This window comes from Protopterus annectens, chromosome 17.part0 (genome assembly GCF_019279795.1).
Source record: "Protopterus annectens isolate FY-2018-M chromosome 17.part0, PAN1.0, whole genome shotgun sequence".
Lineage (NCBI taxonomy): Eukaryota > Metazoa > Chordata > Ceratodontiformes > Protopteridae > Protopterus > Protopterus annectens.
Genome location: NC_056751.1, coordinates 100,108,392 through 100,180,480, shown reverse-complemented (window position 1 = coordinate 100,180,480; position 72,089 = coordinate 100,108,392).

Genomic DNA, 72,089 nt, shown 5'->3' with positions numbered 1-72,089 from the left:
ATCTCCAGGGAACCCCTCATCACCAACCCCCTTCCCTAACAAACCTTCTAGTGAAACTGCATCTCTACTTAACAACTTTTTCATCAAAACAATAGAAAAGCTTATTAAACCAGAAACTCTCGATTTTAAGATTCCTCCTCCCACATCATCTCTTCCCTCATTCTTCCTAGCACCCATACAACTTCCTTCATCAGATTACTTCTTCACAAACTCAAACCCTGTTTCCCATCAGCCGACAAACTCCCTCCATTATTTCTCAAACATGCAGCCAAATCCTTAGCATACCCTGTATCTATACTTATCAATAGATCGAGCCAAAAAAATACAGTACCAGAGATCTGGAAAAAATCTTCATAATACCCCACCACAAGGGAGGAAATTCTACAGAACCCCCAAATTACAGGCCTGTTGCCATGTTATCCCCCTCATCCAAGATACTGGAAAATGTATACATAGGCAAATACTACACCAACTCTTACAGGCAAACCTAATTACACCCACACAGCACGGTTTCCAACCCTCGCACAGTACTACCACTGCCCTCCTATCTTTCACACACAACATTGCCCAAGCCAGAAATAATAATAAACTTGTATTAGTCTATTCCTCGACCTATCCAAAGCATTTGATACTGTTTCCCATCCCATCCCCCTAAACAAACTTTCCAACCTACAACTGTCTAGCTCCACTACCTCCTGGTTTAACAGCTACCTGTCAAACAGATATCAATCCGTCATATGGCAAACATCCTTCTCCCCTTTCCATCTTGTTAAGCCTGACATTCCCCAGGGCTGTATCTTGGGCCCCCTACTTTTTAATATATTTACAAATAACCTTCATGTCTCCTGCCCTCGCTCTGCCTTAATACAGTACGCAGACGAGTCCACAATTATTAACACCTCTGACAGTATACAGAATCTCCACACTGTCTCTCAGCAATCTCTGTACCTAGTAGATTATAGTACAATTATCACCACGACTCAAACACCAAATTGCTTGGTGTTGCTATAGATGACCAATTAAAATTCAATCTACATATCTTAAACTGTATCAAAAAGTCCAGTCAAAAACTAGGTCTTCTGTATTGCAACAACAAATATATACCTAACAAATCTAGACCTATACTGGCTTAAACATTTATTCTACCATTCCTGCTGCATGCTGCTCCCATACTTACTAACCTTCAAAATAAACTCTTAACCAAACTAGAAACCACCTATAACAAGATAGCCAGATTCACAGTCAGTAATAGCTACAAATCCCATCATTGTATATCCCTGAAAAGCTTAAGATGGCCTGAGCTCCCCTACATGCTTCAAATATCGCAACTACAAATTGCACATAGCATCCTAAATAGCCCCAACTCCTGCCCTTGCATCCATAATTACACCCTACACACCCAATCATGACCTCAGAAGCACACAACAAAACCTACTTCAGGTGACCAATCCAAACAAAAATATTGGAAAAATACTTTACAGTCATTCACTTGCATACTCACGAAACAAACTTCCATTGTCCCTTCTCTCCACAACCAAAAGTGGCAAATTCAAAAAGCAACTAAAAATTAATTTCCAGCATACATGGATCTGTACTTGTCAGTAAAATAACCTAATGAATTTTTCTTGTTCTCTCAATCAACATCTCTGCCTGGTATCTGCTATCTAAATAGTCTACACATGTTACTGTCTCTGCAGTTAGTACCTGTGCTATTAAACACATCTTTGTTGTACTATGTCATGATGTTACTCTGAATTGTATATTACATATTTTTTAATGTTATGTTGTCCTATCTAACCTTCATTCTTGCTGGTAGGGTTCGGAGTCAGAACTTGGCTCCGACTCGGCCCCATACCAAAGCTAGAGAGCTTTTACTGATTCGAGGCTACAGCCTATTCCATGGTGTTTAGCAGCTGTTCCCCAGATCTCGTTTGCCTCTTGAAGCTTCAGGATTGTCTTTGCTGGGTCAGGCTAGTACTTTTTCATATTGTATTCTGTTTTTGGCTAACTTCTCCTAAAACTTACTATCACATCTTACTTTACCTTTCCCAGTTATAGTACAGTGCCTTTTTTGTGTGATTGTATTATTATTGGCTGTTTTTTGCGGCTGTCTCTTTGGGCCTTGTGTTTTCTCTTCCCCTTATCTAGTTAAATAATTTGTTTCAGTTAGAGGATTCTTTCCCCTTAGCCCATTTTTTTTTCCTTAGGGCTTCTTTTCCTCCCTTAAGGAGTCACCATGTAAATTAGAGGCGTCTCCTCAGTTGGAGGAGATTGTCATTTAATTTAGAGACTTCATAGATAGGTTCATAGGTTCATAGATAAGGTTCATAGATTAGTACTAAGCTAACTGCCCTTCCAAGCCATTTTAAGCTTAGCCAATTATCCCTTGTGAGCAAGGGCGCCCGCAGTCAGGTGCAAGGGGGTGCACTTGCACCCCCCTGGAATCGGCTGACTAGTTAGTTTTAAAAAAAGGTTTTTTTTTGGGCGCGTTCTTCTTTAAGAAGAAAGAAGTCCAGTCGCGGGTGTGCTGACATCATCGCTCATCGCGCAGTGCTCATATTTTCAAGTTTGCGAGCGGGAACTTACACGGACGGTTTCGGGTTCGCAAGCAGGAACTGAGACGGACTTCACTGAAGATGGAGGCGGGACACGGACGGTTTCGGGTTCGCAAGCGGGATGGACGGATACTTAGGAGCGAGCGGAAACTGAAACGGACGGAAGATGGGACACTTTCAGAGTGAGTAGTTGGACGGAAGATGGGACTGTGTGTGTGTGTGTGTGTGTGTGTGTGTGTGTGTGTGTGTGTGTGTGTGTGTGTGTGTGTGCGTGTGTGTTACTATCTCTTACTTATTGAGAACATGTGGTTTAGTAAAATAAGATAGTTATGAACAACTGCTATTACTGCCTGCCATTGGGTAATTCAGTATAGGCATGCTTTGGTGGAAGGGCTAAAGTCTGCCAGAAGCAGATATTACAGTGGAAGGGTTGGATTAAGGATGGAGGTAGACTGCTATACCTTGGCAGATCAACTGGGTTAGCATATACTGCTGAAAGTTTGAAAAAAAAAGGATTTGCATCAAAAGATTTGCCTTAGCTTGTTGAAGAGATTATTCCATTTGTTGAGGGCTGAGCTTAAGAAATATAAGGCGAAAATAGAAATGCAGGTTTTACATTCATGGAGCACTTGATATTCTCTTGTTCATCCATCAGACTTGATCTTCAAGTGCTAGAACTAGCATTTGTTCAGTTTCTTAGTTCATATCTTTGCAGGCATGATCTGTACGTGTGCTTATTAGCACGTTCAGGGTAATCTGAAATTAACGCACCTTAAAAAAAGTTGAGAGACATTACACTGCTGTCAATAACTATTCTTTCTCCAAGCTGCAGCAATGTCACAGTGAGAATAATGAAGTTTGGATCATTTAGGGGCAAGCCCCTCATGGCCCCCCCCCCCACCTCGTGTAAAAACTTGTTTTTTGCATCATTGTTGCTTGCAAATATTCTGGGAATGCTTGTACTCAGGCTATAATTTAGAAGATCACATGCAATGACAGTTTTTGGTTGTGAGCATGTGAACTTGATCCTCGTGGAGCAGAAGATGCCATTAGGATCTGGTGTGGCACAACCAGGCAAAGCTGAGGAGTGGAGATATATGGTAGGACTCTGTAGGTTTTTGTGACCTGACTGTGTGGTTAATGAAAGATAAAATGATCATGACCTAATACTTCAGTGGAACCTGTGATGCAGGGAGTAGAGCTTGCAAGGATGGATAAGTCTAGAAACAGGTAGAACAAAATGACAGATATAACTCTGGACTAAGTTAATCTGCTGGGTAGTGAGGAGCACACTACAGATTTATAAATATATAACTAACAGGGAGGGCCCTGGGGCAAGAAAAATGAGTGTGAAGCCATGACCAGCAAGTTGGGAATCATAGAAAGAACAGAAGTGGCTCTAAATGCATGTTTTAAGTATAGTACCTGTGGCATTACAGATGTTTAGGATACAGGCTTATAGGCTTTAAAAGGAAGGTGCAAGGTAACCAGGGTATCCGACGTAAGTAACATTGATGAATGTTAAGTTGTCTATCTCGCCTTCATTCTTGCTGGATGGGTTCGGAGCCGACCTCGGCTCCGACTCGGCCACTCTAAAGCTCGAGAGTTGGTTCCACCGGCTCGAGGCTCCCCTTATATCCCACAATGCTAGGCGAGAGTTACCTCAGATCTCGTTTGCCGCTACAGCGATCGAGGTGTTGGTTTTCTACCGGTTCTTGGTAAGTGACTTTCTTGTAAAGTTAGTGTATTTAAACCCCTTTAATTTTAAATTTTATACTTATTTCCCTTAGTTTAGAGGAATTCTTGCCCCTTTTTCTTAAAATTCCTGTTTTTTCCCCACAAGAACTTTAAGTTCTTCCCTCGGCCTTCAGGCCTTCTTCCTTCCCTAGTGGGTGTGTGTGTGTGTTATTTTTCTTAATTTAAAACCTAGTCAGTTGTTTTATTTTAAGCTAAAACTAGACAGGGTGTAATCAGTGTGTTTTTGACTGTGTGTGTGATTGCACTTTCGGAATGTCTAAAGAATCAAAGGTCTCAGGCTTCAAGAAGTGTGATGCGTGCTGTCAGAAAATGTCTCTGACAGACGGTCACACTTCTTGTGTCTACTGCCTGGGGCCTTTGCACCTGCAGGACTCCTGTGCTGTTTGCCATGGCTTCCGTCCCAGGGTCCTGCAGGAAAGAAAAAATAAATTAATTTTAAGAGGTTTACTCAAGCCTGAGGATTCCCTTACTGTGTCTTCAGGGAAGCCCTCCAAGGCTTCTAGGTCTTCGGCTCCAGCAACTGAGCCGAGACCTAAGGCTTCTAAACCTCCGCCTACATCGGCTCCGGCTGGAGCCGATGAGTCTCAGTCCACAGTTTCTGTGGTTCCCTCGGCTCCGGCTGGAGCCGAGGTAATAGAGATTCCCGTGTCGGCTCCGACCAGATCTTCGGAGCCGACATCGAGGAAGAGGTCCAGGTCACCATCCCTTGGCTCCGTTCATTCGGCTCCAGGATCTCCCCTGCTGTCTGAACGAGCCATAAATCTCATTCCTCTAGGTCATCGAGGCTGTCGGATCATGACCTTCAGAGGGTAGTGAGTCGACTTCTTAAGTCCGAGGCACTGGCCCAGATGCTTCAGAGCCCGACTCATCAGTCGATGCCTGCCCCTGTCCATCAATATATTCCTCCTCCGACTCCGTTGAGCTCGGAGCCGGGTCGTGTCGGAACCGAGACTGTGGTAGCGTCGGAGCCGATACAATTGTCTTCGCTCCATCGTCGGCTCCGATTTCTTCCTTAGAAGAATCTCGGCGCCGGACTTCCATCGTCGGCTCCGAGGGGGTGAGTGGCATCGGACCCTTGTCCGACCCCGCTCTTCCTCTCGGAGCTTCGGCGCTGGTGAGTTCGGCTCCGACATCGGCCTCCAGGGGTGCCTGACAGGGGTGCGTTCGAGGTCATGCAGAGTGTGTTAGAGCCTGGCTCTACTCCACAGTCGGCTCCGTCCGCCCCTCCCTCTACGGTGCCTCAGGTCAAGTCGACTCACTCCCTCATCCCGGACCGCAGAGAGCCAGCTCCTCAGGAACCCCCTGTGGGGATTTCATCCTCTTCCGAGGCCTCTCCTGATTTCGCAGAAGAGCCCCCTCGGAAGAGGAAGTGTAAGAGGAAACACATTGACTCACCTGAGTCCATCACATCTGACACAGATTTAGATGATTCCGAGAGATCAACCTGTTCCCCTTCTGAAGATGTCTCCTTTGCAGACATTCTAGAGATCCTGAAGCAGAGGGGAAATTGGCCAGCCCTTAACCCTTCGGAGGATGAATCTGTATATCTTGAGGCGTTTGGCTCTCGCCCTTCCACCTCCTGGGTGTCCCCCCTCATGCAGGTGGTTGCTAAAAAGGCATGGACGGCTCCTGATTCAGTGGACCCCACTCCCAGGAGACCCTCCAAATTCATAACGGCACCAGCAGACAAACAGTTCTTGACAAAAGGAGTTTCTGTGGATGCTATGGTGGTAGCTGCTGCCACTAAGAAGGAACTAGCTGATCCTTCAGTACCTGTCCATCCACCTAACAAGGAATCTAGGTCCATGGACAGGTACGGGAAGCGGATGTTCTCCAGCGACATTTACTATGCTCGCTGAACTACCTGTGCCATTTCACTCGTCTTCAAAGGGACTTGATTAAAGAAGCGAGTGACATGTTGAAGGATCCTACAGCTGCGGGTTTTCAAGATAAAATGAACACTCAGCTGGCTACCCTTAACTCCATAGCCAACTCCTCCATGCTCCTCCTTTCTTATGCGGCTGATGGAGCGAGTAGGCCGCAGGGACAGGTGTGGCCTTACGTAGGCATGCCTGGATGCGGCTATGCAATTTATGGACCCTTCAAGACGCCTTTCACTAACTCCCGCTTGATGGATCATCTCTTTGGTCCTCAAGTGAAACAAACCTTGACTAGCTCCGAGACTCGTGGCAAGACTCTTTCTGCCCTCGGAGTCCGTTTTTCTACTCCTTCTAGGCCTTACCCCAAAGGCCAGAAAAGTGGGAAAATGTGGTTCCGTAAACAATCTCAAGGGACTTCGCCTGACGCACAAAGTCGCTACCCCGCCAGAGGCAGAGGCGGGAATAACAATGGTAGACGTCGCCCTCGAGGCAGGGGGACTCCGCAGAACCAGGGCAATCGAGAAGCCTTCTCTGATAAGCCCTTTCAGCATCCGTGAGGTCTTGCCCCGCTGCCCTTCTTCGGAGGCAATCGCCGCATGGTTGTCACTGTACCCAAAAGCCTGGCTATCCCTGACTCAAGACAAATGGGTACAGTCCGTCATTTCCGAAGGCTATTCTATCCCCTTTCTTCGCATTCCAAACAATCAAAAAATCCCTTCCAGATGTTCCACCGCTCAAAGGGATCTAGCGGTTTTGGAAATTTCAAAACTGCTTGCAAAAGAGCAATTCAGCCAGTTCCAGCAGACCAGCAAGGATCCGGAATCTACTCAAGGTTCTTTTAGTTCCAAAGAAAACAGGGGACTGGAGACCAATTTTGGATCTCAGTATCTTGAACAGATCAGTCAAGAAAACAAGATTTCGGATGGTCACGCTGCAGTCCATCCTTCCCTATTGGGAAAAGGAAACTGGATGTGCTCTATAGACCTTCAGGATGCATACTATCACATAAAATGAACAGACGCTCCAGAAGATTCCTCCGCTTCAGGCTGGGAACCAGTCATTTTCAATTCAGGGCCCTGCCCTTTGGTCTCACCACTGCCCCCCGGGTGTTTACCAAATGCATGGCAGTGGTAGCTTCTCACCTGAGACGACAAGGATTCCAGGTGTTTCCATATTTGGACGACTGGCTCCTCACAGCTCCCACCAAGCATCTCCTTCTGATGGCCAGGGATTACACTTTTCGCATTTGTCAAAAGTTAGGCATTTCAATAAATTGCGAAAAGTCTGTTTTGTCGCCTTGTCGTACTATTACCTTCATAGGCGCAAATCTAGACACAGTAGACATGTCTGAGGCTAACAGATCAGAGAATAACAGACATACACAGACTGGTCTCACTCCTTTTCAACAACAACAGAATCAAAGCCAGGTTAGTTCTGAAAGTGTTGGGAATTATGGCGGCTGCCATACCTCTGCTTCCATTAGCCAGATTCCACATGCAAATCCTTCAATGGATGCTCTTTACACAATGGTCATACCAGCAACTTCCAATGTCCCACACCATTATGATCACGCAGGCATGCAGAAATCATATCATGTGGTGGATGTCTTCCCCTCAGCTCTGGTTGGGAAGACCCTTTGTTCCTCCCCCTCCGGTTGCTACTCTGACAACGGACGCCTCCCTGATCGGGTGGGGGGGGCATTATCAGGGCAGGACGGTCCAGGGCACATGGCAACCAGACGAATGCCACTTGCACATAAATGTTCTGGAGATGAGAGCAGTGCTTTTAGCGTTGCAAGCCCTTCAAGACTCTCTCCCCTTGGGAACAATTGCAATCCAGACAGACAATATGTCTGTAGTGTGGTACATCAACAAACAAGGCGGAACCAGGTCCTACCCCCTGTGTCGAGAAGCACTCAGATTGTGGCAATGGGCGATTTCTTCTCAGCGCTTCTGATAGCAACGCACATCCCGGAAGTCCAATCAAATAGCGGACAAATTGAGCAGAGCTATCCTCATGCCTCACGAGTGGTCTCTGAAAGACTCTGTTGTGAGAGAGATTTTTCTCAAGTGGGGTCAGCCTTGCTGCGATCTTTTTGCTACTCCCCAAAACAGCAAGTGCAGACATTATTTCACTCTATTCCCTTTACCAGGCCAACCCAGCAGAGACGCTCTAGTCCAAGTTTGGCCCCAGGGACTTCTGTATGCATTTCCTCCCTTCCCACTAATCTCTCAAGTGATACAGAAAGCTATCGCTCAGAAGGCCTCATTGATCCTCATTGCTCCTTACTGGCCTCGACAGGTGTGGTTCCCCTTTCTACATCAATTTCTACTGAGCGACCTTGGCATCTGGACCTAGTTCCAGACCTTTTGATCCATCAATCGGGTCAGTTACATCGCCCTCCCTCTCTGAACCTCACTGCTTGGTTCCTCCAGTTCCAACCTTAGCCAGGCTTCCTCAATTATCTCACTCTGTTCGAGATATTTTGATAGCTTCCCATAAATCTTCCACTAGGAAGATTTATTTGAGTAAGTGGAAACGTTTCACATATTGGGCTCAAGGAAGGGACATAGATCCTTTCACTGCTTCCATCCAAATAGTCCTTGATTTTCTAGCTGAACTCTTCCATGCAGGTTCATCCCTTCTACTCTTAAAGTACAATTGGCAGCTATCTCTAACTTTCATGTGGGTATTTCTGAGTCTGCCTTAATGTCCCACAAGCTTTGCAAAGCCTTTTGAAAGGAGTTTTTCTTCTCAGACCTCCTATAAGAAATCCTCCTTCTCCTTGGGACCTAAATTTAGTTCTTACTTCTTTGATTCTTCCCCCTTTCGAACCTGCAGCCTCCTGTTCTTTAAAATTGCTATCATGGAAGACTCTCTTTCTGGTAGCTATTACTTCAGCTAGAAGAGTCTCAGAACTTCATGCACTCAGCTGTCGACCTCCTTATCTATTGTTCCATAAGGACAGGGTATCCTTACGAACCAACCCGTCCTTTTTGCCTAAGGTAGTCTCGACGTCAAATCTAAATCAAAGCATTGACCTCCCTGTCTTTTTCCAGAATATTCCAATAGGTCTGAACAAAATTACACTGGCTAGATGTTCATCGTCAGTTGAGGTACTATTTGGATAGAACAAAACAATTCAGAAAATCTGACCAACTGTTTATCTCCTATGCAGAAGGCAGAAAGGGACTTTCAGTTTCAAAGGTATCATTATCTAGATGGCTTACATCTCTGATTACCCTTGTTTATGAGATTAGACACCAAAAGCTGCCTAATAAACCTAAGGCCCATTCTACCAGAGCTTTGGCTACTTCCTTAGCCTTCCAAGACAGACTGCCTATTGACACCATTTGTGCAGCGGCTACTTGGGCTACTCCTCACACTTTCATTTCTCATTATAAGTTGGATTTAGCTTCTAGGCATAGAGCTAACTTTGGTTCCACTGTTCTCAGGAGTCTGTTCCGTTAGGCCACCCGGGACAAGGTGCTAGGGACGCGGTCCCATCCAGCAAGAATGAAGGCGAGATAGACAACTTAACATATAGAAGTTATGTTCTTACCATAACGTTCCATGTTAGTTGTCTTCTTCTCGCCTTCTTCTTGTGTCCCACCCTCCTTCCCCCTGGCCTGGACAGACCTAGAAGAGTTGTGATTGTGACCTCTCTTTCTACCACCTCTTTTCTTAGGCATATGCTGCTTGCATGTTTCCTGAATCAGGATGTAGGTCACCCTTCTTTCTCCCTGTTGTTTGAGGTGGACTCTGTTTAGAGTTATTCTGTTACTATTATAAGCTGGGGTTAGCTTACAAACGAGATCTGAGGTAACTCTCGCCTAGCATTGTGGGATATAAGGGGAGCCTCGAGCCGGTGGAACCAACTCTCGAGCTTTAGAGTGGCCGAGTCGGAGCCGAGGTCGGCTCCGAACCCATCCAGCAAGAAGAAGGCGAGAAGAAGACAACTAACATGGAACGTTATGGTAAGAACATAACTTCTATTTTTCATATTTTGATTGAAATGAGGATGGGTAACATGTAGAGACCTGAGAACTTAACAACACTATTACTTTTGATGATATTTAAAAGAAATCTATTTTAGGAGAGCTAGTTTTACACAGAAAGCAAAGTCATTCAGGAAGTCTGTGGACAGGATCTCTACTGATAGTAGATGCTTGCAGAAAATGACATCACCGACATATCGGAGTGTCTTACAGGTAGATAAAGAGCAGGAAAAGCTGCCTGGCTGATATCTACACAGAAAAAGAAGGGACTCATAATGGAATCTCCAGGGATTCCAAACCTGGCTGCTGGTGGAACTAAAATGATATCCTTGAATTTGGTTAGCAAACTGCAGTTTCACAAACACATAGTCATGTAAGCGCAGAAAAGATCTGCCCAGTTTTTTATAGTACAAGTTCATGATTTATGTTGCTGAAACACATACACACCATTCTCCACCTAATGATCAGAGTTATAGATTACTTTTATTTCAGAAATGCATGTAGATGCTATTATTTTGTTAGCTGCTCAAGTTAACAGTGTTAATATTAAAAAGGTGTCCCTTTTTTGAAAGGTTCCCAGCTGTATTGTGTGGCAACTTTATATTTTTGAATCACATTTTGGTCCGTTTTTCATAAAATTGTGGTTTTCTGGCAAATTAGTAGCAAGTCATTAAAGATTGAAGTTAGAAAATAATGGCAGACATTTGAGTTTCAGATTTTATACCCTTCAGAAAATTGCACTAATGCAAGATCTACTACTGTTCTATTATCTAAGTTAATAAGAGCAATATTTAAAATTGGCCTTATTTTTGGGCCTGTGTCCCACTTCTAGTTCTATGTATGGTTTTGCCCAGATTTCTTGCTCTGAAGTTGAGAGGTATGAGCGTCAGAGCCATCACTGTCAGCCAGAGACATTTCAAATTATGACATACTTATTGCACCCCACCCCCCATTGTAGTGGCTCTGGATGTGTCCAAGGAAGGCAAGGAGCAGTTATGCAGTGTAAGTGTGCAGAGTATTCCCCCATCCAAGGTAGATCACAAATATGACCGTGGCTTTTCATCTGTCCTTGATTTTGCAGAATGTTCTGATTTTCTATCAGATTTTTATATTGTTGATTTATGCTTCTTATTATTCAGGAACTGCATGCTGTCACAGTGCCCTGTTGCTCTGTTTAAGTAGCCATGGTTTAATGAACATCAGGTAAGCTTGTCGGAGATTGTAAGATGCAAGTAAGCTTTAGTAAGCATACTGTTAAAGAATTACCAGCATTGAAAGCCTTTTCGTTGTTGCCATGCAGAGAATATTTACATAACTAGATAATGTATAAGCCTTGGGTATTGAAATACATATGACAGTATTTGTAATAAAAGGACAGGATTACAGTATTTTCAGAAGCTCATTACATTTTATTGGAGACCAGTGTCCTATAGCAGTGTCTGTGTGTTAGTACACTTGTAGTTGGGTGGCTTTAATGGTATATGGTAAATAAGCATTGCTACCTTACTTAAAAGCCAAGCCCTGCAACAACTAGGTAAGCTCCACACTGAAGTCAAAACACAATAGCTCTGGTGGGTAAATGTACTCTGTAGTAATCAAAAAAGGCAAATGTTTGAAATAACTACAGCTTATGTGCAAACACAATAGGTAGTGATGAAACAATGCTCTGCTAAAAATGCTTTAATGCACTACATTGCTGAGCTGCAGATCAGTTATTATCACTGGCTACCAGGATTTCACCCACTTCAGATCAAGCACGATGATTCAATGCAACCTTCCCAGAACTAATTCAAGTTTGACCAGAATTATTTGGGGTGTGTGTGTGTGTGTGTGTGTGTGTGTGTGTGTGTGTGTGTGTGTGTGTGTGTGTGTGTGTGTGTAAGAGGGAGGTAGCATACCCCTCGGCTGTCCAGGTTTTTGCAGAATGTCCAGATTTTTGCCCCATATTCCTCCTAAAAAGGATTGAAGTTGCTAAATAATGAGACATTTCAGTTTTAGACATCATATCATTTAGAAAAATGCATACTAACACAAATCCTGTTATTCTTGCAATTTTCTAAGTTTGAGAGCCATATTTATAATCTGTCCCTATTTATTTTAGGCTTTGTCCAGATTTCTTGCACTAAGGTTGAGGCATTGAGAGGTGTGGTATGTTTGTGTGTGTGTGTGAGAGAGAGAGAGAGACAGTGAAATGCCCAAGTTAGAGTTAGCAGGTGGAATTTATTTTCAAGTGCATTTTCAAGGAACTGTGAGGTTTAAGGGAAATGAAGTTTACTGCTGCTCATGCCAAGTCTATTTACAATGTGCAACTGTTTTGTTTAGCAAATGGTATCTCTATTGTGGTATAAAGTTTTAAAGCTATGTTAGTAGCACCACAAGTAGAATACTTGCATCTTAATGTAGAGGCTTGAGGTTTTATTCCTACAGCATGTACATTTGTATGCTGCAGTCCTGAGGATGTCCTCCTTTGGATGAGATGCCTAATAACTATGAACCTGTTTTTCAGCTTGCCATCCATTTTCTATTGCAATATACCAGCTTACCATTTTTTTTTTTTAATTTAACATAGGCAATTTATTCTTTGACGGCAGCAGGCACTGAATTTGTAGATTAAACACTGAAATATACAGTTGTTTTCTAGCAACAACCTCTTCATTAGTTTCAGATATCTTTAATGTGGAATTATTCAGATTACTTTTACTTCGGCAGAGTTTGTGTGTATTGACTGATATTGGTGGATTGTAATGAGTGGCCTTTTATGGTTGAAATGTTCTGAATTGGGCAGTTTGTCATTATTGGTTTGTATATTTTGTTTCATTGCTTACTGGAAAAATGTTCAAAACTATAAATTTAAAACACACTCAAGTGTTGCTGTATAATGCAAGGGATATAATTCAATTATATATTATAATTAATACAATCAGGTAAATCAAATAACTTTTGCATGGCCCTAACAGTGTGCAAGGAGCCTATTGCTTGAAAACAGTTCAAAGGTAAATAACCTGCCACTGGCCAGATGCATTTTCTTTGAATGTGGGTTTCAATGCTGTTTCATTGAATGTGAGTTTCAAAAGTAGAGAAGCTTTAATGCCAAGTCTGTTTTTGTTGTAAGACTATTGCTTTGTTTAGGTTTAGTAAATGTCTATCGGTGTTTGGGCGATAATGTTTGAAATAAAAGTTGTAAATTAAATCCAACTGCCTGTAATCATTGTAGAACTAAAGCATAAAACAGTATGCACACAGAGATTTGAACAGTGTCTATGGCAAATGGGGAGAAATAGCCAAGTAATGGGACTCTGGTATGGCTGTGTGGGCGGGGCTTGGGGGGGTGGACTTGGGCGGGGCTGTGTTGGCGGGGAGAGCTATGTGGGTGGGGCTCTGGGTTTGCACCCCCCTGCAAAAAATCCTGCGGACTCCCTTGCTTGTGAGACTCAAACCCTGCACCTTGTGTTTGTAAGGCAAACACCTTAACCATTAGGCCACCCTCCCAACCAACTTCTCCTCCTCCCTATCCTTTCCGTTTTTCTAGTTAAGAAAAAATACTTCTCTTTTCTCTTTTATAGTGGTTGTGTTATTTTTTGACATTTAAGATGCCTAAAAAAATCTGTTAAGGAGCACAAACAATCTGGGTTTAAAAAGTGCAATTCATGCACCCAGAAAATGTCTATAATGGACAGATACATAAGTTGTGTCTACTGTCTAGGACCAGTCCATCTCCAAGACTCCTGCTCCATTTGCCATAGTTTCAGTGCAAGGGTCTTACAGGAGAGAAAAAATAAGCTCATTTTGAGGGGATTGTTGAAAACTGAAGAAGGTAATCAGATCTCAAAACTGGATAAGTCAAAAAAGGCGACTTGGTCGGCTCCTGTGTCTGAGCCGTGAAGCAGTTTCAAAGATAAAGCATCTTCGGATCCGAAAGTTATCAGTTCTGACAAATTTGGTCCTCCCTCGGTTCCATCTGCCTCCTCGGAACCATTGCGGAGCCGAAAAAGGAGTCGGTCACCATCCTTGGAGCCTGTTCAATTGGTGCCGCAATCTCCTTTGTTACAGTCTATGGCAGGTAGCCACAAATTGTCAAGCCATTCCTCTCGATCCTCCAGATTATCGGACGATGACATGGAGGGGGTCATGAAGAGGTTGCTCCGGATCCGGGCCCTAGCAGAAATTCCCTCAAGCCCAGCCTATCGGATTGTGGAGCCGACAACTGTGCCTCAGATACCATCAATTCCTCCTCCGACTCGGACGAGTTCGGAGCCAGAGAGTATGGAAGTCGTTGTGCTGGAACCAGCGGAGGCAGTAATCACTCCTCATATCTTGGCTCTGACATCTGCTCCAATCTCGTCAATGTCTCCCATCGAGGGATCTGGGGGTCGACACTTCCTGGTAGGCTCCAGGGGGGAGGGAGAGTCAAGTAAGACCCTTGTTGGAACCGGCTCTCCCATTTGACGCTTTATCTTGGGTGAGTTCAACTCCCACATCAGCCTCGGAGCCACCCTCCTCGGTGCTGGAGACATGTCCCGGACCCTCGGGACTGGAGTCTCTTTTGGCCCAGGATTGTGGTGCCTTTGAGATGATGCAGAGTGTGCTCTCAACTGAGTCTGCTCCACCTTTGGCTCCAGCCTCTCTTCCCTCAAAAGGGCCAGTGTCCACCTCTTTATCATCCCTCCATCACCCCCAGAGTAGATAGTCAGTGCCCCAGGAAACCCAATGGGTGGAACCTCCTCTTCCGATACCTCCCCAGAACATTCCCCCGAGGAGTTCCCTCGGAAGAGACAGTGTAAGAGGAAGCATGTGGACTCCCCTGAGTCTGTCACTTCTGATACTGACTTGGAGGATTCAGAAGGGTCCCCACGGTCGCCCTCTGAGGATGTCTCCTTTTCAGACATCCCAGGGATCCTTAAGCAAAGGAGCAGCTGGAAGTCCCTCTCCCCTTCTGAAGATGAGTCGGTATACCTGGAGGCATTTGCCTCTCACCCCTCCACCTCTTGGGTATCTCCACCTTTCGACCCTCTCCTGGGTGTAGTGAGTCGGAAGGTGTGGGACTCTCCAGAATCAGTGGACCCCATTCTGCGGAGGCCAAATAAATTTATTACGGCCCAGAGGACAGGCAGTATTTAACTAAGAGAGTTCCAGTAGATGTGATGGGGGTGGCTGCAGCTACAAAGAAGGAGTTAGCTGAAACTTCTGGATTTGTCCATCCATCGAACAAAGAGTCTCGGGAAGCGTACTTTCTCCTCATTGGCCTTTACCTTGTAGTCGTTGAATTATTTGTCACATTTCATCTGACTTCAGAGGTATCTCCTAAAAGAGCTGGGAGATACTTTACAAGGTGCTACAGCCCAGGATTTATCAGATAAGATTAATTCTCAGCTTGCAACCTTAACCTCCATCACTAACTCCTCCATGTGCCTCATTTCCTATGCAGCCGATGGAGCGAGCAGGGCAGCAGGTACAGGAATAGCTCTTCAGAGACATTCCTGGATGTGCCTTTGCGAGTTTGCTGAACCCTTCAGATCTTTCTTTATTGACGACCCCTTTGATGGCTCATCCTTGTTCAGGCTGAAAGTAAAAGAGACTGTCACCAGGAGCCAACAAGATGGTAAGACTCTATCTGCTGATGGAGTCTGTTTTTCCGCCCCTACCAGACCTTATTCTAAAGGTCAGAAGCGTGGAAACATGTGGTTCCAGAAGTTCAAAGGAGCTTTGTCTGATGCTCATGGTGATCCTTACCCCAGGGGCAGAGGGGGAAATAACAATGGAAGGCGCTGTCCATGTGGCAGAAGGAGTCTGCAGAACCAGAGCAACAGAGATACTTTCTCCGGTCGGCCCTTCCAGCGCTCCTGAAAGGAAGCCCGACTGTCTGCCTCTGGAGGCAGTTGGGGGGAGGCTATCACTGTACCCAGAAGCTTGGCTGAAATTGACACAAGACAAATGGGTACAGTCCATTATATCCAGGGGTTACAACATTCCCTTCCACTGTTCACCTTGTCCGTCAAAGTTTATCTCAGAGATTCCACCTGGTCAAAGGGATCAAGCAACCCTAGAAATTCAAAAGTTTCTAGAAAAAAGAGCCATCCAAGAAGTCCCCACAGACCAGTTAGGATCCAGAATTTACTCAAGGTACTTTTTAGTTCCAAAAAAGACAGGGGACTGGAGACCCATATTGAATCTCAGCAGACTAAACAAGTCAGTGAAGAAGTCAAAGTTCTGGATGATAGCACTGCAGTCTATACTCCCGTTTCTGGGACAAGACAATTGGATGTGCTTGTTAGATCTTCAGGACATGTACTACCACATAAAGATGGACAGGTGCTCCAGAAGATTTCTACGCTTCCGGCTGGGAGCCAGTCATTACCAGTTCAGAGCTCTGCCCTTTAGACTCACCACAGCCCCTAGAGTGTTTACCAAATGCATGGCAGTAGTCACGGCTCATCTGAGACGTCAAGGATTCCAAGTGTTTCCATACTTAGACGACTGGCTCCTAACTGCCACCACCAAGCAGCTACTAATCAAAGCCAGGGACTCTACCATCCATTTCTTCTCAAAACTAGGCATTACTATAAATGCAGAAAAATCTGCCTTGTTGCCATCACAGGATATTACCTTTGTAGGTGCAGATTTAAACACAAATGACATGTTAGCAAAACTGTCTCAAGAAAGGATACAAATGCTACGCAATCAAGTGCTTATCTTACTCAACAAGAAAAAAGTACAGGCAAGATTTGCCCTCAAGGTGTTAGGCTCTACGGCAGTGACAATAACACTAGTTCCCCTGGGATGACTTCACATGCTATTACAATGGCTACTGTTCGCCCAATGGTCCATACAGGAGTTACACATGTCTCATGAGATTCTTATTACAGATTCCTGCCAGAGGGACCTGCTTTGGTGGATCCAGTCCACCCAGGTAACAATGGGCAGACCATTTGTACTTCCCCAACCTGTCACTACAGTAACCATGGACTCATCCTAGATTAGGGGGGCATTATCTGGGACAGACGGTCCAAGGGGTTTGGAAAGATCACGGGTACCATTTGCACATCAGTGTCATAGAGATGAGGGTGGTGCTTCTGGCGTTGCAAGCATTTTAGAACTCTCTGCCCATGGAGACTATTGCAATTCAGACAGACAATATGTCGGTGGTATGGTACATCAGCAAACAGGGGGAACCAGATCCTGTCCCCTATGTTGACAGGCCCAGATAGTTTGGCAATGGGTGATATCTTCTCAACGCTTTCTGATGGCAATGCACATCCCGGGGAAATCCAACGTTATAGCAGTCAGGCTAAGCAGAGCGATTCTCATACCTCACGAGTGGTCCCTGAATCAGGAAGTTGCAAATCGAATTTTTCACAAATGGGGCCAGCCTTGCTGCAACCTTTTTGCCACTCCCTTCAATGCCAAATACAGCAACTACTTTGCCCTCTTTTCCCCTCTATGAGAGTCACCGAGGGATGCACTGACCCACGATTCGCCCCTGGGACTTCTTTATGCTTTTCCCTCATTTTCTTTGATTCCAAAAGTTATTCAGAAAGCCATGTTGTTGAGTCGCAGGATAATTCTCATTGCTCCATACTGGCCTCATCAGATCTGGTTCCCTTTCCTTTGGCCCCACCTTCAGGAGGATCCATGGATCCTGGACCCAGTGCCAGATCTTCTGACGCATCAGTCAGGAACACTCCATCCTGCCCTTCAGAGCCTCAAGCTGACAGCTTGGTTTCTCCACGTCCAATCTTAGCCAGGCTTCCAGAATTATCCCCTGCAGTAAGCCACATTTTGGTCTCCTTGCAGAAAAAGACAACTAGGAAACTTTATGCAAGCAAATGGAAGAGGTTCTCTTGTTTGGCGGACAAAAAACACATAGATCCCTTTACAGCCCCTACGCCTGCAGTTTTGGAATTCCTGACAGAAATTTTTAATCAAGGAGCAGCAGTGGCCACTATTCGAGTTCAACTAGCCACTATATCCAATTATCATGTGGGGGAACTCGGATCCAATGTAATGTCCCACAAGTTATGCAAGGCCTTCCTCAGGGGTATGTTCCTATTAAGACCTCCTGTAAGAGAACCTCCTTCCCCGTGGGATCTAAATTTAGTATTATCAGCTTTGATTCTTCCCCCTTCGAACCAGCATCTTCTTGCTCGCAAAACTTTTATCTTGGAAAACATGCTTTCTAACAGCAGTTACCTCAGCTAAGAGGGTTTCAGAGTTGCAGGCTTTATCCATCTGTCCTTCCTGTTTGATCTTCTACAAAGATAGAGTTTCCCTCAGAACAAATCCCTCCTTCTTGCCAAAGGTTTGTTCTGAAGCAAATTTAAACCAATCTATAGAATTGCATGTGTTTTTTCCTAACTATAGCAACAAGGCAGAATGTAAGCTTCACCAATTGGATGTACATAGACAACTGGGTTTTTATTTACACAGGACAAAAGATTTCAGAAAATCAAATCAATTGTTTGTGTCCTATTCAGAAACAAAAAATGCTCTGCAATCTCAAAAGTTATTTTGTCCAAATGGCTTACTGAGATTATCAAATATGTTTATCACTCATAGTAAAGAACCACCAGGGAAAGTGAAAGGACATTCAACTAGAGCGGTGTCTACTTCCATTGCCTTTCAATCCAGACTTCCCCTGGATTCAATTTGTGCTGCTGCTACATGGGTTAATCCTCACACCTTTATCTCTCATTACAAAGTAGATGTGGTCTCCCGGAATAGGGCATCCTTTGGTTCCACTGTCCTGAAGAGTTTATTCCCTTGAGCCACCCAAGAGAAAGGTGCTGGGGACTCTGTCCCAACCAGCAAGAATGAAGGTGAGATAGGACAACATAACATAAAGAAGTTATGTACTCACCATAACATTCCATGTTTGTTGTCCAGTAACTTGCCTTCATTCTTGCATCCCACCCAGCCACCCCCCTCCTGGAGGATCTAGAAGAATTTTTACAATTGGCAAATATGGTCTGATTCCCATCTTGCCTTCTTTTACCTTTATGATCAATATATTTCATATATTTTCTCTTTCTGTATGTTAAACATATCATAGGGAGCTCCTCCCTCAAACAAGATTTGGGGAACAGCAGCTAAGCACCATGGGATAGGTTGTAGCCTCGAGCCAGTAGAAGCTCTCGAGCTTTGGTATGCGGCCAAGTCAGAGCCGAGTTCCAGCTTTGAACCCAACAAGCAAGAATGAAGGCGAGATACTGGACAGCAAACATGGAAATTTATGGTGAGTACATAACTTCTTTTTTTAGGCATTGCAATATTCCTTGTATATAACTTAATGCTAACCAAATTTCTCAAACATATTGCTACTGGATTCTCAAAATACTGTACTTTTGCCTTGTAAATATTCATGTTGTATACTTCTGTTTCTCTGTTTTTGTAGTTAAGTATCTTACAACTTGAATTGTTAGTTTTTTTTTCTTATTTTTATTAATTACTTTCCTGGAGCTTTTCTCCTCGGATCTCCACTGAAAAAGGGCTCTCTGGGCCCAGTCAGACTAACCCAGTTAAATGTAAAAATAAATAAAATAAAGTTTTCTTATTTGTTCAAACAAATGAAACAGAAACCATTCAGGGCTAGTGCTTCTCCAGTTATGCAATATTGGAGGGAGTTACTATCCTGTGGTATGTCTTTCTCTTCTGTCAAGGGTCACATGATATCCATTTCAGTATGTCTGCTCATGGATCCCCCTTTTCAATGCCGTCTCATGTCAGAATAATTTTGAAAGGAGTTCTGCATAAGAAGCTTCCCAGAAAACCAGTAGCTCTGCCTTGTGATCTTAATTTTGTTAAAAAAAAAAGGAATACTTGCTACATTTGAACTAACGCATGAGGCTGACTTGAGATTCTTAACATGGAAAATAGTCTTGCTTATTGCTCTAACTTCTGCAAGAAGAGTGTTTGAGTTGTACGCTCTTATGATGGATCAGCCTTATCTTATTTTTGACATTGGTATGGTTTCTATGAGAAATAATCCTTCTTTTTTGCTTAAAGTGGTATCCAAGTTTTCCTTAAGCCATTCTATCCATCTCCCTCTCTTCTTTCCAGAACTTAAAAATGAAGGAGAAAGGATAAATGTTAAGTTGTCTATCTCACCTTCGTTCTTACTGGTTGGGATCGGAGCCGATCCTCGGCTTCCACTCGGCCATCTTCAATAGCTCGAGAGCTGTTTACTGGCTTGAGGCTACCCCTTATCCCATAATGCCTAGCGATAGCTACCCAGATCTCGTTTGCCGCTTCAGCTGTGAGGTGTCGTTTTTCTGGCTCAGGCTCATATATAAGAATTTTGTATAACTTTCTTCACTAGAATTCAACCCTTCTAGTATTTTATTGTTTACGATAGTCCTATTTTGTGATAGTTAGTTGTTTAGCTTGTAGTATCTCTCCTTTTTCTTGTAGAGTCACAAACAATGTTCAGTGCCTCACCTAAGTTCAGTCAGATGAAGTGAAATCGAAAATCCAAAAGTCACAAAAGACTGAACACTGCTGGAGTCAAACACCTTCTGTTTATTTAAAACACCAAACACATAAAAGATGAGCGCTTTCGGGCCTCTGCTCATCATCAGATAAAGCTTCTCACATAGTCCAAACAATTTAAAATACATGTTAACCAATGAAATTCAGTTAAAAATCAATGAAAAACCCGCCTATTTTTAAGGGCGGGTTTCATGGGAATGACTTCATTGAGCCCAGGACTCCTATGTGCCATAAGTTCAACAATCCATTTAGATTCAGCTAGTTCAGTCAGCTGTTTAATGTCACCCCCTCTTTTACTCAATCTCACATTCACTATCACTCTGAATTTAAAACCATGTAAAGGATGGGCTTCCAGGTGTCTAAATAGTGCATTGTGCGTATCCCCATTCCTAATAGAAGAGAGGTGCTGTAGGATCCTGACCTTAAACATACAGTTAGTCTTGCCTACATAAAACTGGTGCAGGAATGACACTCTGCCAAATAAACCACATTAGTGGTTCTGCAGGTGGCTCTCCCTTTCAGATTGAATGTCCTTCCTGTGACCGGATGTATAAAGACACTACTTTTGTCTATATGGTTGCAGGCTTTGCAGGACCCACAAGGGAAAGTACCCTGTTTGTTTGTGGGTAAACCAGCATTATTGGTCGATCTGGTATCATTGCACAACAGTTCCTTCAAATTTCTACTCCTTTTATAACTAAAACTAGGTTTATCACCAATGATGTTTTTCAAACTCATATCACTAGTCAAGATGTTCCAATTCCCTTGAATGAGTTTACATATATCACCAACATTGCTGCCATAAGTCAACATTAGCCTAAAATCTTTACTAACCATTCTTTTGTATCCACCATCTGTGTGGGTCAATGTGTTCCCTAGCCATGGTTTATACCTATCCTTCCTGTGCCTTTTGCTAACATCCACCTTTTTATTAACCACCTGTCTATTGTAACCCCTGGTGTAAAAACATTCCTTCAGAGTGTCAACCTCTTGTTCAAACATGTCATCTTCCTTGCTTATTCTGGAAATCCTGGCTACTTGCCCCTGCAATATGTTGGAAAAAATGTGTCGTGGATGCATGCTGTCATAGGAAAGCAGAGTGTTTTTCCAACATTCTATTAAACATTACAACTAGTTATAAATATATGGAATTGATTAATGAGTTTTTTGCTCCAGAAATTGTTATTCTTAAGAAAGAAGTGGAACAACTGAGATATAGACTGGAGAATGAGTTTACGGAGGTCAGAAATACACAACGTTTTAAACAACTTCTAGACTCTCTGCTTAATGAGGAGGAGAAGCTCCGAAGTCAGAAACTCAGTAAATTGAGAATTTACTAAATTGAGAAGAGACCATTCTGACTTCCAACAAGGGAATATCTTCGTCTGGTCGAGACCGAGCTACCGCTCATCCACCCAGGAAGGAAGTAATCGCAGGTTGATTCAGGAAGGAAGAAGGGGAGTGGACTCGTCAGTTCAGGATGATGCAGAACGGAGCACATGCTCAATGACGTCATCTTCAGGAGCCACCATTGTCACAGGTCATGCCGTAACGGGTACGGCCGCAGGCAATATGCACAGCACCTTGGTGGGCACGGGGATGGCTGTTCCGGATCCCCCGGTCCTAACTGAATCTGCCCATACTATTGTTGAGCAGGGGAGAGTACGCTCTCTCTCAATGAATGGAGGATCGTCTACTCGTCAGCTCAGCATATTTGCTGGGTCCGTTGAACAATCTGCAGTTGCTTCCACGGATGGAACTGTTACTACATCCAGCAATAAGGGGTCAGCAAGGGAATTGGAACATCTTGACTAGTGATATGAGTTTGAAAAACATCATTGGTGATAAACCTAGTTTTAGTTATAAAAGGAATAGAAATTTGAAGGAACTGTTGTGCAATGATACCAGATCGACCAATAATGCTGGTTTACCCACAAACAAACAGGGTACTTTCCCTTGTGGGTCCTGCAAAGCCTGCAACCATATAGACAAAAGTAGTGTCTTTATACATCCGGTCACAGGAAGGACATTCAATCTGAAAGGGAGAGCCACCTGCAGAACCACTAATGTGGTTTATTTGGCAGAGTGTCATTCCTGCACCAGTTTTTATGTAGGCAAGACTAACTGTATGTTTAAGGTCAGGATCCTACAGCACCTCTCTTCTATTAGGAATGGGGATACGCACAATGCACTATTTAGACACCTGGAAGCCCATCCTTTACATGGTTTTAAATTCAGAGTGATAGTGAATGTGAGATTGAGTAAAAGAGGGGTGACATTAAACAGCTGACTGAACTAGCTGAATCTAAATGGATTGTTGAACTTATGGCACATAGGAGTCCTGGGCTCAATGAAGTCATTCCCATGAAACCCGCCCTTAAAAATAGGCGGGTTTTTCATTGATTTTTAACTGAATTTCATTGGTTAACATGTATTTTAAATTGTTTGGACTATGTGAGAAGCTTTATCTGATGAAGGGCAGAGGCCCGAAAGCGCTCATCTTTTATGTGTTTGGTGTTTTAAATAAACAGAAGGTGTTTGACTCCAGCAGTGTTCAGTCTTTTGTGACTTTTGCTTTTTCTTGTAGAACTCGTTTAACTTAGAGAGTTCTCCCCCACCCCTCCCCCCTACCTCTTCTGGTCACATTAGCCGTTTAAGTTAGAGGCTTTTCCTTCTACCTTTCTCTTATAGGCTAGCCGTTTAAGTTAGAGGCTTTCCTGTTATCTTAACAAAAAAAAAAAAAAACCTTTAGCTATAGTCTTTATAGTAGTGTGTTTTTTGTAGACTGTATTTTGCTTCTGGTTGTTATTGTTTTAATTGTTATTGTTGTAATTGTTTTTCCTTAGTTTCAAGGATGTCAAAGGAATCCAAGGTTTCTGGGTTCAAGAAGTGTGGCTCATGCTGTCAGAAAATGTCTCTGACAGATGGGCACACTTCTTGAATCTATTGTTTAGGCGCTGTGCACCTGCAGGACTCTTGTTCTATCTGCCATGCCTTTAGTCCAAGAGTCCTGCAGGAGAGTAAGAATAAGCTTATTCTTAGGGGTCTTTTAAAACCCCAGGATTCACCGGCCAAGAGCTCACAGCCTGTGAAATCCCCTAAATCCACTAAGCCGTCGGCTCCAAGTTTGGAGCCGTCTTCGGTTCAGGATTTACCTTCCACGTCGGTTCCGGCTGGCACCGACAAGACAGTCTCCCCGTCGGCTCCATCAGAGGCTTCGGAGCCATCGTGGAGCCACAAGAGGCTGAGTTCCCCTTCACTAGAATCGGTGCATTCGGCTCCTCGGTCTCCTTTGCTTCAGAGCGAGTGTAGTCACCGATCCTCTCACTCCTCTCGATCCTCTAGGCTGTCGGATCATGATGTGGAGGGAGTGGTCAGTAGGTGGCTAAAGTCGCAGGCACTAGCCAAGTTGTTGTCCAGCCCTCCTCAACAGATATCGGATCTGTCCATTTCTCTCGATGTTCCTCCTACGACTCCAATGAGTTCGGAGCCAGAGTTCGATGGGGTTCGAGTAGTGGAACCGTCGGCTCCGATAACTCTATCCCCTTCGGTTCTGACGTTGGCTCAGATTCCCTCGGTGGTGCTGTCCATCGAGGGATCTGGGCGCTGGGGCTCCCTCGTTGGCTCTGAGAGGGCGAGTGGCATTGGACCCTTGTCCGACCCTGTTCTCCCTCTCGGAGCTTTGGCGCAGGTGAGCTCGGCTCCTACATCAGCCTCGGAGCCGTCTCCCTTGGTGCGGAGAGGGATTCTTATTTCTTCGGAGCCGGAGCTTTCTCTGCATCATGGCAGAGACGCCTTCGATGTCATGCGGAGTGTGCTGGCCACTGAGTCGGCTCCACTATCAGTCCCACCGGCTCCGTCCCCTGTAGTGCCTGTGCCAACCTCTGCTCCTCTTCCAGACCCCAAGCATAGGGAACCGATGCTCCAGGACACCCCATTGGGTGTTTCTTCTTCTTCCGAGGCCTCCCCTGATCACTCAGAGGAGCCCCCTTGGAAGAAGAGGTGCAAGAGAAAGCACATTGATTCCCCTGAATCTGTCACTTCTGATAGAGACTTAGATGAATCGGAAGGGTCCCCGAGATCCCCCTCTGAAGATGTTTCCTTTTTGGACATCCTGGAAATGCTCAAGCAGAGGGGGAACTGGAATCCCCTAGCCCCTTCTGAGGATGAGTCTGCATTTCTGGATGCCTTCGGTTCCCGACCTTCCACCTCTTGGGTGTCTCTACCTTTCGATCCACGTATGACAGTGGTGGCTCGAAAGGCTTGGTCAGCTCCGGACACAGTAGAACCAACTCCGAGGAGACCTGGCAAATTTATTATAGCACCCCAGGATAAGCAGTTCCCTTCGAAAGGTGTCCCTGTTGATGCTATGGTGGTAGCAGCAGGCACAAAAAAAGAGTTAGCGGAGACCTCTTCATCTGTCCATCCCCCTAACAAGGAGTCTAGGATGATGGACAGATATGGGAAGCGAATGTTCGCTTCAGCGAACTTCTCTATGAGGTCACTGAACTACTTGTGTCATTTTACTCGACTTCAAAGGGATCTCCTTAAAGAGCTCTGAGATACCCTCCAAGATCCAACAGCTGAAGGAGCACAAGCCAAGGTAGCTTCCCAGCTAGCGACGCTTAATTCTGTTGTTAACTCCTCCATGAGGCTCATTTCCTGTGCAGCCGATGGGGTGAGTAGAGCCGCTGGTACCGGGGTGGCCCTTAGGAGGCATGCCTGGATGCAACTGTGTAACTTTGCAGAACCCTTTCGAGCGTCCTTCACCAACATTCCCTTTGATGGTTCCTTTCTTTTTGGACCACAGGTGAAAGACACTTTGACTAGGTGTGAGCAAGAAGGCAAGACTCTCTCTGCGGTAGGAGTCCATTTTTCCACTCCCTCTAGATCCTACCCCAAAGGTCAGAAGAGTGGTAAGATGTGGTTCCGTAAATCTCAGGGAGCCTTGCCTGACACACATAGTGATTTTTCCTCCAGAGGCAGAGGGGGAAACAATAATAATAGACGCCACCCTTGTGGCAGAGGGGGTTCGCAGAACCAGGGCAACAGAGAATCCTTCTCTGATAAGCCCTTTCAGCATCTCTGAAGGGTTGCCTGGCTGCTCATCTCTGGAGGCAGTTGGGGGAAGACGTTCTCTGTACCCAAAAGCCTGGCGAAGTTAAACACAAGACAGATGGGTACAGCCCGTTATAACTGGAGGTTACAAAATTCCCTTCCTTCAACCCCCTTTACAGTCAAGGAAGACCCTTCCAGATGTTCCACCCAATCTGAAGGAGCAAGCAGTAATAGAAGTGTTAAAACTGCTAGAAAAAAGAGCCATCCAGGAAGTCCCGGCAGACCAGCACGGATCCGGAACTTACTCAAGGTTCTTTTTAGTACCAAAAAAACCAGGGGACTGGAGACCATTTCTGGATCTCAGCAGACTAAACAGGTCTGTCCAAAGAACGAAGTTTCGGATGGTCACGCTACAGTCCATTCTACCCTTTCTGGGTCAGGACAATTGGATGTGCTCTATAGATCTTCAGGATGCATACTACCATATAAAGATGGACAGGCACTCCAGAAGATATCTTCGCTTCCGGCTGGGGGCCAGTCATTATCATTTCAGAGCTCTGCCCTTTGATCTCACCACAGCCCCCAGGGTGTTCACCAAATGTATGGCAGTGGTAACGGCTCACGTGAGGCGTCAAGGATTCTAGGTGTTTCCGTAGCTAGATGACTGGCTCCTTACTGCTACCACCAGGCATCAACTCATACAAGCACAGGACTACACAATCACAATCTGCTCACAGCCCGGCATCACAATAAATTTCGAAAAATCTGCCTTGTTGCCCTGTCAATCTATCACTTATATAGGAGCAGACTTAGACACAAGGGATATGTTTGCAAGGCTACCACCAGAAAGGGTGTCCGCAATTCGTCAGCAGGTACAGGTTCTGATGCAGAGCAAAAGGATCCAAGTCAGGTACGTCCTTCAAACTCTGGGCTCCATGGCAGCAGACATTCTCCTAATCCCAGTGGCACGCTTTCATATGAGGATTCTTCAGTGGCTTCTGTTTATGCAGTGGTCTTTCCAAGAGCTACCCATGACGTACAAGATCATGATCACGGATGCATGCAAAAGACATCTTTCTTGGTGGATGATCTCCCCACTAGTTATTCAGGGACGACTCTTCATACAACCCCCTCCGGTAACCACAGTGATAACAGACGCCTCCCTGATAGGGTGGGGGGGCATTATCTGGGCAGGACAGTCCAAGGCACTTGGCAACCTCACGAGTACCATCTGCATATAAATGTCCTGGAAATGAGAGCCGTGCTCCTGGCGTTGCAAGCCCTTCAAGACTCTCTTCCTCCTGGGACCATTGCTATTCAAACAGACAACATATCAGTGGTGTGGTACATCAACAAGCAGGGCGGGACCAGGTCCTACCCCCTCTGTCAAGAAGCACTCAAGCTTTGGCAGTGGGCGATTTCCTCCCAACATTTTCTTATTGCAACGCACATCCCTGGGAGATCCAACGTCATAGCAGACAGGCTCAGCAGAGCTATTCTAATGCCTCATGAGTGGTCTCTGAATCAGGAAATTGCGAATCTTGTTTTTCGCAAATGGGGACAGCCTTGCTGTGATCTCTTTGCCACCCCCTTCAACAGCAAATGCAGCAACTACTTCTCCCTTCTTCCGCTTCTGGGTCACACACCCAGAGACGCTCTAGTCCACAATTGACCACAGGGACTTCTTTATGCCTTTCCTCCATTCCCTCTGATACCCAGACTTATACAGAAAGCAATATCATTGGGTTGCAAAATGATCCTCATTGCTCCCTACTGGCCTCGACAGATATCGTTTCCGTTCCTGCACCGTTACCTTCTCGATCAACCCTGGACTCTGGACCCAATTCCAGACCTCCTGATTCATCAATCAGGCGGGTTGCATCAATCCCTAAAAACCCTCCAGCTCATAGCTTGGTTGCTCCACTTCTAATCTTAGCCAGGCTTCCCAGCATTTCCCCAGCAGTCCGTGACATTATCATGTCCTCTCACAAGTCTACAACGAGGAAAACTTATGCTAGCAAATGGAAACGTTTTTCTTGTAGGGCAAAGACTAGGAATGTGGATCCCTTCTCAGCCCCTGTCCACGAAATCTTGGAATTCCTAGCTCTACTATTGCATTCCGGGTCTGCTGCTTCTACAATCAGGGTACAAATGGCAGCCATCTCTAACTTTCATGTTGGTTTTTCGAACTCTAACATTATGTCTCATAAGCTATGTAAAGCTATTTTGAGAGGGGCAACTCTTCTTAGGCCTCCAGTGAGAGATCCCCCTCCTCCTTGGGACCTTAATTTAGTCCTAACCTCCTTAATTCTGCCCCCTTTTGAACCAGCAGCTTCCTGCTCTATCAAGTTCCTATCCTGGAAGACACTCTTTCTGGTAGCTATTACTTCAGCCAGACGTGTCTCCTAACTTCAGGTGCTATGTGTTTGTCCTCCTTACTTGGTTTTTCATAAGGACAGGGTTGCTCTGAGGACTAATCCCTCGTTTCTCCCTAAAGTCTGCTCAGAAAGTAACTTAAACCAATGTATAGATCTTCCTGTGTTTTTCCCTAATCATACCAACAAGGCAGAATACAAATTACACCAATTGGATGTTCATAGGCAATTGCATTTTTACCTGCACAAAACTAAAGAAGTAAGGAAATCGGACCAACTATTCCTCTCTTACACCTTGGGCAAGCAAGGTCTCCCAGTTTCCAAGGTAACCTTGTCTAGATGGTTGTCACACACACTTACTTTCATTTATCAGTTAAGGAACAAAGAGTTACCTATTAAACCGAAAGGTCATTCTACTAGGGCCTTGGCCACCTCTGTAGCCTTCCAGTCTAGGTTGCCTATGGATTCCATCTGTGCAGCTGCCACGTGGACAAACCCTCATACCTTTAATTTGTCATTACAAGTTGGATATGGTCTCCAGGAGCAGAGATGACTTTGGTTCCACTGTTCTGAAGCGTCTGTTCCACTGAGCCACCCAGGATATTAGGTGCTAGAGACGCTGTCCCAACCAGCAAGAACGAAGGTGAGACAGACAACTTAACATAAAGACGTTATGTGCCTACCATAACGTTCCATGTTAGTTGTCTTCATCTTGCCTTCCTTCTTGCGTCCCACCCTCCATCCCCCTGTCCTAGTGGATTGAGAGGAGTTTTTTTTTGTTCTGTTTCACTGGCTGTGTGTTCTCTTGTGTCCTTTGTTGACTTAAGAGAATATGGCAGGTATAGTCAACTGGTTCTTGACTGATTTGTTATATGGTTATGTCTGGAGTTAGTTATTTCAAATGAGATCTGGGTAGCTATCGCTAGGCATTATGGGATAAGGGGGAGCCTTGAGCCAGTAAACAGCTCTCGAGCTATTGAAGATGGCCGCGTCGGAGCCGAGGATCGGCTCCGATCCCAACCAGCAAGAAGGAAGGAGAGATGAAGACAACTAACATGGAACGTTATAGTAGGTACATAACTTCTTTTTCATACCTAAGTCAGGTGCTGTCTTGACAGAACAAAATCTTTCAGAACTTCTGATCAGTTTTCATTTCTCATGAAGGTAAGTAGGAAGGACAACTTTTGTCACAGTAGACTGTTTCCAAATGGTTGTCTTATGCTATTACCTTTTGGTATTCCCACCGCAGCAAAACTATTCCAGGCAGGGTCAAGGCTCACTGTGCCAGGGCCTTGGTTTCATCTGTGCCTTTTTTGGAAATGACTGGACTCTAGAACCAGCTACTTGTTCCTCTGTACATAGTTGTACATCATATATGTGGACTAGATTCCTTCTTCAGGCCTAGAACAGGCCTTGCTTGGACCATTCTCCAAGGGCTCCTGGGCTCTTCTTCCTCCTCCTTTCAATTCTTTTTAGCTATGGTAATCTGCCCATGTAACTTAGTCTAATGTAGCAGTGATCATAGTGATGAATATAGTGCAGTTGTGTAAGTAAACTTACCATGACAGTAGTTGTTCAAATGATCACTGCTGCATTTGTTGCTCTCTTTTCCCATGCCTCTTATTTTTTTTTTATTTTTTTTGCCAGGGTATGGACATGTATTTTTTTCTTTTCTTAGTATTGTCCCCCCTCAGGGCTTAGCCTCTTACTCTTTTAGCATGAAAGATTGAATTGCTTGGTAGCTATCTTAACTTTTAGTTAGCCCAGCTGGAGTTGACTAATAGCTTAGGCATATGAAAGGTGCACATCTTGTTAAATCCTATGCAGAATGTAACCCATATAGCTCAGGCTGCTGCAGCACTAACCTTCTGAACATCTACTGTTATGGTAAGTTGACTTACAGTACTGCACTTTCTCTTTTTTCAGCCTTCCTTCTCCAACTTGTTTAAGTTATTTAATGTTCCCCTACTTCTGTATCTTAAGGCAAAATAAACAATCCCAGCAAGCTGCTGGTAAGCAGATGCTTAAAAAGCTATGGTAGGGAGTTTTCAAAAAGTAGAGCCCCCCCCCCCCCCCCCAGAATTAACAATTGTCTAATAAATCTGTATAATTATTTTAAAAAGTTCTCCCCTCCCTCTCTCCCAGGCAAGCCGTAAATCCATTAAGGTTACTTTTGGCAGTTTGAGTCTTTCCTACTTTTTGAGGAATCCCACCTGCTTGCCACGCTTACCTCTTTTCCCTTATGTCATGGAAAATATACTCTCTCAAGGGGTGTTAGATCCTCTCCTTCTGCCTGTTTTAAGAGAAGGGCTTTATTTACTATTACTTCTTTTACCATGTTCTTTGTGTTATTTAGATCCATTTCATATTTGTTTTCTAAAATCTACGTCAGGAGTTTCTAAAGGTTTTCTGAGTATGGATAACATTACCAGTTCCTTTGTATTACCTTTTGGTCTATCCACTACTATAAGGGTATACAAAATGCGTAGCTCCTGTGGGAGCCTACTGCAACTGCAGACTGCAAGTTCACGTTATTTCCTTATTTACTAGACTGGCCATTCTTTGCAGAGTGTTTTTCAAAGTGGCAGGAATCTCTCACTTAATCTCCTACACAGACGTAGATTGCAGCAGACTTTACAGATGTCTTTTTTGACAAATTCTCACATGATTATTTTCCTGGGTTATCTCTAACACACCTCAGTTCAAATTGATTTTCTTCCACATAAAAAAGTATATCTGTTTCTGCATCTATTCCTAAGTTTTTGTACTTAGACTACTGTCTTAGCAAGGGAATTCCTCAGGATTCTGGGTGTCTTAGCATCTACAATTTTAATGATATATGTTGCAAGACTCTACATGACAAAAATTCATTGGCACCTTTAATTTGTATGGTCCTAATATCTGCATACCCTGACAGTTTTTTTTTGTGATTTGTGTATAGGGAGATTGTTTTGCAGGAGGCACCATATTTTTCAAAATCCAGGTCTCACATTCTCCTTTTAGCTCTAACACAGTTTGTCACTACAGACACCTCAGACTTCTTGCAGAACAGTGTTTATGGGAGAAACGTACTAAATGTTTGATACAGACAAGACAGAATGAAACAGATACAGATAACATAGATATTGGGTCTTATAAATGTTCTCAACTCTCTTTCTTTTTTGGTGCCTGGAACCCTTACAAGTATTTACAGACAACACTGCAGTGATGTGGTACATAAACAAGCAAGGTGGGGCAGGTTCTTACCCACTATGCAGACTAGTCATGGTTGCCTAAGATATAGCATTTTGGCACAGTCTCACTGTACAAGCATCTTGCATACTGTCAGACAAAATTATGTAGTAGACGAGCTGAGCAAGACCAAGACAAACTCTCATTTATGAAAACTGTATCAGGGGAGTCTTCTAACATTTGGTCCATCTTTTTCCTCTGCTCTTAACTATTACTTGTTGACTGTCTGCTCCATGTCCCCATTTTGATGGCCTAGAAGACAGAAGCATTTTCTCTTTCTTGAACAGGAATTTTCTTGCATGCTTTTCCACCCTTTCCAGTTATATTCAGGGTCTTTCTGAGGATTCAGAAGGACTCTCCAGAGATTGTTGTGGTGACTCCCTTCTGGTCCAGGATACATAAGTTCTCCTTTGTTAAAGAATGGCCAGGGGCAACTACCACAAGCTTCTGCAATGACTGGATTTACTTACACAAGCCCAGGGAGATTTGATATATCCTGACCCCAAACAACACCAATCGACTGCCTTGATGATATTATTCTTACTAATATCTTTTAGGCACATTTTTTCTGAGGATGTGTAGCAGGTTTTAATAGAGGCAAGAAATGCTGCTTCTAGAAAATCATACACTGTACTAGTTAATGGAAATGTAAGAGCCAGCACCCATTTAGTGCTTGTGTTTTTTTTTGGTTCTACATTATTTGTGTGAGTTACTATCCTATGGCCCATTTTACTCCTCAGTATTCACTTGTTGACTTTTAAAATGTCTGCCCATGGATCCCTTCTTTCACTGCAGTCTCATATGAAAATGTTTTTGAAAGGGATTTTGCATACAATGCCTCCTAGAAAATAGGTGGCAGTTCTTTGGGATCTTGAGTTTGCATTAGAAAAGCTAATTCTTGCTCCGTTTGAACCACCACATCAGGCTGATTTTAGGTTCTTGACATGGAAAACATTCTTACCAATTACTCTGACCCCTGCAAGAAGAATATATGAATTGTGAGTTCTCATGGTGGGTCAACCTTATCACATTTTCCATAAAGATAGGGTTTGCTTAAGAGCTAATCATTCAATAATTCCTAAAATGGTATTCAAGTTTACCTTAAGACAAGTTATCTATCTCTTTGTTTTCTTTCCAGAATCTAAAAAAATTAGGGTGAAAGAACATTCTATACTATGGATGTCCGCAGACAACTCAGGGACTATCTTGACAGAAAAAAATCTTTCAGACATGAAGCACCAACTAGAATACTCCACACCTTGGATGTTCACAGGCAACTTAGCGGCTATCTTGACAAACAAAATCTTTCAGAACTTTATCAGTTGTTAATTTCTTGTGAAAACAACAAAAAAAATCAACCTGTGTTAAACAGACTCTTCCAAAATGGTTGTCTCATGCCAGTACCTTTAGTTACACCCACTACAGCAAAACTATTCCAGGTAGAATATAGGCTCATTATAGCAGAGCCTTGGCTTCATATTTGTTTTTTCTAAAGGGTTGGATTCTAGAAGCATGCTAGAAGCAGCAGCTTTTCCTCCATGCACACTTTTATAAAGCACTAAAAACTAGATTCTTTCTCCATATCTAAGAGAGACATTGCTAGGACTATTTAGCAGGGCATTCTGGGAACTCATCCTTCCCCTCCCGGTCTTGTTAAACTATGTTAATCTACCCATGTAGCTTAGGCGACTGCAGCAGTGAGTAAAGTTTCATAAGTAAATTTACCACAGTAGTAGATGCTTGAATGTTACTGCTGCAGTAGCTGCCCCCTTCCACCTTCCACTTATTTTTGTATTGTGTTTTTTTTTTTTTTTTGTTATGCCAGGTTGTGGGCATTTAGTATTATTTTCCTAGCACTGTCGTAATCAGGGCTTTAGCCTCTCACTGTCTCTCTCTCTCTCACATTCTCTCTCTCTCAAACTCTGTGTCTCTGTTGACATGAAAGCTCTGGCATGAAAGCTCTGAATGACTTTTAGTCAACTCAACTCAAGTTAACAGTTTGGGTGGGTGGAAGTTACCCTGAAGCTTTGGTAGTTGGCTGTCTGTTAATATCCTTAGCAGGATATTACGCGTATAGCTTAGGCTACTTCAGCAGTGATTATCTAAACATCTACTATTATGGTAAAGTTATTTACACAACTGTACTTTTCAGTTCCTTTACAGAAGTTTTGGCTGCTTAGCAGCCTTCTGTCATGTAACCAAGGCAGGGTCCTTCTCGGCACTCAGCTGTATCTGTGTAGTTCTGTGTTGTCAGCTGAGTAGATGAGATGAATTGATGAACTGCTGAAGAATGCTGAAGATCAAACCCCTCCTCATAACCATTTCTTCAAATGTATGCTTTTTGTAAAAAAGGAAAACAAAAATGGCATATCTTTTTCTCTCTGCTTTTGATTGATCACAAGTGTAGTTGCACATTCATAACTCTTTTTTAGTGTCAGTTCATTATTATCTAAGTCTGGGGAACACATGCCCACTTTTCTGTCCAGGTATATTATTCTTTGACAAATAAATGTTTTGGGGAAAAGAATGTGGTTTGTAAGGCTGGATGTTAAACCTCCCTCCAATATCTCCTGAATTTTATTTAGTTTCCTTTTTGGATATCTTTTTTGACTCTTGAAAAAGAGAGTATCTAGGTTGCAACCATTCATTGTTGGTTAATCCTTTTCCTTTTCCATGCATATAGGGTTATCTATATAAAAAAAAAAACCCTCGTATTTGCCCTTAGTACTTTCAGGGTGTGCCTTGAATCTAGCCATCTATTTACCTCATTTTTTTTATAATTTGAATGACAAAGGGAATAGATTCTGTATACTCTGACCATGCTTTTGCAGCATGGGTAATATCTTATCAGTACTAAGTCCTTTAATAAAAATAAATAAATAAAGCTATACATCTGTGGAATTCCTAGAATGAGACTGGAAAAGGACAACCTGTGTCAAGTTAGACATTTTCACTTGGTTACTCCCTACTTTATCTTTTCTTGTTATTCTCACCATGTTAAAACATTTCTAGGCAGAATTAAGGCACATTCTAATAGAGCCTTATAGGTTCATAGATTCATAGGTAGGTACTAGGCTATTGGCTCTAGGGCCTATATAAGCCTAGCCAAAAAGGTACCCTGGCTTTTGCCACCTAAGAAAATTATTTTCCTATGCCACTGTCGAGCAGAGCCACAGAGATGATCCCTGGGGTGAATTTCCTATTTCCCATCCAATCATCAAGATTTTTATTGAAGAGTGCTAATGAGGAGCTTTGTTTGGTATAGGTAAGTAGTTTGTTCCAGAGTATGGGAAGTCTCTGGGACAGGAATCTATCCCTCCAGCATGTTCTGTTTATTGTGGTGACAAGGTTTAGGTCCCTAGAGCGTGTAGCTCGGAGGGATTGGGATTTCTTTAAGTGGAGCATGTCCAACAGCTCTGGGATTGATATAGCTTTGTATGTTAGGCAGAGATTGCCTCTGAGTAGGCGATATGTGACGGAGTAAAGCTGGAGTTTTTTGAGACGGTCTGCGTAGGGCATGTTTGAGGCCGGTAATCCTCTTTGTAAGGTATTTCTGCGGCCTTTCCAGTTGTTGTAGATGTCTTGTGAGGTACATACCAAAAGGGGCTTTGTACTCTATAATGGGTCTAATGAGTGACGAGTAGAGGGGATCAATGACCTCTTTTTTCCTGGATGAGAAACCTTTTGTGATGAGGTGTGCCATGTAGAAGGATTTCCTGACTACTGTGGCAATGTGAATATCAAAGGAGAGACTACTGTCCACCTGTGTCCCAAGGTCTCTTATCACACTTAGGTTCGTTCATAGGTTCATAGGTTCGTACAAGGCTAACTGCCCTTGCGAGCCATTTTAAGCCTAGCCAATTATCCCCTGTGAGATTCAAACCCTGTACCTTGTGTTTGTAAGGCAAACACCTTAACCATTAGGCCACCCTCCCAGTCTACTTTCGGTGTTAAGTAGACTGCTACCTATGTGGTAGTTCATGGGTACAGAGGATGACAATGCACTTATTAGCATTGAGCTTGAGGCCATGGCTTTGACATCAGGCACCTGTCTCAGTGAGACCCTTTTGTAGGATGTCCACATCATTAGAAGTTTCAATTATGGCTCCTAGTTTGCAGTCATCTGCGAACTTCGTTAGTTCATAGGTTCATAGGTTCATACTAGGCTATCTGCCCTAGGGCATTTATAAGCCTAGCCAGAGTGTGTTTGGCTTTCGCCACCCATTTTAAAATAATTTTGCTATGCCCTTTTTCGAGGTTAGTATACTGTGCCTCTGTCTAACAGTGACACAGAAGTGATACCCAGGGTAAACCTATGATCTTCCATCCACTCATCAAGATTCCTCTTGAAGAGAGTCAATGAGGGACTCTGCCTAACCTGGACTGGGATTTTATTCCAGAGTGAAGGGAGCCTCTGGGTTATGAATCTGTTCCTCCAGCATGTCCTATTTATTTCAGTGCTGAGGTTCAAGTCTCTCGAGTGCGTAGCTCTATGGGATTTGGATTTTCTGAGGTGCAGCATGTCCATTAATTCCAGGTTGGACATGGCTTTATACGTCAGGCAGAGATTGCCTCTGAGCAGGCGGTATGCCACTGAGTAGAGCTGGAGTTTCTTTAACCGGGCAGCATATGGCATCTGTTTGAGCCCTTTGATCCTCTTGGTGAGGTACTTTTGGGGTCTTTCCAGTTGCTGCAGGTGTCTGGTAAGGTACATCCCAAAAGGGGCATTGTACTCAATTATGGGCCTGATGAGGGATGAGTAAAGAGGCACGATGACCTCCCCTGATCTAGATGTGAATCCCTTCATGATTAGGTGGGCTATATAAAATGTTTTTCTAACCACTTTGGCCATGTGGTTGTCAAATGAGAGATTGCTATCAACTTGGGTCCCCAGGTCCCTAATTACTTCTTCTGTACTTAATGGATTACCACCTATGTGGTAATTTGTGGGCACTTTGTTTTGCCAAAGGGATGACTATACACTTTTTGGCATTTAGCTTGAGGCCATGGCTCTGGCACCAGTTGTCTGTTTCTATGAGGCCCTTTTGGAGGATGCTTGTGTCAGCTGGAGTGTTGATTATGGCGCCCAGTTTGCAGTCATCTGCAAACTTGGTCAGCCACAGTCCTTCCGTGTTGGCCTGTACCTCCGAGAAATATATACCAAACAAGAGAGGTCCCAGGACTGAGCCTTGTGGAACACCACTTGTAACTGGTTTGGAGTCTGACATGGCTCCAGCAATTCTAACCATGTGGGTTCTGTCCTTGAGCCAGTTTGCAACCCATCTAGTGACATAGGGGTTTATATTTAAGCTGGTGAGCTTATCTATAATGCCCGAGTGGGGTATTGTATCGAAGGCTTTTGCGAGGTCCAGGTAGGCTGTGTGGACCACCTTCCCCTCGTCAATGGCCTTAGTGACTGTTTCAAAGAAATCAACCAGGTTTAAGAGGCAGGATCTGCCCTTAACAAAGCCAAACTGGGTAGGATCCAGTGTCTGTAGGTCCCCAATATCTTTATTTATGAGGTCCATGATGATCCTTTCCATAGCTTTGCAGACCAAGCTAGTCAGGCTTATGGGGCGATAGTTTCCAGGATCTGTTGAGGCACCACCTTTGTGGAGAGGGACCACTGTTGCTGTATGCCACTCTTTGGGTTCATATCCTGTAGTAAGGCTGAGATTGAACAGTAGTTTCATGTTTGGGTTTAGCTCTTCTTGGCGTTCATGTAGGATGCAGCCCAGGACACCGTCTGGTCCCATTGATGCTGTGTTTTTTGCTTTGGAGAGGGCAGCTCTTACCTGAGCATCTGAGATGCCAGGGGGATAGCACTCTGCTGGGATAGATATTTGCCCTTTTGGTGGGGGGGAGAAATTTGCGCTGAACTTGTCAGCTAGGATGTTGGCAATGTCTGTGGGTTCAGTGTATTTTTTGTCATTTTGGACTAATTCTGAGCATATCTGGGAATTCCTACCCAGGTTCCTAACATAACTAAAGAAAGCCTTGTGATTATCCTTAGTGTCCTGTGCAATTTTTCTCTCAAAGCTGGCCTTAGACGATTTTATGAGTGCCCATAGTTTTTTGCTAATACTGATCAGAGATGCCTTCCCTTTTTGGGATTTTGCTCTATCATGTAGTAGCTTCCTCCTTCTATTGTATAGTTTGTTTATGGCTGGGGTCCACCAGACAGGACGTCTGCCTTTGGAGGATTGGGACTTGGTTTTATTTGGGATTGCATGATCCATGCATTCCTGAAGGTGTTCATAGAATGCGTTTATAAAGGATTCTGCGGTCTGGGCCGTATTTTCCACAGGCCCAGGGGCTTTGAAGGATCAAAGCAATGACATTCTGTGTTAGCTTGTACTTCAGAAAAGTAGATACCAAACAGGAGAGGACCCAGGACTGAACCCTGTGGTACTCCACTTGTCACTGGTCTGAAGTCGGATTTGGAGTCTGCTACTTTCACAGTGCGGGTTCTTTCAGCGAGCCAGTTGGCAACCCATCTTGTGACATAGGGATTTATACCTAGTTTAGTGAGTTTATCTATAATTCCAGAGTGGGGGGGGGTGGTGTCAGAAACCTTGACGAGATCTAGATAGGCTGTGTGAATCACCTTACCCTCGTCTGTGGCTTTGGTGACTGCTTCAATGAAGTGTATCAGGTTTAGGAGACATCATCTGCCTTTTACAAGTCCAAACTGGATGGAGTCCAGAGTTTGGAGATTACCAATGTCTTTGTTTATAAGTTCCATGATGATATGTTCCATGGCCTTGCAGACCAGGCTCGTTAGGCTAATGGGGCTGTAGTTCCCGGGGTCCTTGGTGGCTCCCCCTTTGTGGAGTGGGATAACCGTCGCTGTGCGCCATTCAATGGGCACAAAGCCTGAGGTGAGGCTATGATTGAACATGGTGCTTAGGTGGGGTGCCATTTTATTCTGTAGTTCATGTAGAATGCAGCCTGGGATGTTGTCAGGTCCCATGGATGCTGTGTTCTTGGCTTTGGAGAGTGTGGTTTTTTTCCTGTGCAGCCATGATTACAGGAACTTTGCATTCTTCTGGTATAGAGATCGGCCCTTTAGGGGGTGAAAGAGGGGTAAAGTTAGCACTGAACCTATCTGCCAGGATGTTGGCAATATCAGTTGGTTCTGTATATTTAGTGCCATTGTGCTGTAACTCAGAGCAGATGTGAGTGTACCCATTGAGATTCTTCACATAGCTATAGAATGCTTTATGGTTGTCTTTAGAATCAGTGGTGATTTTGTTTTCGTAACTAGCTTTGGTGGAATTTATGAGGGATTTCAGCTTCTTACTGTGGCTGACCAGGGAGTTACTCCAATCATGGGACTTTTCTATTTTTTTGCAACAGTTTCTTTCTTCTGTTGTAGAGTTTGTTTATGGCAGGGGACCACCAGATTGGTTTCCTTTTTTTGGAAGATAGCATCTTGGTTCTGTTAGGGATAGCACGATCCATGCACTCGTGTAAGTGCTTATAAAGTGCATTTGTGTAGGATTCAGCAGTCGTACCTCTATTGTCCGTCTGCATAGGTGTTGTGAAGTTTGCCACTTCTGTCTTAAGAAGCGTGAAGTTGGCTTTGGAGAAATTTTTTACAGTGGTTTCCCTAATGGGTGGGGGTGGAACGTGGATGTCTAGGGTAATTAGCTTGTGGTTGGATCTGACCAATGAGGAATTGACCTCTGGTGTGGAACACCTGTTGCCCATGCTGGTAATGACCAGGTCTAGGATATTGCTGCCCCTGGTTGGGGTGTGGATAAGTTGATCCAAGGCATTGGAATTTGTGAATTCCGGAAAACGTTGAGCAAAAGAGTTGGTACATGAGTAGATTTCCCAGTTAATGGTGGGGTAGTTGAAATAGCCCATTATGATGGTGTTGGGTTGTCCCCTAATACTTTCCAGTGTATCAAGAAATGAGGAGTGGGGATCCTAGGTCATGGCAAAGGATCTGTAGCAAGTTACAACTTGGATTGCGGTCTTGCCCAGACTTAGTTGCACTTGGATAAGCTCGGATGCATTATGCTGAGCAACTAGCCTGGAGGTGTGGGTATCCTTAATGAATATGGACACGCCTCCGCCTTTAGTGTTTTGGTCTAGATTAGATGGCCGAAAGGTGTGGTATGAATTATAACCTGGTAATGCAGGGGTGTTCTCTGGAGCCTTGAACCAGGTCTCTGTCACTGCACAGATGATGATGTTCTCCATTTTAATGAGTGCTTCAAGTGAATGCATTTTGAGGTTTAGACTTCTAGCATTGTGTAGCATTACCCTCAGATTTTGCGTGCTTGTACCTGTTACGGTGGTGAATTTGTCATTTGAACCTTGCCTAAAAAGCAGCATAGGGGTGGCAAGAGCCTTAGCCAGTATCCGGAATCCCAAGAGTGACAGGTGCAGGCCATCTCTGGGAAACCATTGTGGTCTGTTGATCATGTCATCCCAGGCAGACAGATACTGAATCCCCTTAGAATGACATTAGAAGCTTAGCCAATTGTTGAAGTCAGACAATGTGTCCTTGTACTGTGGTATAATTCTGGGTGATGGCAGGATGCTACTCAGGGCTACAGTCATACCTGCCAGGGCTACAAAATCGGAGAGCTCCTCCATGTCTGTTTTCATGTAGTCCAGGGAGGTACATCTCAGGTCATTCACACCAACATGGACAATGACAGAGTCTTATTTGTGCTTGTTGTGGAATGATCTGAGTGCGTGCATTATGTGGCGGATCCTGGCGCCTGACAGGCAGCTGACAGTAACTTTCTCCTTGTTTAGCCTGGTGAGTGGAACATCAGTGCGCCTGACTATAGAGTCACCTATGACTAGAGTGTTGGGTACGTTGTTATGCCTTATGGGCTGTGGTTGAGTGGCACACTGAGTTTGTGGGCTATGTGTCATTTAGGTTGTGTTGGGGGGTGGAGGTTGCTTGCGTTTCTGCTTTGGAGGTCTCTGTTGCTTGAGCAGATTTGTATTGACAGCCTCCATGAATGTAGGTGTGTGTTTTGTGTTTCTATGTGTCTGTTTTGATGGGGTAGGTTTAGAGGGACTATGTGATGAGTGTGGTGTGGCGCAAGTGTTTACCCTCTCCTCTTGACTGTCTAGTCCAGTCTTGGGTGAAGAGAGCTTTGCTTCCAGTTTGGCTATATAAATGCATCTCTCACAGGTTGTAGTGTTGGGTGGTAGGAGGAGAGGGTTATCTGTGTACATGAGGCAATTGCTGCATTGCCCCAAGATGCCCAGATTCATCAGGTAGTCAGGAGAAAACATCAGGAGCTGACCCTTAGACATGCCTGTATAGGTGCTTATTTATTAAGTACTAAAAACTGTTTTCCTCTAGACAAGTGAGGAAAGTTGAGTGCTGCAGTAATTTGTAGCTTATTTAGTGCTTACAATGAGTTCTGAACAAGTGCTGAGCTCAAAGAAACAGATTTGAGTGCTAAAACTAAAAAACTGACTAATTTTAAGGGAAAATTTAAAGGGCAGACTTTATGGCACCAGGAATCGTTTAACCCTAACTAAGCGGCGATGCATAAAGTGTATTTTTTATATATATATATATATATATATATATATATATATGTAAAACAGTAGCAAATGAGCAAACTGATTTAAACAAATTAACCAATTAACCAATAAGAAGCTAAAAACTGAGCCCCATTCCAGCAGTCTTCAATCAGACAAGGTCTAGCTGCACACTCCTGCCACTAGGGTGCAGGGGAACCTTCTCCAAAAAAGATGGTCTGGATTAGTGCTCAAGTTATACAATCAAAGCTGGATTCAGCAGGTCTGAATTTAGTCTATGCTACAGCAAACAAGGCGTACCAGTTTCAGAAAGAAACAGTTCAAATAAGCAGGCACAATAAGCCTTTAACCAGGAACTCCCAGCTCAGAAGGGCAGAATCTACCCTCTCCTCCCACAAGAGTGCAGACCACGCCTTCTTAATGTAAAATAACTGGCCCAAAGCCCAAGTGCTTAAACCAGAACTAATACACATTTAGAATAACAGACACTAAGCCTTCAATTAGCAACTCCCAACTTAGAATGATGTAAGCTGCCTGTCCTGCCACAACAGTGCAGACCACAAACCTTCTTAATGTGAAACAACAGTTCTGAAGCCCAAGTGCTTCAACCAAAGGCTTAGAATAACAGTTACAATTTAATCAGGCTATTAACAAGCAGTAATAAATGCAGCAGAATAAATGCAATTAAGTACTTTTAAGAACAAGCAGCAAAAGCAAAATAAAATAATAAAGTAGAAAGAAATACAAATACAATAAAAGCAGATGATTAAAGTGCAATTTTTCTTATATAACAATAGAAAACAAGCAAACTGATTTAAACTAATTACCCAATTAACCAGTAAAAAAGCTCAAAACTGCGCCCTGTTCCAGCAGTCTTCAATCAGACAATTTCTAACGACACACTCCTGCCACCAGGGTGCAGGGGGACCTTCTCCAAAAAGATGACCTGGGTTTGTGCTCAAGTTATACAAACAAAGCTAGATTCAGGATGTCTGAATCTAGTCTATGCTACAGCAAACAAGGTGCACCAATTTCAGAAAGAAACAGTTCAAGTAAGCATCACAATAAGCCTTTAACCAGAAATTTCCAGATCAGAAGGGCAGAATCTAGCCTCTCCCCCAACAAGAGTGCAGACCACAATCCTTCTTAATGAAAAATAACTGGCCTGAAGCCCAAATGCTTTAACCAGAACTAATACACTTTTAGAATAACAGACACTGAGCCTTCAATCAGCAATTCCCAATTTAGAAGGATGTAAGCTACCTGTCCCGCCACAACAGTGCAGACCACAAACCTTCTTAATGTAAAATTACTGGTCTGGAGCACAAGTGTTTAAACCAAAAGGCTTAGAATAACAGAATTGAATCAGGCTACTACCAAGGAGTAATAAATGGAGCAGTATAAATACAATTGAGTACTTTTAAGAAAACGCAAAAGCAAAATAAAGTGCCACTTTTTTGAGTAAAGTGCAAGGAGAGGGGAAGAAGGAGCAGAAGGAATTCTGAAAAATTCAAGGTTAAGAACTTAAGTGGGTTGGCCTTCTTAAATGTTCTCTCTGTATTAAGTAGAGTGAATACCAGACTGGGAGGGGTGTCCCAGATCAAATTTACAGTAGGGGCTTTTCTTTGAAGGCATATTGGGAAGGGGTTGACTCTAGAAGCATTCTAGAGGGAACTGCATGGTTCTCTGTACATACTTTGGCAAAGCATTGCATACAGGATTTCTTTTCCAGCTCTAGGACTGGCATTTCTAGGAACATTCTCCATGAACTTCTGGACCCTTATCCTTCCTTTTTATGGGCTAACTAAGCTTTGGTAATCAGTGATGAACATGGTATAGTTGTGTAAGTTGCATTTACCATAATAGTAGATGTTTGAATCCCTCGTTGATACAGTAACCCTTCCCACCCTCCATCCCCCTACTTTAGTGTATAGTTGGTTGTTGGGTGGAAAGTTATATGTTTATATATTTTTTAGGGTTTCGGGGTGTGCATGCTTTCTTTTTGTTTGGCAAGAAAGTCCTAAAATTATCTGCACCCTTACTGCCGATTTCCTTCCAAGGGGCTAGCCAGTCAGCATGAGGGAGCTAGAGCTTTTTGAAGACTGGCTGGTTGTTGTATCCTGGACAGGATACAATCCCAATTGCCAAAGCGGCAGTGAAAAATTCAAATATCTATTGATGTTAAGTTGTCCAATCTTGCCTTCGTTCTTGCTAGATGGGTTCGGAGCCGATCCTTGACTCCGACTCGACCACTTACTATAGCCCGAGAGCTCTTTACTGGCTCGAGGCTACCCCTTATCCCAGAATGCCCAGTGCCAACTACCCAGATCTCGTTTGCTGCTTTAGCTGCAAGGTTGCGATCAATACTGGCTCAGGTTTAGTATAATTTTTTGTCTCTTTTAAACTCAAATATTGTGCTTACAATTTGATATAATTCTTCTTTGGTAATAGTTTGTAAGTTTCTTTTACTGTAAACTCCCTTATCTTGTCCTTGTGCTTTACTTTTGTGCTGTGTTGGCCATCGCCCCTTAGTCGCTAGGCCTTTTGTTATTCCCTGAACTCCTTTAACTTAGAGAGTTCTCCCCCTGTAAGGACAGCTGTTTAAGTTAGAGGCTCTCCTTTAAGGTCTTTATTAATTTTTATTTTTTTCTATTGTAGTTTGACTTTTACTAAAATGTCTAAGGAAGTTAAAATCTCTGGTTTTAAAAAGTGTGACTCCTGCTGTCAGAAGATGTCTCTGACAGATGGGCACAGTAGTTGTGTTTATTGCTTAGGGGCTCTGCACCTGCAGGACTCTTGTGCTATTTGTCATGCCAAAAGGTCCTGCAGGAGTGGAAAAACAAGCTTATCCTCCGTGGATTATTAAAACAGGATTCTCCGGCTAAAGCATCTCAGCCAGTGAAACCTTTGAAACCAGTCAAGCCATCGGCTCCATGTTCAGAACTGACCTGTGAGCTTGAGAAACCAAGTGTGTCGGTGACAGCTGGCACCGACAAGACTACCCCTCCATCAGCTCCAACTGTTACTTCGGAGCCATCTCAGAACCACAAAAGAGCTAGGTCTCCTTCTTTGGAGCCGATTCACTCGGTGCCACAATCACCATTACTTCAAAGCAAGTCCAGTCATCGGTCATCTTCCCACTCTTTTCGATCCTCGAGATTATCAGATCAGGATGTGGAGAGAGTGGTTAGTAGGTTGCTTAAGTCACAAGCCCTTGCTAAAATGCTTTCAAGCCCACCTCAACAGGCTTCGGCTCCATCTGCTTCGATTTTGATTCCTCCTCTGACTGTATTTAGTTTGGAGCTGGTTCCTTTGGCATCCTCATCGGCTTCGACATTGGCTCAGATTACCTCCATTCTTCCTCCCATCAAGGTATCTGGGTGCCAAAGCTTTCTCATCGGCTCCGAATGGGGAAGTGGCATCGGACCCTTGTTCAACCCCACTCACCCTCTCGGAGCGTCAGCTGAGTTGAGCTCGGCTCCCACATCGGCCTCGGAGCCGTCTCCCTTGGCGCAGGGTGATATTCCTGTCTCTTTGGAGCTGGAGCCTTCCTTGTGTCGAGACCGTGACGCTTTTGAGGTCATGCGAGAGTGCTGTCCCCACAGATGGCTCCACTATTGGTTCCATCGGCTCCCTCCCCCTTCGGTGCCTGTGACAAGCTCTGCTTCTCCTCAAGCCCCAAAGCGTAGGGAACCTATGCCCAAGAACACCTCATTGGGTGAACCCTCTTCTTCCAAAGCCTTCCCCGTGCATTCTGAGCAGGCTCCCCAGAAGAAAAAGTACAAGAGGAAGCCCCTAGACTCCCCTGAGTCTGTCACCTCAGATACAGACCTTGATGAATCGGAGGGGTCCCCAAGGTCCCCCTCTGAAGATGTTTCCTTTTTGGACATCCTTGAGATTCTCAGGCAGAGGCGTAGCTGGACTTCCCTAGCCCCCTCCGAGGATGAGTCTGTATACCTGAATGCATTTGGTTCCCGACCTTCCACCTCCTGGGTGTCTCCTCCTTTTGATCCACTCATGTCTGTAGTGTCTCGAAAGGCTTGATCAGCTCCAGATTCCATGGAACCTGTCCCAAGGAGAACCAATAAATTCATCACAGCTCCCCAAGACAAATAATTCTTAACTAAAGGTGTCCCAGTTGATGCCATGGTGGTAGCAGCAGCCACAAAGAGAGAGTTAGCTGAAACCTCTTCATCTGTCCATCCACTGAATAAAGACTCTCGTATGATGGACAGATATGGGAAGCAAATGTTTTCATCAGCGACCTTCTCCCTTAGGTCCCTGAACTATCTTTCCCATTTTACTAGGCTTCAGAGGGATCTCCTAAAAGAGCTTGGAGATACCCTACAAGATCCCACAGCTGACGGAGCTTCAGCCAAGGTAGCTACCCAGCTTGTGACTCTTAATTCAGTAGTCAACTCCTCCATGAGGCTTATTTCATATGCAGCTGATGGAGCGAGTAGAACTGTAGGAACAGGAGTAGCTCTTAGGAGACATTTTTGGCTGCGGCTGTGTCAGTTTGCGGAACCTTTCAGAGCATCCTTCACCAATACCTCCTTTGATGGCTCCTCTCTCTTTGGTCCTCAGGTGAAAGACACGCTTACCAGGTGCCATCAGGAAGGCAAGACGCTCTCTGATGTCGGAGTCCGTTTTTCCACTCCTACCAGACCATACCCAAAAGGTCAGAAGGGTGGAAAGATGTGGTTTTGAAAATCCCAGGGACCCTTGCCTGATGCACGTGATGAGTTTTCCCCCAGGGGCAGAGGGGGAAATAATAACAATGGCAGATGCCACCCTCGTAGCAGAGGGGGGTCCGCAAAATCAGGGTGACAGAGATACGTTCTCTTCCAAACCCTATCAACATCCCTGAAGGGATGCCTGACTGCTCAACTCTGGAGGTAGTCGGGGGAAGGCTTTCATTGTACCCAACCGACTGGCAAAATATTACAAAAGACAAATGGGTACTAGCCATTATATCTGGAGGTTATAAGATTCCCTTTCATCAACCCCCTTTTGTTTCAAAAAAATCCATCCCAGATGTTCCACCCAATCTAAGGGATCAGGCAGTCACAGACGTTTCAAGACTGCTAGAAAAAAGAGCCATCCAGAAGTCCCTGCAGACCAAGTAGGATCCAGAACTTACTCAAGATTCTTTTTAGTGCCCAAAAAGACAGGGGCTGGAGACCAGTTCTGGATCTTAGCAGGTTAAATAAATCTATACAAAAAGAAAAGTTCCAGGTGGTAACACTGCAGTCCATTCTCCCCTTTCCAGGTCAAGACAATTGGATGTGCTCCAGAGATCTTCAGGACGTGTGCTATCATATAAAAATGGACAGATGGTCCAGTAGATTTCTCCGCCACTGGCTAGGGGCCAGTCATTACCATTTCAGAGCTCTGCCCTTTGGTCTCACCACAGTCCCCAGGGTGTTCACCAAATGCATGGCAGTAGTCACAGCTCACCTGAGACGTCAAGGATTCCAGGTGTTTCCTTATCTGGACGACTGGCTCCTCACTGCTACCACCAGGCAACAACTTATAGAAGCACAAGATTACACCATCACATCCTGTGCTCAACTGGGCATCACAATAAAGTTCAAAAAATCTGCCTTGCTGCCCTGTTAATCTATTACATACATAGGAGCAGAGCTAAACACAAAAAAAAAAATATTGTAAAATAGCCTCAGGAAAGAGTTTCCATTATTCGAAAACAGGTGTCACTTCTCCTGAGGAGCAAAAGAATTCAAATCAAATATGTTCTTCATGTTCTAGGGTCCATGGCAGCAGCCATTCTTCTAGTCCCCTTAGCACGCTTTCACATGAGAATCCTTCAGTGGCTTCTTTTCACACAATGGTCCTTCCAGGAATTACCCACGTCTCACATGATGCTAATTACGGAAGCTTGCAAAAGACACCTTTCCTGGTGGATGGTCTCCCTACTAGTTTCTCAGGGCAGAACTTTCATGGAACCCCATCTGGTCGCCACAGTGATCACGGACACTTCCCTGATAGGGTGTGGGGGGCATTATCTAGGGAAGACAGTCCAAGGCACTTGGCAACCTCACGAGTACCACTTGCACATCAATGTCCTGGAGATGAGAGCGGTGCTCCTAGCATTGCAAGCTCTTCAAGACTCTCTCCCTGCCAGGTCTGTTGCAATACAGACGGACAATATGTCAGTAGTTTGGTACATCAACAAACAGGATGGAACCAGGTCTTACCCCTTGTGCCGAGAGGCCCTCAGACTGTGGCAATGGGCGATTTCCTCCCAATGTTTTCTGATAGCAACGCATATCCTTGGGACATCCAGCGTAATAGTGGACAGGCTCAGCATGGCTATCCTCATGCCTCTTGAGTGGTCTCTGAAACAGGAAATTGTGGATCTTATTTTCCGCAAATGGGGCCAGCCTTGCTGCGCTCTCTTTGCCTCTCCCCTCAGCAACAAATGCAGCAGCTACTTCTCCCTTGTTCCTCCTCCAGGTCAGACACCCAGTGACACTCTAGTCCACGATTGGCCTCAGGGACTCCTTTATGCATTTCCCCCCTTCCCCATAATTCCAAAAGTCATTCAGAAAGCAAAATCGTTGGGTTGCAAAATTATCATTATTGCCCCCTATTTGCCTCGACAGATTTGGTTTCCATTCCTTCACCCCCACCTTCTAGCCCAGCCTTGGATTCTGGACCCAGTACCAGACCTCTTGATTCATCAATCAGGTGGGCTACAGCAATCCCTCCAATCTGTCAAGCTCACAGCTTAGTTACTCCACTTCCAATCCTAGCCAGGCTCCCTAATATTTCCCCAGCAGTGCGTGATATTATTGATGTGAAGTTGTTCTATCTCGACATTTTGTTCTTACACGTGGGTTCGGAGCCGATCCCTCGGCTCCAAGTTGGCCGCTTTTCAAGCTCAGACTCTCAGAGTAGCTCGAGACCTAGTGTATATCGCATGATGCTCTACTGTAAATCCCCAGATCTAGTTTGCCGCTGCAATGGAGCTACAGCTCGTCAGAGGAAGCTCGGGCCAGTGACTTATTTTTTCAATATTAATAGAAGATTTTTCTGAATGATAGTAGTATATATCGTTAAATTAGAAGTGTTATTCTATAGTATTGGGCTATAGACTGTTTGTTTAGCTCTAGTTAAAAATGTTTGAAGTATTTCTATTCAGGGCTTTTTGGCCTCTCTTATCTGTTTGGGTGTGACAGGGCTCTGTCAGCTTTTGTGTGTGTGTGTGTGTGTGTGTGTGTGTGTGTGTGTGTGTGTGTGTGTGTGTGTGTGTGTGCTCTCCTTTCTTCATTATATAATCTATAGGTATTTAGTTATATATACTGACATATATCCTGTAAGAAGTTAGTTCTTAGTTAAATTAGTGTTGTAGTTAATATTTACACAGATAACTGTTTCGTTATTATACTGAAAATTCAGGGACCTGAATTTATATTGTTAACATGTCAGAGAAACAAAAGTCAGGATTCAAAAGGTGTGTGTGGTCAGAAAATGTCTGTTACAAACAACCACTCCACCTGCGTGTACTGTTTGGGTTCTGTTCACCTACAAGAGATGTGCTCTATCTGCCACTCCTTTAGCGCCAGGTTTCTCTTGGAAAGGCGCAGGAAGCTGGTAGATAGGGGACTTCTGAAGCCTGATTTTCAGGCTACTTTAGACAAGGCCGACCTCTCTTCCAAGGCTTCGAAGGGGTCGAAGTCTTCCAAGGGATCCTCGGAGCCCAAGGCATCAGCTCCGAGTTCCTCTGGTATGGTTCGTGCATCGGCTCCACAGCCCTTGGAGCCATATATCGATCCTCTACCTTGGAGCCCAGTTGTGGATCCGATATTGGAGACTCCTCAGTCTCCAATTCTTCAATTGGTACCATCTTTGGCTCCTTCGACCTATCCCTCGACGCATTCTTCGAGGCTTTCTGATGTGGACCTGGACTGAGTGGTTAAGAGGCTGTTAGAGAACCCAGCCCTGGCCAAAATGCTGTCTGCTTCGAGCCACTCGGCTTCGAAGCCTGAAACCCCAGCCATAATTTCTCCCCCTCCTCCTCCGAAACCAATCGAGCTCTCGGAGCTGGGGCAGGTGGAACCGATGTTGGTAGAGCCCTTGGCGCCGAGGTTTGATCCACCTCTCTCGGCTCCATCGATCTTGATTTCCTCGGTTCCGACCGGGGAGTCTCGGGGCCGACAGTCCCTCGCTGGCTCCGGGGTGGAGAGTCGAACCGATACCTCGGTTCTGACCCGTCCCCTTGGGGCTTCGGCGCAGGTGGCTTCAGCTCCATCCTCTGGATTGGAGCGGGGGGTCTCGGCTCGGGGAGAGCTGCCGGCCTCTTCGGAGCCGACAGACTTCTCAGACCGAGATTCTGGTGCCTTCGATGCCATGAGGAAGGTCATGTCTGCTAAGACCACTACCTCCTCAGATCTGTCTTCCCCTCCTCCTAAAGGGCCTCGTTCTACCTCTTCCCCACAGGTCCCCACCAAGCGTCGAGATCCAGGGCCTCAGGTATCCCCATTGGGTGGCCCCTCTTCTCTAGGGACTTCACCGGATGCTCCCACCGTGAAGTACCTAGGAAGAGACTGTGCAAGAGGAGGCACTTGGATTCCCCACAGGAATCCCTGACATTGGATACCAAATTGGAGGAATCAGAAGGGTCCCCACGATCCCCCTCAGAGGATGTCTCATTTGCAGACATTTTGGAGATCTTAAGACAGAGGGGTGATTGGCAGTCCCTTGCCCCTACTGAGGACAAGTCAGTCCTCCTGAAGGCCTTTGGATCTCAACCATCCACCTCCTGGGTTACCCCGCCCTTCGATGAATTGATGGAGCTGGTTGCTTGAAGGGAGTGGGAGTCCCCTGACTCAGTGGAACCGGTCCCTCAGAGGCCCAACAAGTTTATTACTTCCCCTACTGACAAGGCTTTTCTTACAAAGGGAGTCCCGATTGATGCCATGGTGGTGGCGGCAGCCACCAAGAAAGAGATGTCAGAAACCTCTTCTTCTGTCCATCCTCCTAATAGGGATTCTAGGACGATGGACAGGTATGGGAAATGCATATTTAGTTCTGTGGCATTTACCATGAGATCGCTCAACTACCTGACACATTTTACCCGCCTTCAATGAGATCTCCTTAAAGAGCTGGGAGATACTCTCCAGGGTAACACAGCTGATGCAGTTTCTGAGAAGGTGACTGCACAACTCAACGCCCTCAATTTGATAGTAAACTCATCCATGCGACTCATGCTGCCGATGGATCGAGTAGGGTGGCAGGCTCAGCGATAGCTCTTCAGAGACAGTCCTGGATGCGCCTTCGCTCCTTTGTTGAAGCCTTCAAATCTTCCTTCGTCAGTACCCCATTCGATGGGTCCACCTTGTTCGGACCCAAAGTTAAGGAGACACTTAATAGGTGTGAACAAGAAGGAAAGACTCTGTCTGCTGTAGGAGTCCGTTTTTCCACTCCAACTAGACCGTACCCCAAAGGGCAACAAAGTGGAAAAATGTGGTTCCGAAAACCCCAAGAAGCTTTCCAAATCACACCTACTGATACCCCCTCTAGGGGCAAAGGAGGGGGCAAAAATGGAAGACGCCGTCCAAACGGCAGAGGCGGTCCTCAAAACCAGGCGACAGGGAGCAGTTCTCTGGTAAGCCCTATCAGCGTTCCTGAAAGGAAGCCCGGCTGTCCTTCTCTGGAAGCAGTCGGGGGTCGCTTGGCTTTATACCCAAACGCCTGGCTAAACATTACAACGGATTCTTGGGTAAAAAGCATCATTGCCAGAGGTTACTACATTCCCTTTACAAAACTCCCCCCCATGTGTACAAGGATTCTAGATGTTCAACCCAGTCTGAGAAAGCTAGCAGCCATAGAAATCCGAAACCTGCTAGACAAAAGAGTCATCCAGCCAGTCCCGGTGGACCAAATAGGATCCGGAACTTACTCAAGGTTCTTTTTAGTTCCAAAGAAAACAGGGGACTGGAGGCCCATACTGGACCTCAGCAAACTCAACACCTTCATCAAGGAGGAAAAGTTCCGGATGGTCACGCCTCAATCGATTCTTCCGTTCTTAGCAACGGGCGATTGGATGTGCTCTATAGATCTCAAGAATGCTTACTACCACATCAAAATGGACAGATCATCCAGAGATCACCTGTGTTTATGGCTGGAGGCCAGTCATTACCAATTCAGAGCCCTGCCCTTTGGTCTCACCACAGCCCCCAGGGTGTTCACCAAATGTATGGCAGTGGTCATGGCTCACCTGAGACGTTTGGGATTCCGGGTGTTTCCATATCTGGACGACTGGCTCCTCACCGCCACCTCCAGGTATCAACTAATTCAAGCAAGAGACTACACCATAAACCTTTGTTCCCAGTTGGGCATAACCTTAAACTGAAAAATCTGCGTTATTGCCCTCACAGCATATTACATTTATAGGAGCAGAACTGGACACCATCAGTTCAAGGATCACATTGCCTCAAGCAAGAATCATATCTCTAAAAAGTCAATTATCCAGTCTGTTGGTCCAGAACAAAGCTCCTGCATCCCAGATACTGCAGCTATTAGGCACAATGGCAGCCACACTGATAGCAATCCCGTTAGGGTGCATGCACATGCGGATACTCCAATGGCTACTCTTCGCACAATGGTCTTACCAACGATTGCCCATGTCACACGAGATCTGGTTAACGAATCTTTGCAAGAAGGATCTCAATTGGTGGTTAAACAGTGACCAAGTGATAATCGGACTTCCCTTTGTTCTTCCCCAACCCACAGCCACAGTGACCACGGATGTTTCCCTGATAGGGTGGGGGTGGGGGGATATTTCAGGGAAAGATTGTCCAAGGCACTTGGTCAAACATGGAATCACATTTGCATATAAATGTCCTAGAGCTGAGAGCGGTGTTCCTGGCGTTGCAACACTTTCACGACTCTCTTCCTCCAGGTACAATTGCTATCCAGACGGACAACATGTCGGTAGTCTGGTACATCAACAAGCAAGGGGGAACCAGATAGTATCTCTTATGCCAAGAGACCCTAAGAATTTGGCAATGGGCTGTATCCACCAGACGCTTTCTGATAGCAACGCACATCCCGGGGTCATCCAACGTGATAGCGGACAAGCTAAGCAGGGCCATGCTGTTGCCTCACGAGTGGTCTCTCAAACAACAGGTGGCAGACAAGATTTTCCGCAGATGGGGCCAGCCTTGCTGAGACCTATTTGCATCTCCGATGAATGCCAAATGCAGCAGCTACTTTGCCCTTTATCCCCCACCGGGGAACAACCTGAGGGATGCGCTCGTACACGATTGGCCCCCCGGGTCTCCTATATGCCTTCCTGCCAATTCCCCTAATTCCCAAATTCATACAGAAAGCCAAAAGTCTGGGAAGGACTGTGATTTTGATAACCCCATCTTGGCCTCGGCAGATTTGGTTCCCCTTCCTGCAGAAGTATCAAGTGGAAGAACCATGGATCCTGGACCCAGTGCCAGATCTTCTGACTCATTCGTCGGGAGTTCTTCATCCCTCCCCCATCTCCCTAAAACTGACAGCTTGGCTGCTCCAATTCCCATATTAGCCAGGTCTCAAGATTTGTCTCCCATGGTCCAGTATATTATAGTTTCCTCTCATAAACTGTCTACCAGGAAGCTATATAAGAGCAAATGGAAACAATTTGTTCACTGGGCTTCTCATCATGACATTGACCCTTATGTGGCACCTATTCATACCATCTTAGAGTTCTTGTCTTCCTTGTTCCACGATGGTGCAGCAGCTGCCACCATTAGAGTTCAATTGGCCGCTATTTCCAATTTCAATGTAGGATTTAACGGGTCTAACATCATGTCCCATAGACTATGTAAGGCATTCTTAAAAGGGACCCACCATCTCAGACCACCTATCAGACACCCTGTCTCTCCCTGGAATTTGAATCTGGTTTTATCCCAATTGATGCTCGCCCCCTTCGAACCCGCCTCATCATGTCACTTAAAGTTTCTGTCTTGGAAAACTATATTTTTGGTAGCCATTACATCTGCACGTAGGGTCTCCAAACTTCAGGCCTTGTCCTCCAAGCCCCCATATTTGATTTTTCACCCTGACAAGGTCTCCCTCAGGTATAACCCTGCCTTTCTTCCCAAGGTCTGTTCAGAAACTAACTTAAATCAGTCCATTGAGCTTCCAACCTTCTTTAGACACCATACCAACAGACTGGAATATATGTTACACAAGCTTGATGTACACAGACAACTGAGATTCTACCTAGATAGAACAAAGGATTTCAGACAATCGGATCAACTCTTTGTCTCTTATGCAGAGAATAAGAAAGGTTTTGCAGTATCAAAAATCACATTATCCAAGTGGCTTTCTGACTGCATTAAATTAATTTATTCCTCCACTAATCAGCCATTAACAACTAACGTTAAAGCCCATTCTACCCGGGCTGTTTCTACGTCATTAGCTCATGCAGCTCGTTTGCCCTTGGATACCAGCTGCCACGTGGTCAAAACCTCACATGTTTATCACTCATTACAAAGTGAACAGGGCTTCCTTTGGTTCCACTGTGCTCAGGAATGCTCTCCCGTGAGCCGCTCAGGATTAGGGTGCTTGGGACGCTACCCACGTGTAAGAACAAAATGGTGAGATAGAACAACTTCACATAAAGAAGTTATGTCCTTACCATAACGTTCCATGTGAATTGTTCATCTCGCCTTTTTGTTCTTACATTCCCGCCCACCTTCCCCCTCTGGTTGAGAAAGATGGTTGCTTTGGTGGATTGGTCGAGTTTTGTCAGCCTGTCTTCTGGAACAGACTGTTTCTTCCTTCTACAAACTTATAGCTACCTAGATAGGTAGGCACTATAGTTCTATTTCTTCCTGTGGGCTGTGTTGGTTGCAGCATACTAGATCTGGGGATTTACAGTAGAGCATCATGGGATATAGACTAGGTCTTTAGCTTCTCTGAGAGTCTGAGCTTGAAAAGCGGCTGACTCGGAGCCGAGGGATCGGCTCCAAACCCACATGTAAGAACAAAAAGGCGAGATGAACAACTCACATGGAACGTTATGGTAAGGACATAACTTCTTTTTTCCTCCCATAAGACAAATACAAGGAGAGTCTATGCTAGCAAATGGAAAAGATTATCTTACTAGGCAGAATCCAGGAATTTAGATCCTTTTACAGCTCCTGTACATGAGATTTTGGACTTCCTAGCAGTACTGTTTCATTCTGGTGCAGCAGCTGCTACCATCAGAGTACAACTGGATGCCATTTCAAATTTTCATGTCGGCGTTTCTAACTCCAGCATAATGTCTCATAAACTGTGTAAGGTCTTCATGAGAGATACATCTGTACTTAGACCCCCAGTGAAAGAGCCACTTCCACCTTGGGATCTCAATTTGGTTTTTGCCTCCTTGATACTGTCACCCTTTGAACCAGCAGCATCATGTTCCTTGAAGTTTCTCTCTTGGAAAACTCTTTTCTTAGTTGCTATTTCTTCTGCCAGACGTGTTTCAGAACTTCATTCACTATGTGTTCACCCTCCATACCTAGTTTTTCACAAAGACAGGGTTTCCCTGAGAACTAACCCATCTTTTCTACCTAAAGTTTGTTCAGACCACAATTTGAATCAATCCATTGAACTCCCTGTCTTTTTCCCTAATCATTCCAACAAGGCAGAATAAAGATTACACCAATTGGATGTGCATAGACAACTGCATTTCTATCTCCATAAAACTAAAAAAATGAGAAAATCAGATCAGTTGTTCCTTTCATTTGCTAACAACAAACAAGGCCTTCCAGTTTCTAAAGTAACATTGTCAAAATGGTTATCGGACACCGTAGTCCATACCTACCAGTTGCGACAAAAAGATATTCCAACAAAACCCAAAGGTCATTCAACCAGGTCAGTAGCTACTTTGGTAGCATTTCAATCTAGATTGCCCATAGATTCAATTTGTGCAGCAGCTACTTGGGCAGATCCTCATACATTCATTTCTCATTACAAAGTAGATGTGGTCTCCTGGGGCAGAGCTTCCTTTGGTTCCACGGTTCTGAAGAGTCTGTTCCATGAGCCACCCAGGATTGAGGTGCTAGGGACACTGTCCCATCCAGCAAGAACAAAGGCGAGATTGGACTTCTTAACATAAAGAAGTTATGTACCTACCATAACGTTCCATGTTAGTTGTCCTTCATCTCGCCTTCCTTCTTGCGTCTCTCCCTCCTTCCCCCTTCCTCGAGGATTGAGAGGGGTTTCTCAATGGTTTCACTGGCTAATTTGTTTTGTTATTAGTTGCTATTCAACCAAACCATGACAATTAACTGTATATCCATGATTATTAATGGATTATCTTCTATAATTATGTCTAGTGTGGGCTATCTCAAACAAGATCTGGGTAGCTGGCGCTGGGCATTCTGGGATAAGGGGTAGCCTTGAGCCAGTAAAGAGCTCTCGAGCTATAGTAAGTGACCGAGTTGGAGCTGAGGATCGGCTCCGAACCCATCCAGCAAGAAGGAAGGCGAGATGAAGGACATTAACATGGAACGTTATGGTAGGTGCATAACTTCTTTTTATAGAAAATTAAGGTGAAACTTGTATGTTTAAGTGTCAAAACAGAATGATGTGGTAAGATGTTTAATGGGGTTAATGTTTTACATGTATAGGATACACAAAACAATGAATATCTGGTGAAGAGTAAGGAGTCTCAATCAAAATTGGTAAGATATTTTTTCATTCTAGTGCAGGAAGAAGATGGAATTCACTCCTGTTAGAAACTTGGCAAGCAAAAAATAATCAAGCATTCAAAAGAAAATTAGATTTATGGAATGACATTTACAGAGAGTGTCCAGTGTTGTTCTCTTATGATGTCTGTAGCGTAGGTCAATATTTAAACATCAAAGTGATGGAATAACATGCACATTGTAGGTGACAGAGCCTAGCAGGGTGCTGAAAGCAGGAAGATTGCAGAAAACTTGAGAAAGGCAGTTTCACGTTTTCTCTGTTACTGTGCAATTTCAGAATTAGTATGTTTAAGTAAGTGGGGATGTGGGGAAATACAGTTAAATGGAAGTCTTTGTAGTTTTATTGATAAATCTGTCTTTTGATGTGCTGGCTTTTGAAAGATTGAGTTCAAGTAATGTGCATTTCAGTGGGTTGCCTACAAACCCATGTTTGTATACTGGTTGTGTTACCTGTATGCCTACATTATCATTCCAGTTTTTGCAGTTTATTAATTATATGATATAGTGATCGCTGTTACTTTATTTCATTGCTGTTATATTATCTTTGCTTTTCTGCATATACTTAGATTCAAGATTGTGCATGCAACTTATAGTATACTGAACCTAACTGTACTGTTAGCAGATTCATATCTGCATCTAGGGCCTGCTTCCATTGTCATCACATACACTAGTTTATTTCAGTACCTCAGTTATTGCTTGTCTGTGTAATGTTCAGATGTATTTGTTTCAGGCTCTACTTTGGTCTTTTTTGGCTCCTGACATGTAGGGCAACATACAAAGTTATATCGAGACCATCTGAGAAGGGTTTTAAACTGGAGACTTTGTTATTTGAAATAGTAGCGTACACTGGATTTGCATGTGTATCCCTTTGTAAAGAAACAGCACACTTTGGGTGATAGGGTGCTTACACATAATGAAAATGGATCATGCTTTAATTTCTGTGTACATATTTGCAAAGTAATATGTACACTTCAGTGAACTGTCTTACCATATCTTTTATTAGTTGGATTTGTTAGTTAAGATCACTACATTTAAATTACTGGACTATTATTATTCCTGCTACTGTTGTCACTTTGGAACCCATACTTCTTCCAGTTTTACAGTGGCTTAACTGGCCTCCTAATTAAGGTTTTCATATGTATATATGTGACATCTGGTTACCTAGTCTGTACATCGCTGTCTGCCTTATTAAATGATGTGCCGTGGCCACCTGGACATCTTCATAGTGAGTGATATACAACATCTGCAGTGTACCTGGCTGTAGTGTTCTGTAAGTTTTATACCCAGAGGCATTTTGCTGTCTTCCAAACCTGTTTGTGGTAATATGTAGCAAGGTTTTTGCTTCTGAGTACATTTTGGTGTAGATGCTTATTGCTATTAATTCCAGTGATGCTCAAGCCTTCCTCTGATATGCCCCGCTGCCCCATTGCTTTCCCCCGAATTAGAAACTGGACAGGCAATTCATTCCTGCAGAACTGTGTAATGGAAACGGAGGTAGTGCTGTCAGCTGCAGAAACAGGGGTGCTCTGCTTAGGCCTACTGTTTCAACCTTGATAATGTCTGCTTGAAACACAGGAGACTGGTATATAGTGGGCATTAGTGAGTTTATGGTTCCTGATTCCTCAAGAGATGCTTACTAATCAGCTTTGGTTCTCTTGAAGGCAAGTCCTTCATTGATTCCTGATATCCATCAGGGATTCAGAACAGTATGCACTCTGGACATGTACCCCAACCCTCTCCTTGGAGAGAGATGACCAGGCATTGCCTCATCATTCTCTCTAGCCAGCTTTTCCAGTGCTCAGGCTTCTAATCAAACTCAGGATGTCTTGCTTGTTATCAGAGCTTTATTCTAGTGTACCACAGAGCTGACGCTTCAGGGGTATTTTTTCCCTAGTTGTTGCTGGGATTTTTTAGACATCCATGGGTGTACTGCCAATTTATTTGGTCCTGTCAGTTCCACACCTTGTTATCCATCCTGTCTGTATCAATATACTTTCCTAGATAAACTGCCAGATCATCACAATCATCTATACTACCTTTTGTTGTATGTGACTTACAAAACTTTTTCTTGGTCTGTCTGTGTAGGTTTTCCCATACTATTTGGGATTCCTGCTGCTGTGCATTTAGACACTGTAGCTTGCTGCATAGCATTGCTCGGTATGCTGGCCCAGATTTGTGTTGATGTGGCTGCCATTGCTTGGTGTGCCTGTCCACATTGTGCAATTTCATGCCGTCTCTTCAGTACTATTGGGTTTCTGTAGCATGTGTACTTGCTGTGATGCATCTTTATTTGCACTCTTGGTAGTTTTGCCTGTTTTTCACAGCAGTAAGGTTGCTACCTTCAGCGGGTTGAGTGTCTGGAAAATATTTCTGAATGAAACATTTTGGCTGATCCCACTATTCTAGTTATTATATGAATTTTGCATGTGTTCTTATGTCCATATGCCATCACTGTAGTTTGGCAGGCCTGTAACATTTCATATCCTTCTGAAGATAAATGTATCTGTCATCATTGCTTGTATACCTCAGTATCAGGTTGCATTACTCTTACTTCCTCTGCAGCTGTGTTGTTAGGTTACCCATTTGACATTTTATTTTTTTACTGTCTTTCATGTAGCACAGACTGTCAAAAACAGATTGCATATTGCAGATTGTTCTGTTAGATTGCATTTGCTGCAGATTGTGTGAGTTATTATTGGAGTTTCGGTAAATTTCTGATTCAAACTGTGTTACTAGCTTCCAGTCTTCCCTCTTTGCTAGTTCACTGACATGTTTAGGCAGACCATCTGTAGGTGGCATTGACTTTACCCAGGCCATGGAACAACTGTTTCCTGTGTCTTCTGTCAAGCAGCTTTTCGCTACAATGTTTTGGACTAAACTTCCTTCATGTTACAAAGTGCCATTCACAGGGTATTGCAGCACTGCCTGCTTAGTATTTTCATTTCATAATGCTGCATCATCAAATTAGAATCTGTCCATTAGCCTTTTTTTTCTCTTTTGTCTAAGTTATGGAACTTTTTTTCCAAACTACATACAAATTTCTGAATTTAGTGTATTTTAAACTGCTTCAGGATGTATCTGATAAATGCCATAAAGGTGAATGCCAGCTTTAGTTTATTTATGCAGTAGTTAATAGTATTTAATTTATGCTAATTCATGCTGTTGATGTATACACGTTTAACTTTTTGTACATATTTTAATGTAACTTGATTATTATTATTATTATTACTGTTATTATACACTATATTTTTTGAGTTATGGCTGAAAATGATCCTCTTGGATTTGGTCACTTTCCGGGTTACCAAAGGAATGATTAAATGTTTGAGTGAATGAATAAATGAATGAATGAATGAATGAATGAATGAATGAATCAATCAATCAATCAATCAATCAATCAATCAATCAGATGAGAAGTTAACATCTAATACATCATATGTTATTAGTCCCTCACCTTTTAGATTTTTCTGCAAAGAAGTTTTCCATGGCAGTTCATTTTTTGAATGGGGGTCCGCACTGCTTGACAGCCTGAATGGCCTTTTCAGGTTGGGTTTATTGATTTATCTGATAAAGTTCAGTTCTGGGCTGTTTCTGTCCCGCACAAAGACCTCAAGTGTTTAGCTCGAGGGATGCAACTAAAGCTTCGTTTGGAGCAGATCAGAGTTTATCACAAATGACTTTTGAAAGAGTCATTTCCCTATAGGATTTACATTTCATGTTGGCAGAGATGGCGTTGTAGCCTAAATATTTACCCAGAAAAAAAGTCTTTTAGTGATATTGACCTTGGCATACAGAATGTAAATAGTCATGCTTTAACGTATAAAACCCTCTTCTTGTTAGATCAGATTTCTGCGCTGAACCAGTTCTAAATTCCTTTCTAAGACATTTCATTAGAATAGGCAATAAAGCAGTCTGCCTGCTGACTGAGACGGTGTCTAGTTTTCCTAACTGATGCAGATAGTACTCAGAAACTGTCCACAACCATAAAACCTCCAATCTCCACTTGTGTCTTTTGCTCTGAAAATCTAATAAAGGGAAGCAGCTGCTGCACATTATGGGTGTTTATTTTCACCCACAACCATAAGTATTCAGAATAGAGAAATCATAGGAAAGCCCTTAGCTCTTCATCCCTGGAGAAGGGAAAGCACTAGAGGCATAAATCAACAACTTTCTAATTGTCAATCTATGGCACAGTTTACTGGTGCTAGAAGAGAAGGAGCACCTTAATAGGACTGGTCAGGAGTAATTCCATAAAAGGTGTAGCGTTTTCTCCAGGTTTGTTTCATATAGTTTCTACAGATTATCACTGTTGTTACTGTCTTCTTTCAAATTTACAAAGTCATTGCAAGCTGAATGTGATTACCAAAAGCTAAGGAATTTAATTTAATAAAGTAGTTCAGCAAAGTTTTTTTTAGCCTAAATTCAGTTTGGCTGGATATGATTCCAGGATTTCTGTGGGATCTGTTTTTTTTCATTGTCTTTAGGATCATATTGTGAGATTCTTTAACCAGATGCAAGTACTTCAGTTGACAGCACAATTTTTTTTCCCAAACACCTATATTGAATTAGCACTTGTGACATAGGCAAATTTACATTCATATAAAACTAATCACACTATAATTAACATAAGGCAGTGCAGCTTCCACAAATGGGAAACTCTGACCATTATACCATTTTGCTATCAACCAGCCTACAAACCTGCACTATTTAGAGAGAAACCCACGAAGAAACAAGTCAAGGTGTACCCTGAGGGGGCTATGGAGGCCCTCCAAGACTGCTTTCAAAAGAACCAACTGTGATATGTTCAAGGAGGCAGCCACAGCGAATCAGCATCTGAACATTGATGAATACACTGAGGTGTATGATGGCATACATTTCAAGTTGCATTGATGGGGTAACAAATACCAAGAGTATCACTATTAGAGCTAACCAGAAGCCATGGCTCACACCTAAGGTATATGAACTTCTGAAGCAGAGAAACGCAGCTTACAGGGCTTAGGACAAAGCAGCCCTAAATGTAGTAAGAGGTAGTCTGAGGAGGGGTATAAAGGAGGCTAAGAGGGAGTATGGCAGAAAAGTGCAGAGCCACTTTGAAGACATGAAGGATGCAAGGAGACTATGGCAAAGCATAGAGGAGATAATTGGCTACAAAATCAGATCAGCACAGTGTGAGGACAGCATCGAATTCCTGGACAGTTTAAACATCTTCTTTGGTAAATCTGAGGAAAGAAACAACAGTTTGGCACTAAAGCTACCCACTGATGAGAAGGATGCAGTACTCAGCCTCAGCACAGAGGAGGTAAGAAGAGAGCTAAGGAGAGTGAACCCTAGGAAGCCTACTGTCCCAGACAACATACTGGACAAGGTGTTAAAAGGCTGTGCTGATCAACTATTCACAGTGCTCAAGGAAATATTCAACACCTCTCTTGTCATGGCAAGAGTACCCTCATGCTACAAGGAAACTAACTTCATCACACTACCTAAGAAAACTTCTCCCTCCAGCCCTAATGACTACAGACCAGTTCTTCTGACATCCACTGTTATGAAATATTTTGAGCAACTGATCAAAAAAGCAGCTTTCTTCATGCCTCTCTCCTGATTTTGACCCTTTGCAGTTTGCATACATAGCTAACAGATCCACAGCTGATGCCATATCAGTAGCATTGCACATCTCCCTTGAGCATTTAGAGGGCAAAGACAACTTTGTGAGGATGCTGTTCATAGACTTCAGCTATGCATTTATTACGGTGGTACCAGTGCAGCTGATAGAAAAACTGGCACATTTAGAAATCAGTAAACATCTCTGTAACTGGATCCTGGACTTCCTGACTGAGAGACCACAGAGGGTGTGTTCAAGTAAGAACACATCAAAGTGCATCACTGTTATTCACCGTCCTGACCCACGACTGCTGTGCTAAGCACAAGTCCAACCATATCATCAAGTTTGCTTATGACACCAGAGTCGTAGGGCTCATCACAAAGGAGTATGAAAGGGTATACAGAAAGGTGGTCACATCCCTGAGCAGTTGGTGCGAGGGGACAACCTTAACCTGAATGTAGGCAAGACCAAAGAGATTATCATCAATGTCAGGAAAAAGAGAACAAACCATCCAGTGCTAAGGATCAACAGTGGGAGTCTGGAGAGGGTTAAGAGTATGAAATTCCTAGATGTACACATATCAGAGGATCTCTTCTGGTCTGGAAGCACCAGCCAACTGGTCAAGAAAGCGCACCAGTGCCTCCAATCTTTAAGATGGCTGAAAAAAGCTAAGCTTCCTCCTCATATTCTCTCCACCTTCTATAGAGGTACAATAGAGAGCATTCTCACCTGCCACTTCACAGTCTGGTTTGGAAGCTGCAAAGTTACAGAAAGGAAGGCTCTACAAAGAGTGGTGAGTGTTGCAGGGAAGGTAACAGGTTCCAGTCTTCCATCAATACAACATCTTTATTCTGCAAGAAGCATTTGAAAGGCCACTAAAATAATACAGGACACCGCGTAACCTGTGCATGGACTGTTTAAGCATCTGGCATTGGGCAGGAGAAATTGCAGCATCCTCTGCAGGACTACAGGATTCAATAACAGTTTCTACCCTACAGTGATTAGACTTCTGAACTCAGGCACTAATCCCAGGGGTCTGGACACATAATAAGTCAATTTTTATTTATTTGTGCGATATATACTTACATATATTCCAAGTAAGTGCAATATCTATTTATTATATCCACAGTCAGTATTATTTAACCCACTGAAGTGCAATATTATAACTTAGGCATTGTTCAATCTGTAGTGTGTTTTGTATTACTTTAAATAGGGTACTTAATTTAATTCAGGGGGAGGATATTCTTTTCACATATGAGTGCTGGTAAATGTCTCTGCTCTTTCTTGCGTGTATTGGGAGTAGTATTGTATTTGTTAGTTATGTTTATTCCTGTACTTATATGTATTGTTTCACTTTCCTTTGTAATCTCAAGAATTGAGCTGATCAATGAAATTTTGTTTAGGCTGCATGTGTATAGTTTTAAATGATAATAAAGTTTACTATGATTTTGACTTTATAACTAGCATTTTACTTCACATATATTGCTATATATCATATAAGCTAAGCAACATTACATAAATTATTCAATTTCTGCATTTTTTAAACAAGAACATTTTTTTTTCAAACCATCACTTACTACATAGACAATCACACATTTATACAAATGAAAACATGCCACACTGAAACAATCCTAATTGCAAGCATTTTACATCACAAACCATACTGACACACTTCCATTTGCGAACATTATACATCAGTTATAATCTACCCAATCTTTTTCAGTCAGACATTGCACAGCTCATTTAAGTCCTGCTGCCTGTTAAACCTCATTCCTCCCTTGTATGATTTGTTCCCAAAATTCCCATTTTCCTATGTAGTTTGTTCCTAACCTTTTCTAAAGATCTCAATTCCAGTTGTTTTATCTCTGTTACTGTATTCACTACGTCTAGTATAATTGGTTTAGATTTTGATTTCCATTTTCTTGTAATTGCTTTTGTGGCAGCCACCATTATTAAACACAGCAAGGCCTTACCATGCCTAGGCAATTCCAATTCTGTATCATAGTGCAGAAGAATTATCTCCCCTCTCAGACCAGTCTGTCCACCCAGCATCTCCAGCAGTGCAACCCCATAGGGAATCTTTATAGTCTGCCAATTCACCGTACTCCCAGAAAATATGACCCCGATTACCTCCTTCTTCCCCATCACACATCCAGCATTTGCTGTCTGCCTGAGGAAAAATTCTGTGGAATTTACTTGGGGTATAGAAATATCTATGCAGATATTTCCAGGCAAAAATCCTAAAGCTTCTAGATATTGTTGCATATTTGGGAGACATACATATATCTTCCCATTGTTTCTTTGTTAATTACTTATCCAATCTTCCCAATCCTTTCTAACCTCCTCTGATTGATTCTTATAGTTATGCATTATTTTATATGCTCTACTAATTGTTCCTTTTTTAATGGAGGCTACTCTTCTAGATTCTATTAAAAAAACTCTACCAGTGCTAGTCTTTCATTTAGAACTCCCCCTCAATTTCTTTCTCTTTGCCTATATACTCTGATATCAATCCCTGATAGGAAAGGTAATCTCTAACCTGCAGTCCAAATAAATTCTTGGCATCTTCCCATTCTGTCATCTTTCCCTATCTGCTTATTTGCTCCCAGTACCTTGGTTCTTTTGCCAGTTTTCTCCAGTAATTTCCAGCCCCCTCTTGCCTATTGTTAATATCCCTAATTGTAGTCATCCCTATTAGCAGAATCTTCTTTCTCTAATCCCGTGTTGGCTTGGTTTTTAGAATACTTTCTGCTACTTTATGGATATAATATTCTGTATGATTATTGTTATTCTCTATAAAGATCTGCATCCAAAATCCCAGTCTCTCCTTGTTTCTTGCGCCCCCCCCCCCTGTTTCATCATGATGCCTTTCCATTTTGAAATATAGATCTGATGTTATTCATGCTATTATTCAGCATAGGGTCTAGGATCCGATATCGGATCTGTGCCGACAACATACAACAGACAGATCCAAGGCTGTAGCTCCTCCCACTCCCATAATGCCCTGCTGCCCTCTAACCCTTAGATCGCATTTGCCACTGTTTAGTTCAGATGCGATCCTTGGCTCGTGCTTCAGATAATTGCTTACATTAAGTCTTTTACTGCTTTAATTAGGTAGTTAGTGGGTTTGGCTTGTGGCATAGTAGTGAGTTAGTTATTTAGTGCAGTAGCTACCTCTCCTCCCTTAAATTTGGTCAGTTTTGTAGTTTGTGCGGTTCTGGGTGTTTTTGGCACCCTTTTTGTAGTTTAGCTGTTAGGACTTTGATAGCAGTATTTCCATAGCGCTTTTCTTGTGTGCCTGATGTTTGATAAGCCCTCAGGTTTTAAAAAGTGCTCCTTGTGTGGTCAGAAAATGCCCAATTCTGACTTGCACAAGGAGTGCTTTTATTGTTTGGGCACTCTGCCTCTGGAATCTAAATGCAACATTTGGGCCGCATTTAACCCTGGGGCCTTGGTGGAGTGCTGCAACAAACTTCTTTTGAAAGGGATGGCTCGGGGGGTCCTTTTGTTTCCCCTCCAAGGCTTCCTCTTCAGATCCTAAGAGGAAGACCCCTTCATTGCTTTCTTTGCCTCACAAGAAACAGCCTGGACCATCTGGGACTTGAGATCTTTGGATCCGAGAGCTGCTGAGTCTGCCTGGATCTAAGGCATCCTCAGATTAGAGGCCTTCAGATCTGGCCAAGGTCAAGCCATCTTCGGATCCGGCCAGTTTGTTGGATCAGATTGCTATTTCGGCTCGGCCGTCAGATCTGACAGGCTTGCTGGATCCGATTATACTTGATGAGGAAGTGTTGCCTGCTACCTCCAGACATATAGTCCAGATGGCTCCTGGGACTTGGAGCCAAACTCTGGAGCACTGGCATAGATCCGTAGAGTCTCTAGCCAAGTCCACTCACTCCTATTCTTCCTCCAGATTGTCCAGGAACCTTGTTGCCTTCCGACATGGACAGGATGATGTGGAGTTTCCTTAAAGCCCAAATAGAGTTGGGGCTTCTGGCTTCCCCAGCCCATCTGGCCAGGGGAGTGTCGCCCATCCCAGTTTCTCAATCTCCTCTTCCAATCCCACTGGCTTTGGAACCTCGGGACCCGGGCACCAGCAATCAGATTTCAGTGAGGCTGAACATTCCTCTTTTCTCAACCCCATCAGGGTCCCTGCCCTGCTCTGTTCCTCCAGCATCGGACTAGAGCAGACACCTGGCCAACGTGGTCGATGCCAGCTCCACGGGGGTGGGATTGGGACCTGTATTTTTGGACTGGTCTCTCTCCCTAGGGTCTTCAGCCCTCAATAGCTCTGGGCCGGTATCTTCTCAGGGTCATGGTGCTCTGTCGGGCCTCATTCCTCCTCTCCGGGGGACTTTGCCCTCCAAGACTGAGGAAGGGACTGCTTTTAGCCCCTCAGCCTTCTGGGTGGTAGAGAGGAACTTCTCCAGAACTGGAGCCTCATCTCCCACCCCTACAGGTCCATCCTTGCCTCTCTGTACTTTGGGTGCTGAGGCCTCTCATCCTGTTCAGGGTCAGCCCTCCCTTTTGAGCCTTTGGGGGGCTTCCTCCCCTTGAGGGATCCCTGCGTCTTCCGAGTCCTCCCTGAAGCCACTCATGGAGGAAGTACCTTGTAAGAGAAAGTGCAATAGGAGGCATTTGGACTCCCCTTTGGAGTCCCTCACTGAGGACACAGACCTCAATGAAGGAGACAGGTCCCCTAGATCTCCACCCGACAATGTTTCCTTTGGGAACACCCATGAGATTTTAAAGCAGAAAGGCAGATGGTCTCCCCAACCCTCATCTTCGGAGGAGTCTGTGTCCCTGAAGGCTTTCAGCATGGACTCGTCTACTTCCTGGGTGTCTTCCCCTGCCAACAAATTAATAGATCTTATTGCCAGCAGGGTCTGGCAGAAGCCCAAACACTGTGCAGCCAGTTCCAAAGCATGCAGATAAACTGTTCAGCCCTCCTGTGGACCACCTCTTCTGGAGCAAAAGAGTTCTGGTCAATGCCGTTGTGGCTGCCGCTGCCAATAAAAAGGAGCTGGCAGATCAGAGCTCTTCGGTCCATCCCCCAAACAGGGAGTCTCGGGCGATAGACCATCATGGGAAGCATGTGTATGCCTCAGCTACCTTTGGACTGAGGGGAGTCAATTACTTGGCAAACTTTAGCCACCTCCAAAGGGATTTGGTTAAAAACTCTCCACTTCCCTTACAGAGTTACTGCTGGCAGAGGACTTCAAGGACGTGTCTCCCAAGCTTTCCCCTCCTACATCCATAGCTGACTCTTCGATGAGGCTAATTTTCAGTCCTGTGGAAGCTACCTGTCAAGCAGCAGGTACTGGCATAGCCATACGGCGTCATTCTTGATTACACTTATGTGGGTTTGCGGAGCCCTTCAAAGCATCCTTTATCAATGCCCCTATTGATGGGTCCACCCTTTTTGGACCCTCCGTTAAAGAAACGTTGACCCATAGCGAGCAGGAAGGGAGATTCAGTCTCCAGTTGGGATCAAACTTTCTATTCCTCAGAGGTCCTTCTCGAGAACCCAGCGAGGAACTAGGAAGATGTGGTGCCATTAGGCACAGTCTCCCTTTCAGGACACTCCTGATAATTCTCTTACAGAGGCAGGGGGAGAGGTTTCAATAGCCGCTGCCGCCCTAGAGGCAAGGGGTCTGCAAAATCAGGGCTCCAGGGAATCCTTCTCAGAACAGCTGTATCCGCACTCCTGAGTCATTCCTTGAGTGCGCTACCATAGAGGCAGTCGGGGTCACATTTCAATTCACCTATGAGCCTGGGCCAATATTACTTCTGATCAGTGGGTGTTAAATATTGTTTCCAGGGGTTATTTCATTCCCTTTTTGGAATGCCCTCTCATATACAGATACCTCCCCGATGTTCCACCCATTCAAAGGGAGTTGTCCTTCAAGGAAGTTCAACAACTTTTTTAAAAAAAGAGCCATCTAATAGGTCCCAACAGGACAAAGGGGATCCAGAACTTACTCTCGTTTATTTTTAGTGCTAAAAAAGGTGGGAGGCATGCGTCCTATTTTGGATCTCAGTGAGCTCAACCTCTCAGTCAAAAAATCCAAATTCTGGATGGTCACTGCTCAGTCCATTCTGCCTCTCTTACGCAAGGACAACTTGATGTGTTCTGTGGATCTCCAGTACACCTGCTATCACATCAAGATAGACAGGTGTTCCAGGAGACATCTTCACTTCTGGTTGGGAATCAATCACTATCAGTTCAGAGCCCTACTCTCCAGTCTCACAATAGCACCCCTGGTGTTTACCAAATCTATGGCAGTGGTAGCGGCTCACCTGCGGTTGCAGGGTTTTCAGGTCTTCCCGTACCTTTATGATTGTCTCCTCACGGCACCTTTGGGGCATTGACTGTCACAGGCAACCCATCATGTTCTTATCCTTTTCCATCAGCTTTGGATTACTGTCAGTCATTCAAAATCACATCTTGTCCCCACTTAACAGCTGGAGTTCATAGGAGTCCAGCTAGACTCCATTTCAGAGATTGCAGCATTGCCTCTTCGCAAAGTTTGTTTGATCCAGGAGCAGGTAAGGCAACTCTTAGACCTTTTGCACCCCCAGGTTCACTTGATCTTTTGTACCCTAGACTCCATGTCTGCATTCATTCCCCTGGCAAGGTACCATATGGAGGTCTTGCAATGGACCCTGGTGGTCCAGTGGTCTGTTCTGTTTCAACCCATGTCCATCTCCATAAAGTTGACACCTGTGTGCAAACGACACCATCTTTGGTGGCTTCAATCTCAGGATCTCTTCCTAGGCAGGCCCTTTTCTCATCCTACATCCAAGGCCATGGATGATGCTTCCTTGTTGGGGTGGGGGTGGGGGAGCATTTCCAGGGGAGAGCGGTCCAAGGTATGTGGTCCCCTGTAGAGACTAAGTTGCATATAAATGTTCTTGCAATTAATATAAGTACTCCTCTTTTCCTTTGGCCCAGGTATTCCACTGAATAACCATCCTGAAAACCTTCCTTTATCAAATTCACATGTTCATTTCTTTCTAAGTGTGTCTTCTGTGATATAGCTGTTTGCACTCCACATTTTTAATATAGTTCACTACTATTTCTTTTTTGTATTTTTCTGTGAGACCATTTACATTTAAAGACAGTACTGCGGTGGTGGTGCTGCGGTAGGGTTGTCGCCTCACAGTTTGACGTTGCCTGTTTGATTCTCAGTTAGAGCGTCTTCTGTGTAGCGATATGCGTGAATGGGCATACCTTTGTTGAAGGTTGTGCGTTAGGCCCGGCAAGCCAGCACGTAAAAATCTAATGCCAATCATTAGCGGACCGGAGTTCCTCTGTGGACACCCCTAACCGGGAAAAGCCGAAAGACGCAACAGAAAATATCATTGTATTAAAAAGTTATTATTCCACCTTTTATGTATAACACCTTTTTTGTTAAATCTCTAGTTCCAGCGTTTGTTACATGCCTATACAGTTTGACAGGTTAAATTTTTATGCAGTTATTTCTTCTCATATCCATTTGAGCCTATGTCACATCTTATAAAACTTTTTGTTTTATTGAAAGCCCTCAAAAAAAAAAAAAAACACCCCAATAACACACAAAACCTATTAACTTAATACTAACACACAAAACTATGTACACCTTCAGATATTGAAGTTTTACCCTCCTAATAGGTACAACATTCCCAAACTAACAGCCACACTCAGAGACTTGAGTTAACCTAAAATAAAGGTTATCCATGCTAAGAGGCATCATGCAGCCTGTGCTTCTACTAAGTGCTGATTGGTTTTGTCTTATCATTATAGCTCTCCTAGCTGGGAAAACCCCTGAATGCTTTCAGAGAACATTAACTACCTTGGAAAAGCCTCTGAATGCTTTCAAAGAACATTATCAACCTTGGGAAACCCCTGAATGTTTTCAGAGAACATTATCCTATAGCCAATTCTCTTTTCTTTTTTTTGTCATTCAGCCAATCACTCTCTATCGGACTGTAGCCAGTTTCTCTTTTCAGATTGTCTCCATGGAGACACGAGAACCAGGCAGCCAGTTTCTCTTTATCATATTGTTTACATGGAAACATGAAGACCAACTGAAGAATTGTTACTGAGCATACATGTACTTGCTAGAAAAAAGCCCCATAATATTTAATGCTGTTTTTCATTTACATGCTGTCTCTTAAAACGTGTTACTAAATCAGTCTAAGGTCTTTAATCCAGTCATTCTCCCATAACAACAGACCATTGGGTGTTGCAAATCATATCCAGAGGCTATACCTTCCCGTTTATGGATCCACCTTTCCCGCCAAAACACCTCCCAGACATTCCACCCATGCAAAGGGAGGTAGCAGCACAAGAATTAGAAAAGCTGCGAGTCATCCAGCCCATCTCCTTAGACCAATCCAGATCCGGCATCTATTCCAGGTTCTTTTTGGTGCCAAAGAAAACAGGGGACCTAAGACCAATTCTGGATCTTTCCACCTTGAATCTGTCTGTAGCCAAGGAGAAATTCCAGATGGTCACCCTTCAGTCTATTCTGCCCTATCAACAGGCAGAGGATTGAATATGCTTGATTGACCTCAAGTACACATGCTATCACATCAAAATGAGCAGGTGCTCCCGCAGGTTTCTCCACTACTGGCTGGGGGCCAATCACTATCAGTTCAGAGCCCTACCCTTGGTCTCACCACAGACCCCAGGGGGTTCACCAAAGTAATGGCTGTGGTAGCAGCTCACCTGAAACTTCATAGGATTCAGGTCTTCCCCTACCTGGAAGATTGGCTCCTTGCTGACCCTACCAAGTGTCTACTTTGCCGAGCTAGGGACTACTTCCTTGTATTAGCAAACAGTCTGTGCATTACCATCAACCTCAGCAAATTGTCACTGACTTCAGTTCAGAGTCTAGACTTTATCAGAGCCTGATTGGATACAGTTCAAATGATGGTTTACCTCACCTCGGAGAGGGTCCACAATCTAAGACTGCATGTATCTTATATCCGACAGACTTTACTTCCATCAGCAGAGTCAGTACTGCTGGCTCTGAGTTCCATGGCAGCCACAATCAATCTTCTACCCCTTGCATGGCTTCACATGCGAGTATTTCAGTGGATGCTAGCGGTTCAATGGTTTCTTCTGGATCTACTGCTGTCCCATCCAATTTGTATATATCGGGCGTGCAGAGACTCACTTCTCTGGTGGATTCTCTCCCTAGATCTTGTCAAGGGACGTCCTTTTCTCCCAGCCTTTCCCACCACCACAGTGACCATGGACACTTCCTAGTTAGGGTTGGGGGGCATTGCTTGAGAATAATGGTCCAAGGCACGTGGTCCCCCTCCGAGACCAATTTGCATATCAATGTCCTGGAGATGAGGGCAGTTCTTCTAGCAGTGCAAGCCCTTCATGCCCATCTTCCTCTGGGGACAATTGCTATTCAGTCAGACAACATGTCCATAGTCTGGTATATAAACAAGCAGAGTGGAACCGGATCTTATCCCCTTTGTCATGAAGCAATGAGAGTGTGGGAATGGAAGATTTCCATCTGCTGCTTTCTAGTGGCAATGCACATTCTGGGAAGGTCCAAGATTCTGGCAGACAGGCTCAGCAGAATTATTCTGATATCTTATAAGTGGTCTCTGAATCCTTCAGTAGCGGAACAGATCTTCCTCAAGTGGGGGCAACCTTGCTGGGATCTCTTTGCATCTCCTTCCTATGCAAAATGCAGTGAGTTTTTCACTCTGAACCCCCCTCAGGGGGAAGCCCCCAGAGATACACTAGTTCATGCTTGGCCTTCTGGCCTTCTTTATGCTTAACCCGCCGTTACCTCTCATCCTGAAGTTTCTTCAGAAAGCTCGCAGGTTGGGAAGCTCAGTAATCCTTATTGCACCATTCTGGCCTCGCCAAGTCTGGTTTCCCTCTCTTTGGTCTCACCTGGTAATTCCACCATGGATCTTGGATCCGGTTCCAGATCTCATTTCTCATCCCTCAGTGATTCCTCAACCAGACTTGGATAGTCGAAACTCACCGCTTGGCTGCTCCAGTTTCAGTAATGATTAGGAATCCCAGTTTATTATCTCTGGTTAAGAACATACTGGTGGCGGCTCACAAATCTTCCACCAGGAAAATCTATCGTAGCAAGTGGAAATGTTTTTCTTTATGAGCCTCTTCCACTGTTAAAGTCCAACTGGCTGCCATCTCTAACTTCCATGTGGGGGAAAATATGGCTCCTCTAGCTTCCTCTAGGCTTTGTAAAGCCTTTCTTAAAGGTACCATCTGATGTTGTTAATCTTTGTTCATTCCTTACTGATGGGTTATCGGTTCCATCCTCAGAACCGAGCCGGCCAATATCAAGCTCACGTCAACCAAAAACTCTCTAGCCAAGGTCCTACCCAGAATGCTCTGCTCCCTGTTACCTCAGATCTCGTTTGCCGCATCGCTGAACAGCCATGTCAAGCCACTCTCTCAGCTAATTGTCTAATTTTTAACAATTTACATATTATTACTTTAAAATTTTCTCAAAAGTTTATTCTAATATTTTCCTACCCCATCGCAAACTTTATACCCTGTCCCTTTAGTCTTTTCCCTTTATTACTCTCTTTTCTTACCTTGTGGTAATTCTCCATTACCATCGTTGGTAATCCTTCCTTTTCTCTTTTTACCCTTTTCTTGGGTAGCCGTTATTCTTCCTTTTGCTACTGTGCTTCTTCTCCACAACAGCTATGTTGGATAAGAAAAGTTCCGTTGGTTTTAAGCAGTGTAAGGATTGTGGTCATAAGTTACTGCTTTCCAATGGCCATGACTTATGTGTCTACTGTCTTAATGTCTCCCACTTGACTGTAGATTCACATATGAGTTTTTCAGTGGATGCTAGCGGTGCAATGGTTTCTTCTGGGCCTACCGCTGTCCCATCAGATTCTTATATATCGGGCGTGCAGACACTCTCT